General features: G+C 28.0%; 9 protein-coding genes across 19 annotated transcripts; 4 read left to right on the top strand and 5 right to left on the bottom strand.

The window, feature by feature from the left end:
* Positions 1-280: 280 nt before the first annotated feature.
* LOC119670647 (protein obstructor-E) lies at positions 281-7,458 on the bottom strand. The gene is made up of 4 exons (XM_038080998.1): positions 7,214-7,458; positions 1,187-1,378; positions 898-1,101; positions 281-720 (listed from the first exon to the last, which is right to left on the bottom strand). The coding sequence occupies exons 1-4, from the start codon at positions 7,263-7,265 to the stop codon at positions 464-466; spliced, it is 705 nt and encodes a 234-aa protein (XP_037936926.1). The 5' UTR covers positions 7,266-7,458; the 3' UTR covers positions 281-463.
* Positions 7,459-18,656: 11,198 nt separating this feature from the next.
* On the bottom strand, positions 18,657-25,636 carry LOC119670646 (dynein intermediate chain 3, axonemal-like). The gene is made up of 10 exons (XM_038080997.1): positions 25,520-25,636; positions 24,936-25,070; positions 24,195-24,862; positions 23,041-23,200; positions 22,393-22,530; positions 22,267-22,319; positions 21,103-22,197; positions 19,700-19,875; positions 19,434-19,636; positions 18,657-19,326 (listed from the first exon to the last, which is right to left on the bottom strand). The coding sequence occupies exons 1-10, from the start codon at positions 25,582-25,584 to the stop codon at positions 18,693-18,695; spliced, it is 3,327 nt and encodes a 1,108-aa protein (XP_037936925.1). The 5' UTR covers positions 25,585-25,636; the 3' UTR covers positions 18,657-18,692.
* Positions 25,637-27,174: 1,538 nt separating this feature from the next.
* Positions 27,175-44,104, top strand: LOC119670645 (cytoplasmic dynein 1 intermediate chain-like). 10 transcript variants are annotated; one of them, XM_038080986.1, is made up of 11 exons: positions 27,175-27,211; positions 27,607-27,828; positions 27,894-28,225; positions 30,752-30,814; positions 31,719-31,739; positions 32,616-32,663; positions 41,530-41,685; positions 41,754-42,049; positions 42,119-42,584; positions 42,662-42,822; positions 43,640-44,104. In XM_038080986.1, the coding sequence occupies exons 2-11, from the start codon at positions 27,674-27,676 to the stop codon at positions 43,991-43,993; spliced, it is 2,052 nt and encodes a 683-aa protein (XP_037936914.1). In that variant the 5' UTR covers positions 27,175-27,211; positions 27,607-27,673; the 3' UTR covers positions 43,994-44,104. The 10 variants fall into 10 exon arrangements, with proteins under 10 accessions (XP_037936914.1, XP_037936919.1, XP_037936916.1 ...); XM_038080991.1 differs by lacking the exon at positions 27,175-27,211 and having other exon boundaries at positions 27,674-27,828; positions 27,894-28,040; positions 28,098-28,225; XM_038080988.1 differs by lacking the exon at positions 27,175-27,211 and having other exon boundaries at positions 27,674-27,828; positions 30,782-30,814.
* Positions 44,105-47,384: 3,280 nt separating this feature from the next.
* On the top strand, positions 47,385-50,728 carry LOC119670643 (annexin B10). 2 transcript variants are annotated; one of them, XM_038080984.1, is made up of 5 exons: positions 47,385-47,547; positions 47,677-48,385; positions 48,461-48,642; positions 48,760-48,762; positions 50,522-50,728. In XM_038080984.1, exons 1-5 carry the CDS (start codon positions 47,536-47,538, stop codon positions 50,576-50,578), a joined length of 963 nt encoding a protein of 320 aa, XP_037936912.1. In that variant the 5' UTR covers positions 47,385-47,535; the 3' UTR covers positions 50,579-50,728. The 2 variants fall into 2 exon arrangements, with proteins under 2 accessions (XP_037936912.1, XP_037936913.1); XM_038080985.1 differs by lacking the exon at positions 48,760-48,762.
* Positions 50,729-51,171: 443 nt separating this feature from the next.
* Positions 51,172-52,934, bottom strand: LOC119671942 (TIP41-like protein). The gene is made up of 5 exons (XM_038082842.1): positions 52,749-52,934; positions 52,354-52,685; positions 52,079-52,298; positions 51,856-52,017; positions 51,172-51,356 (listed from the first exon to the last, which is right to left on the bottom strand). Exons 1-5 carry the CDS (start codon positions 52,755-52,757, stop codon positions 51,267-51,269), a joined length of 813 nt encoding a protein of 270 aa, XP_037938770.1. The 5' UTR covers positions 52,758-52,934; the 3' UTR covers positions 51,172-51,266.
* A 1,928-nt stretch (positions 52,935-54,862) lies between these two features.
* LOC119670642 (xaa-Pro aminopeptidase 3) lies at positions 54,863-57,700 on the top strand. The gene is made up of 5 exons (XM_038080983.1): positions 54,863-54,997; positions 55,054-55,316; positions 55,378-56,185; positions 57,139-57,269; positions 57,333-57,700. The coding sequence occupies exons 1-5, from the start codon at positions 54,943-54,945 to the stop codon at positions 57,621-57,623; spliced, it is 1,548 nt and encodes a 515-aa protein (XP_037936911.1). The 5' UTR covers positions 54,863-54,942; the 3' UTR covers positions 57,624-57,700.
* Positions 57,701-58,848: 1,148 nt separating this feature from the next.
* On the bottom strand, positions 58,849-67,188 carry LOC119670641 (general transcription factor 3C polypeptide 1). Its single transcript, XM_038080982.1, has 14 exons — positions 66,958-67,188; positions 66,710-66,903; positions 66,513-66,652; positions 66,210-66,419; positions 65,865-66,147; positions 65,645-65,801; positions 65,277-65,496; positions 65,086-65,176; positions 62,199-64,955; positions 61,404-62,137; positions 60,308-60,461; positions 59,603-59,997; positions 59,267-59,538; positions 58,849-59,155 (listed from the first exon to the last, which is right to left on the bottom strand). Exons 1-14 carry the CDS (start codon positions 67,145-67,147, stop codon positions 59,040-59,042), a joined length of 5,913 nt encoding a protein of 1,970 aa, XP_037936910.1. The 5' UTR covers positions 67,148-67,188; the 3' UTR covers positions 58,849-59,039.
* Positions 67,189-67,848: 660 nt separating this feature from the next.
* Positions 67,849-69,410, top strand: LOC119670640 (transcriptional adapter 1-like). The gene is made up of 2 exons (XM_038080981.1): positions 67,849-68,892; positions 68,957-69,410. The coding sequence occupies exons 1-2, from the start codon at positions 68,060-68,062 to the stop codon at positions 69,081-69,083; spliced, it is 960 nt and encodes a 319-aa protein (XP_037936909.1). The 5' UTR covers positions 67,849-68,059; the 3' UTR covers positions 69,084-69,410.
* Positions 69,411-69,548: 138 nt separating this feature from the next.
* LOC119670639 (delta(3,5)-Delta(2,4)-dienoyl-CoA isomerase, mitochondrial) lies at positions 69,549-71,056 on the bottom strand. The gene is made up of 6 exons (XM_038080980.1): positions 70,897-71,056; positions 70,555-70,735; positions 70,396-70,484; positions 70,233-70,336; positions 69,743-70,174; positions 69,549-69,681 (listed from the first exon to the last, which is right to left on the bottom strand). The coding sequence occupies exons 1-6, from the start codon at positions 70,916-70,918 to the stop codon at positions 69,583-69,585; spliced, it is 927 nt and encodes a 308-aa protein (XP_037936908.1). The 5' UTR covers positions 70,919-71,056; the 3' UTR covers positions 69,549-69,582.
* Between the last annotated feature and the right edge of the window lie 691 nt (positions 71,057-71,747).

Raw genomic sequence — 71,747 nt, 5'->3', positions numbered from 1 at the left:
AAGCCCCTTAAGTGAAGAGTAGAAATAAAAGGAGTTAGAAAGAAAGACATTTTAGTAATGTGATTTTTGTGTTTTTACAAACTACATTATTTTAATAATAATATTTTAAATATTTACAAAATTACTTGAATTTTTTCACTCACATATTAAACGGTTTTGATAATTATTTTATAAAAATTTAGCATTTAAATTATATAAAAAAAAATATATATATATAAAATTAAATTCAGTCAAAGTGCTTTAAGTAAAGTTTTAAATTAAACAAAAAAAGTTTAAGTAATTAAGAAATTAAATGTATATAATATTATAGTAAGTTCAAATGTTCTAGAACATGGTGAAAACCATAATGATAAACTGATTTCAGCACTTAATGTATGAACAGAATAATCAAAATAATATAACAAATTATTATTACTACTGATATGTCCTAATGTAGGTAGTGACTATGATGTACTAAACGTGCTTATGGCTTTTTATCATCAGCATCCTTGTACCAGTCCTCACAGCCAGCTACATTTTCTGGTGCATCACACATTTCTGATTCGTCATTATAAACTTCACCAAGTTGGCAACCCAAATCACGTGGATCCTCATTATTTAAGCAGACATAGAACTTTTGGCAATCAGTAGGATGTGGGTATTTGGAATGTGTTACGACTTGACCGTGTACATCGGTTTTTGGTTTATCCTTAGGGCAAGAGAAACCGCTCTCTGATTTTTCTGTGTTATACAAAAAAAATTGTTTTTTATTTTATAAATATTTTATATATCATTAACCGTAACTAAATGGTTTATCATAAATATTTTAATTGTTTAATAACATTCTAATATTTTAAATTTATATTAGCTCTTTTGTATTTATTTATTGATATCCATATGTTTTTTTTTTGAACTTACTCTGTGGTGCATCACAGCCCTCACGTTTGGCTGTATCTGGCCATACGCAAGTTCCACTATATTCATCGAAATGAAGACCTACAGTACATTTCATTTCCAAAGCATCACCATCAATGCAATTGTAGAATATATTACAGACGGCTGTGTCAGGATGTGCGAAGAAACCATTTTTACGTGGGCAGAATTTGGTGGATTTTGGTGGTTCTATATAAAAAATGAATATGTTATTTTAATTCATAATTATTATCTTTATATAGTGACAGCTATTAAAGTAAATCGTTATACTTACGCAATTCGGTACGATCTCCACAATCTACATTGAAGGGTTGATCGCATTTATTGACGTGTCTGTTTAAGGGATCAAATACTAAGCCATCCGGACATAGCTTTGTTTTCGCTACACCATCATCACAATGATAGTATTTGTCACATTGGATTTCATCTTCGAATTGACCATCTGGTTTTGGACAGTCAAAAGCATCTGCAAAGTGAAGTAAAGTAAGATAATAATTAATTATAATTAATTGTAAGTATATTTAAATTCATTTATCGAATTAACTTTTTATAATATAAAATAAAAGTATAAATATCAAACAGATTAAACAGATGTAATATATATACCTAAATCGCGACTGCTGTCACGATATCTTAAATGCACTATCTTCAAAACCGTGATTTATCCTATTTAAGTGTATGTATCTGAAATGTTTGGATTCTAACAACTTACGGCAAATATATAGCCCATACCGAAAAGTAAATGGTGATTATAGAAAAAGAAGAAGTAATCAAGAGCTTTAATGCTAATCGAAAGAACACAATGTCATAAGATTTATAACATACTTGTAAATGGCCCGGGATGTAAATGGCGACTATGAAATACGAATTAAACAAGAGCTTTTAGATCAATGGAAAGAAGTAAATGTTATTAGATTCATAATATTTGTCCGATATGCCGGATCTGTCCTAAAAATGGAATGTAGTCACCGACGATTATAATTGATTATTATTGACTCGTTTGTATAGTGGATGACATACGAAAAATGCAAGCACATAATTGAGTGGAGGAAGCAATAGACAGTATCGCGTGAATGGACTTTATAAACCGTGCTAAAATTCATTTGGCACTACAGCGATTATAGTGCAGATTTAACAATCCATTATGGTATATGATGAAACTAAGGCTCATATCGAGTGGGAAGATGGATGATGAATGAATAATTGCATTTACAAAAACAAATATCTAGAAAGATATCGTATATTGAAGAATAATATAAAATCACATTAAAGTGTTGGATTTATAGAGTGCCTTGGATAGAGTACAAGGGGCTTTGGGGTTTAAACCCCTCTAAAATATTTTATACTAATTGTGATGAAATTTTTTTTTGATTATTTGCTTTCATATAAGCTTTAAATTACTTTTCAAAAATTCTCATTTAATTGAGTCTCAGTAGATGCCCTTGAATTCATTATATCTAATGTGTAGAAATAGAAGGTTTATAAGCTCATATTTTTTTTCAATATGTTTATTGCAATATATAAAAGTAAAATATAAATTAATATAAAATGAAAATTTGTTGAAAATTATATGGACTTAAAAGTGCAAATTGCAACGATAATTGAAATATTTTTAACAGTAAAAATATTTGTGTAAATTATTTTTTATGATTTTTCTTCACATTTCCGGAAACTTACTTCCATCAAATGCCGCATTGATATCTTTGCAGTTTAAAGCAGATTTTCTCTTTTCTCAAATTAATTTTTTTTCTTTATTGAATTAAAAAAAAAAGCTGTTGAAAACAAAACAAGGTTTTGGGAAAGAGTTCAATAAATTGGCTTCAGTTTTTCCGCATCTTTAATGAAATCAATCATTGAACTTTTTACGTGGCAAACCGTGAATCCAGTTGCACTTAAAATAAAAATTATTTTCAATAACAAAAATTTCTTCAAAACGTTTTAAATCATTTGTTAATGGCCAAAATAAATACTCCCAAACATGATGTAATGCACTTGATTGATTTTTATCACCTATAATTATTTACAATTTCATGAAGCTTAACCCTTTAAGGATTGCATAATAACACAAAAGACTACAAGTAAAGACCATAAATACCCAAAAAAAAAAACAAAAATTCAGAAAAAAAGATTGGAAAACAAATTAACACAAATAAATTAACAAAAAAGCCTTCAAGATAACTTGCTTTAAGACGGGTTTTTTATTGCTTCACATTTAGCCGGTTTAACTGGCATTTAACATATGAGCTTATCTGTGCACATACGTACACGTATAGCGATATAGATACAATATCTATATATATAAGTATCTTTATACACTAATATATACATGCTGGTCTGGCATGAACTGCGATATTTAAGAGTCAATGAAAAATATCATTTATGCAATTCCTTTAAATGTCTTTCTCTGCTTAGATACAATATACTATTAAAATATTTCTTAAGATATTAATACTCGTCAGATAAAAATTTGCATTATTAATAAAACTCGTTAAGTATCTTAACAATTTTAATTTAAATAATTTTGTAGTTAGTCCGCATATACACGTTTCTTAAATAAGATACTATTTCCCTGTTACAAACAAGTAGCAGATTGCATGTATCTCACGGTTTGTCTTGGATAAGTTTTGACTTCAGTTGCCAAGTTAAAAACTACCTCAACTATAGGTATTATATTAAAGAGTATTATTATAGGCTTATTCTTTGAAAATAACGATAAACTAAACGATCAAAGTAATTAATCAATTTCAAGTTGATGTATCTCAATTTTTTTTAAATTGCAGAATTAGTAAAATTTATAACAATATTATTCCTAAAACAGTCTTTGACGCTGAATGGGCGTAGATCATTATTATATATATATATATACATAGACAGATTCTTTAAAAACTATATGCAATATTGCTTAATATAGTCTACGGTACACCGGGAGTATAGATCCTAACTATTACGTATTCCAGTTCTATTCTATTGTATGAATTTCACTGGGCACTGGATGCATAGATCCTATCTATTATGTATTCCAGTATAATTGGTTCTATTCTATACTATAAATTTATTTTTTCCTAGAAAATATTTAAGACAAAACCATTATAACTATATTTCTAAAATCTCATTAAATAATCAGAGACAAATAATATCTAAATTGTTCAGTTCTCTAATAGAGCCTTACTGCGTAAGTATTATTAAATTTTAAGAATATTAGACAGTGGAAACCTACTTTTACAGATATATTTATATATTCTTTAAGGAAAAATAGTGCTTTAAATAAAAATCAAATATATCAATGGTCAATGTTTGGGCTGTAGTACAGTTTCGATACATAAGAACTATTTCCAAGAGTTCTTAAAATAGTTCTTAACGATCTTATATCATTAACTGTACACGATTATTGCATCATAGTTTAAATATTTCATAAATCAAAGATTTTGAGAAAAACTAGCACATATCTATAAATCATTATTTATAAAGGGTTATCTAATTTGTGGTCTTTGTTTAGTAGTACTGTCACATGTATTTACTTCAAGATTGATCTCTTTACAATATGGATCGTTAAATAACCAATGAATGTGTTAAATGTGTTAAATTTTATGAAGATTTTATTGAATCTTCAGGAATGAAACTCAGTTTTCGTTATAAGTGGATATGTCAAGCAACAAAATCGTAACATCAGTGATAAACTCAAGTGACTGTTGTAGGACCATTGCATCCATAAATATTTACTATATGGTGTGTCCAGTTTGGTTTGGTTCTACGGTAAGATAGGCTAATACTTTTGGAAAAGGTGTCATACAAACTGTCAAATCCGATTATTTGAATTATAGGTCAATAATTTTGAATTATAATTGAAGTGTGTAACTGAAGTTATGGTTTCAAAATCTTTGTGAATTCAATAGGACTGCATAAGCAGCAAAACCTTGTTTTCACTTTGTTACACGAGAAATTTTATAAACGTATAATATCACTTTTGGTGATGCAATTGGGTCAGAAATATATATTTATGAGCACAATCCTCAAACTCTCGAAGCTTTGAAGGTGAACATCTGTCATTTCAAAAGTTATTGCAAAATGATCCAGTAGTTTATGATGGAGTGTACCATTGAGGATATATGAATGATATTTTATTTTACATCTAATGATAATATATATTGATAATATATTGAAGTAAAAATTTGATAATAACCTCAAGCATAAGTTTTTTTAGGGGTTTACTCTCGGAACGACAAAATGAATAACCTTGTAGTTATTATTATCATTATTATTGACATATTCTTAAATAGAAATAATTTATAGTATAAACTTATGATCCTAGCTAGTGATCTACAAAAAGTTTCCAATCTTCCTCAATCCCCAATCTTCCTAATCTTAATTTTGTGTTATAAATCATTGAACCGTATGGACGTTTCGTTATACATAAATTATTATCTCATTGTCTTTTTTAAGCACCCATCGTCTCATACTAGTCGATGTCTATTCTAACGCCCAACGCACGATTAAACAGTAGTGTCTCACTACAGTAGTTGACGATTCTACATGTAGTCCAGTTATATGAAATACTCATACAGTAACTAGCTACTGTAGCTTAACGTTGCATAGAATTACAGAAATGTCTTTGCTCAACTTATTTCTTGATATTTCTAGCGGCTATAGCGAGTTACTGCAGTTCAATCGTTCATTGGGTCTGTGTTGGCAAGGTGGTTCGTGTTCGATCCATTTTTATTTTTTTCTCCTAATATAGTTGGATTCAGTGTAATTCTTAAAATTTTCTCCATATAATAAGTTATGTGTTTTATTTAAAAATAACTGTTGTGTTTTTTTTTACTATCAAGGTTTCTGTCAAGATTTTTAATGATCAATCATTTTTTTGGAAGAAAATTGGCACGCAAAATGTGTCTGAATATTTTTTTTTGTTTGACAGAATTGTGGTACACCGTGAAATATAACATTTTTCAAGGTATCTTTTAGTTTACTTAAACAAATTAATTCAATTCAAATTAATTTTATTGAAAAACCAGATACCTGAAACCTTCTATTCAGAATTTTAAACTTTATTCAGTTCAATGAAATACACATAGAGGTATTCGGCTCATTTAGAGACAATTGAAATACATTTGCAGATATTGTTCCATCTGTATTTCACAAAGATGTTGATGAAGGTATTGGTGTTCTTTCATGCTATATGGAAAACCAAATAGTTTAACAAGGATAGTATATGAAGGTTAGCATCTCGCTTCCCTGGCAAAATCTTTCAGGGCATCACAATAGACAATATATGTGTTCGATCAAAGTGCTGATAAATGTCAGCACACGGCTTTTTAACCTAACCCAACCTTTCATCACATCTTCGAAGATATATAACATGAATCATATCTTTAATGTATAAAATTTTTTTCTTCATCTCACTATTCTAATCTGAAAATTACAGTCTAAAATTATAATAAAAACTTGGTCTACAAAATATAATGATTTTTATATTTTATTTTTATATTTATCTTGAAACTAACCGTAAACTGTAATTTTAGGTCACATCTATTTTAAAATTAACTTTTCTTAGCTCAGACGGTAGTATAACCCCATAATATTGGTTGATGAAAAACAGTGTTATTATAGTAAAATAAATACATATATTTTTTATAATAGGCAATTTAAAGAAGTTTATTAGGCAATATTACTCTGCGAAAAAAAAATGGTTTTTAATTATTTTTTTATAGTTTCTTTAACCTTTTCATGCTAAGTTTAAGATCCCGGGTTTTAACTATCAAGCAAACCTACTTCGTTTTCCACGGTTGTTTTTATGTTATATTTTATTTCTATTTTGAAAGATTGTAAAATTTTAAATTTTAAATTAATGCATATATAATTAAACTCCTAATGAAACCTATTAATAAACAAATGTTTTCAACATTAAAACTTGTTTATTATTTTTTTTAACACTTTCGATTTCATAAATTGTTAGGCATTTCTGGAAATGGGAGCAATGTCAATCAAAAAAAGAAAAATAAAATAAAATTTTTATTTAGTAACAAAGACTAATTTAAAATAGTTAAATTTTCAAGTTCACAACACCAAAAAAAATTTTTTATTTCTTGTTTTAATTTAAAAAAGATAATAAAAAATTTAAATAGTTTAAAAAGAAATTAGTACAAAAATAATTTTAGAAAAACATGATTATTTAAAAAAAAAATTAAATTTCACACAAAAAAAAAATTTCATATAATTAAATGCATTATATTAAATATATATAAAGAAATAATATTTTATAAAATAAATATAAATATTTTTATTAATTATTTTATTCACTCACTTATTGACACTATGCTGAGTGCTGCGATGGCACAAATAACGAACTGCCTCATTTTGTTATAATAAAATAATTGTATTTTAAAATAATTTTTAAATATCCTTTAACACAGTAAAAATATTAAATATTTTTATATATCAAAATCAGTCCAAAATCGTTGCCAATTAATGAGCCACGGTTCCAACTTTTCAGTGTAAAAACTTAACTAAACCGTGCGGTGGTTAAACTTAAACTACCAAGACACCGCACGAGACTCTCACTTTTGAAGACTTCGCCTCGCTTACTGACATTTGGAAATGGGGAAACAGTCGCGGCGGTGTGGTTAATTTCCATTTTACGGCTGGAGCTGTCAATGTGTTGTGGTTCGCTGTGTGGATGTGTGGATGTGTTTGGGTGTCTGAGGTTTCAAGCCAGTCTTCCATCTGAAAAAAAGACACAATAAGTATATGATATGAAAAATAATTTAATCGAAGTGAGTTGAATGCAAATGGTAATAATATTTTTAATAAACAATACACTGAAATAATTATATGTACAACAAAAAAAGGTTAATAAAACGGTAAGATGGTAAGATTTTTTGTAGGTACACTAATGACAAGTGGATTAGTCATTTGGTAAAATTCTTATTTATCCATATATTAAAGAATATTTAATACGATTCTTTATTATTAAAGTTTGATATAAAAAATATATATATATATATCTTAATATTGTACAGTCATCTTTCAGAATTTCTAAAACTTTACTTATGTAAAAAGTCAGTGGAACTAAATTGAATTTAAATCTATATACCATATTTATTAGTGTACTATTCTTGTTTAACGATTTGTATATACGTAGAGCCCTAAAACCTGCTTCTTCTTTAAAAAGAACTTGTGTTTGAGAGATATCTAAAAGTATTCTACCACAAACCTAAGTTTTGTTTTTGTGCAGAAAAAGGTTTAAAAATACCGAACTCATCGTCACTACTATATATCGTGACAATAATAATATCCCCGATTTGCATGGACTAAAAACAATTCCCCTTTTATACCAGACCGTTTTTACTTTATCGGGATACTTCAAGGCAGAGTACCAGTTTTAGTTACAATAAATTTTTTTCGTTTGCCAGCGTCGAGACCTCGCTTTGTTAACCTCTTCTTTATAATTATTACTTTTCAATTAATAATTCCACTCATCCACCACAAGGATGAGTGGAGTGCCAATTCTTAGATATTAGAGAGAAGTAAAAAATGTTGATAACGATCTAATGGTAATATAGTAAACATAATAGTATTTTATATTATATATAGAATGTTTATCTACTGAAATTATAAACTAATGAGAGTAATAATTCTTCCTTGTGTTATCACTATCTTAACACTCTTCTTATTAGGTTTTTTGATTTTATTTAAATCACAATGGATTCTATTATCTAGGTATATGTACCTAAATGCTAATAAGTAAAAAGTATATTTATGACTTATGTTTTTATATATTAGCTGTTGTGTATAGATAATAGAAACCATTATAAATCAAATGGAATCAAGAAGCCTTATAAGAAGAGTGAAAGCAATAAGTTACATCTAATCTTATCTGAGTTCTTCAAACAATGAATACACCGTAACTTGTGATTATATGTGAAATATATTACATATATATTACATATAATATATGTCAAAAAGTGACAGCTTATTTAAGTGGACAATTTCTCTATGCTCAAATTTCTTAAACCATTATGTGGATAAACTTGGAACCTTTTTGACATATATTTCTCTTAATAGGACTAAAGTTGCTGAAAGTAAGAGTTCCGAAAACAGTATTTTCACTGTAAGTAAACATATCAGTAGATCGATCAAAATTACAAAAATCGAAGATTAATTAAAAAGCCTATTTACATAAGCCATTTTTTGTGTATGCTTATAGTAATTACATGTTAGTTCTTTAATTACATATACTCGTATATATACCCTATCTAGTACTGTTAGGATATCATAAAATGATTTGATTTGATATGTCATCAGTTCTTTCATTTAAGTATTTATAATAACAAAAAAGCGAAATCCAATATCTTCAATTATATATTAAAAAAGTTAGTCTTGTAACATAAAAATTTAAAGCAATTACTATAAAAACCTTGGTGTGTTTTCTATATATTTATATCTAAAATAAGAAATTTGGAGAAGTAGAGGTGATAACTATTTATGTCACAGCAAATTGTAGATTTAATTAATACAATAAGTAATATAACATTAAGTAGATATGTCTATTATAAGAAAATCTAGTATGTCCATTAATAGTAAGTCTAGTGGTGTAGCCAGAATTTTATCAATAGGAATTGAAATTTCTTGTGGGAAAAATATTTAAAAAAATAAAAAAAATTAAAGAAATAATTAAAAATAATTAGTAAAAGTATGAGGGAAAATCAAATCGTTATAAAATTGAATTCATTATCATCAATGTTTATAGCTATACAATCCGAAGTAAGTCAGAGCTCTGTTCACAGGTATACGGTCACAAACATATTTAATGGGTTTAGAAATTTCGCATGATTAATTTACAAAGTAGATTACTCCAAATCTGAATTTCTCATCCGCTGGTCAGTAAATTATTATCCATTATCCAGTACATCCATTTTTAATGATATTTATTTTTTGAGAAGATATTGATGTAGTACTTGGGTTGAAAACTACTGGTCTAAGTTACTCAGTAGTAAATGCGTTTTTTTGGTACATTTTTTAATAAAAAATTTTCAACTTTTATTAAGTATATATTGGCCATTATTATTTATGACCTCTTGTCTTTTTTTAGTACTAAATAATCCTATTATTTTTAATCGCAATGAGTTAATACTCTTGGTATTAACTACAATTATATAAATGTCGTTAAAAAAATACCTCCTCATCCATGAGTATGTATATATATATTGAGATTATATATTATGTATTACTTATATGTTTACTAAAAAAATAAAATGTTTATTTGCATTTTTCATTTGATTTTCCCACCTTTGTAGATTCATTTTTAAGGTTTGCCAGTAATATTTGAAACTCAATAGAATAAAACTGTCTTACTTATACAAATAAAAAATTTGTGGAGGAGTCGGTACTTTAAAGTGAATTGTTTTTTATTTAATAAAAAATATCAGTAAATTATGCTTTCCTTAGTTACTTGGTAGTTTCTCTTACGAAACAAAAAAAATGTATCTACTATTTATTTTTATTTATATAAAAAGATATTTTTATGTATTATATTATGTACTTTAATTACATTCTGCTGTTATTGTTTTACTTAAAAATAGAAATATATATTTAGCGTAATGTATATAAATTTAAATAGATATAGTAAATATTTTAGTGTTTCTTAATGCTGATAATACTTCTTTTTTCTTATAACTTAAAGGAACCTAACTGGGGGTCAGAATTCCTAATTGCCTAATACATGGTTTGCTTTTCCACTTGAGGCTAAAATTAAGGTTATAGTCGCTGTCTTATAACTTTCACTCCATTGTATTATCGCGTAAAACTTCAAGGGCTTAAAACCAACTTTTAATGCAGCCTACGATTTTTTATGAAAGTAGAACTTACGTAGCTGTCTAAGATTCTCTAGAAAGTAAGTACCTAATATGTTTAATCTGTTCCAGTATAATGTTCTGTAAATCTATTTCAAGTTCTCTACTTTTTTATGTTTATTAAAATGTAGTTTAGCAGTTCAACATTTTAAAACTGTTTTTTGTATTCCCTGCGTTGGTAATTGCACTAATAATTAGTAAAAGTTCCAAGTTGGACAACGGCATATTTAATGGGGTTTTCTTTAAGAAAATGTAAATATCGAAAAAAACACGATTTTATTTCTTAATACTGATATTGTTTTCGAGTGAAAGATCTTATTACTAATAGCTCGTCTATCAGGCATTGCTGAATCCAGGTAAACATATTAATCTTCTCCAGATCAATGTGTGACTATTCAGATTTGTACACCAATTCTTTTTAAGAGTTCTACATCTATGTTGTTTTAGAACGTGGCATATTCTAAGAGTATTTAAAGATGCTTAAATGAATACTCTTCGGATATTTAAGAATATTTAAGTCTCTTCCATACATAGTCTTTACTCATTGGTATCTAATGGGTTACACCGCAACTTAGGTATGTTTAGAATAAAGCAACCATTTATCACTGATGATTGAGTGATTAACTAATAATTAATGATTGAGTCATTGTTTTTTCCATCCAATCTGTTTAGATTTAATAGGTATTTTTAGAATATTATCGGAATTATATGCTTGGTACTGCGCTATCTACCCCTGTTAGACTATTTATGACTGACCTGTCTGGTAAACTCTGTGATAGGGTCATGCTTTATGGTTATAAAATAATTTATTACTGATTCCGTGACTTCGCTCTAATGCATATCGTTGTCTTGAGACAGCTTTCTTAGCCAATTTGTGCACAACATCATTGACATCAATAACAGCGACTGCAGGTATCCAAGGGAATATAACTGGTAGGAAATTCTGGATATTCACTGAAATTTCTTGCTGACAGGTTTCATAAACATCTCCTAAACTAGTAGAGTACTTGTGAAGATGGAGCCCAATGTTTCAATAGCTGCCTGACTGTTACAGATGAAGATTATCTTTTTATTCCTTCAGTTTCCTATCAGTAGTTGTCAGTCGCAGATATTTATGACGTAGATTGCGGTAAGGAATAGAGAAGCCATTATTCCTAGACTGAGGAATATCACGAAAAATACAGACAATAAAGAAGAGAAGAGAGCCTAAAAAAAGAAGTATTAATATTGTGTAAAATTGGCAATATGATCTGTGATCATGTGAAGAATTATGGACAATCCTCCATGATATGTTTTCTATATTGAATTATTTCTATATGTTAAATGAACCCCAATTAATACGCTGTATAGCTACGATCTGTAAATTATAAATAAATTTCATAAAAGTCTTTTACTTTACCTACTTTGTAAAGTGAACTGCGCACGCCTCTTAAGTATCTACAAATCCATTATTGAAATTATGTTGTTATAATGGAAATTTAAACAATTTATGTACTTAATTCGAAATGCTGCTTAACATGTAAAAGAGCTCACATTTTGATAGAAAATCAAATAAAAAATTTTAACTCACATTTGAGGTTCATCTCGGCTCCATGGCAGCCCGTCTTCACCACGTTCGATTTCGATTTGAATCACAGATACGCGGACGACATACAAATTTCTGCTTTGAGCTGCGTTGTAGGTTGAAGTTTGTTTGTTAGTTCGAATGCAATTGACTCACTTTTTTTTAAGTTTTGAACAACAAATAAAAATTTATCTGAAAGGAAGATTTAAGAAAAACAATTTAATTGAAACAAAATTTTAATATAAATTTTATTATTTGCAAATCTGCACACACTTATCGATTTTTACATCATCGCTTTCGATTTTAGTGCAATAAATTCGTAAGATCATTTTTCAAATATTTTACATGGTTTCATCTCAGTTTGACCGATTTTCGCAAGTGGCATTTGCATTTTCAGTCAATCACTTCAAAATCAATAAGTGAAATATTAATGCAATCATTAATCTTACTTTAAAAATGTGTAAATTTGTAAATAAATGAAATAATTTTTACTCGTAATTCGCAATTGTTCATATTTGCAATGGAGAAATACTCCACTCGTTTCAAAATCTGCAAGATAAAAATAATTTGTAGTGTTCCAGATACTGAATGATTGGTTGGGTCTTGGTGTAATAAAGTTTGAGTATTAACAAATGAATAGATAAAATAGTATTAAGTTTTGAAAAGTGACTTAATCTGGGTTTGAATTGTAAGACTTAGTAATACTTTATCAAAAGAAACTAAAATGAACAAGACCTTTGTGATATATTATGTGGTAGACAGCTACTGTCCGGTAACTAAATACACAGGACAATAACCGTCATGTCTGGAAAGCAAACAGTTATTAAAGCTCAAGGTTCAATATCCATAGATAGCAACTGTCAGGAAACTTAGTACACAGAAGAATAATCTTTATGTCTGACAAACAACCTCGATAGGTAGCTCCAAACAGAAAGCTAAGTACACAAGAGATTAATACTCATGTCTGACAATCAAACAACCACTAAAGCTTAAGATTCTAATCTCGACAAACTGTCAACTGGTTTGAGAGATAGTCAACATCTTAAGAAACTTAGATGCAAAAAACCAAATGATTCAAATTGAATACCTGCTGATAACAGTTTGGATGGCAATAAAGTTGCAGACGAATTGGCTAAGGGAGCTGCATCAAGAGTACCATATTAACCGAGGGTATATAGATCTCGCAAGTCATTTTAATATTAGGTATATATCATTTATAAAACCTGACGCTAACAGGTCAATACCATGTTTCCATTGGGTCCCATTTAGGTAGTTTTGCCCATTAATGCTGTTATTGATTTATCAAACAAATAAGCTCATTATAAATAAATCAACTCATTTAATGCGAAAAATGACGAATGCAGTCCATAAAAAAAATATCCCACAAGGAAAATTACTAAAATTTAAAATATTTATCATTTGTTTTATACGTAAAATTTAAACAAACAAGCTATTTCACATCCATAATTCAATGGAAACGACCAAATCTTAATTTCATTAACATAAGTAGTTTTAGTTGCAGTGGAAACAGTTGTCATATCTTTTCATACATTTTGAAAGAACAAATCCCCGACTATGCTAAAATTTTTAATGAAACTAAACGATGAGAACATTACATAAAAATATGTACATACCTCCAGCTCAAAAAGTACCCGGATTTTGTAAATAAAACACAAATTTAAATTTTATTCCCAATTTATTTTATTTCCTTCAAAATATGCTCCTTCTAAACCGATACACATATGCCAACGCTTAACCCAATCTTCCATACACTTTTCGTAGGCCCGTGCAGGTATGGCTTTTAGTTCCTTCGGCGAATTCTCTTTTACCGATTCAATCGACTCAAAACGATTACCACGAAAGGGCAATTTGAGTTTCGGGAACAGAAAAAAGTGTCACGGTGCCAGATCTGGCGAATATGGTGCCTGAGCGATGACATTGGTGCCACGTTTGTTCAAAAAATCGCGTACAAAAAGAATTTTCCATAGTAAAAATCGCTGAATGCACTTTAGGTGGTCTCACATTAACAGCTGCTGTAAACAAACTAATTGACAGATGGTGCTCAAATTTGTACCATATGTCAAGAAAGGGTGTACCAACATAACGAAAAAAAATTTTTGAAAAAGGTCTATTACTTAAGGAGTAGTTAACAAACAACAAAACTTTTGATACTCTTTGAGCAGATGGTAGGTATATCTTGATACCTTATAATACTAATACCCCTACTTAATGTTAATTTATCTCCATAAGAATCTATATGATCACCCTTGGGTAAATCTCTACAATTTTTTATTTTTGAAACAAAATATTTTGAATGGTTTATTTAGATCACCTTTAAAGAAATGTGACTATCTATAGATTGAATTTTTTAATGCAAAGGTTAATATGTCAACATGGTCCAGTGCTTGTTAGTTCGTGAAAAAAAATAATTTAACCAATAAAAATCCTGTTTTTTTTTTGTTGAAAGTTAAGTAACATTTCATACATAATTTATAAAACATAAAAATATATTCAGCCGCGATTATCTTTAATTGATTGCAGCAAAAGATGCTGTCCTTGAAGATGAAACCGGCACAAAAAACATTTGTAAATTTAAAACAAAAAACTTTTACTCTTAACTTAAAAAAAAAAAAATAATCAACAGACTTACAATAAAATAGTACACCGAAAAAAACAATTATTAAAACGAATTTTAACAAAATAAAATAATTATATTGTGAATGTTATAGAATAAAAATAAAAAAAATTTAAATGATTGTACTTAAAGTAATTAGAATATATTATATAAATATTATACAATTATAATGGTAATGATTATTACCACTATTAAAAAAAACTCATACGTTATATATTCTTTCTGGTATATATATAGGTACCCATACGTATATCTCACCTTTGAAGGTGAAAAGATTGCGAGAGAAAAAGATAGGAATAAGATAAAAATATAAGATAAAAAAAGTTATACTTAATGGTATTTTAAATTCATATAAATATATTATAAGTTTATTCTGCTTTTTATATGCAGACCCATGCAAATAGACTAAATCTTCCTTTTAACCATACCTGTCGTAGTTGTAGAGAGGACGATGAAAGTGCCTTCCATCTACTTTGCTTCTATATAGCACATGCGCGGCGCCGCCTTATCACTTTAAGAGATTTCTTTTTCGAGAATTTTCGCGAACTGCAACACTTCCCTCTAAATAGCATTATGAGCTTTGCCAAAGGTTCTAAGTGATTCTATCCCTTAAGTTTTAAGTTATATGGTAACACAATGGGCCTATGGGGCTAAGTGGATCCCTTGGGATCGTCGGTACAACCTAGAATAGCCTTATATACAGACAGATTTGTATACTCTGTAACGTTTGTAATTCAGAATATATATAGAAATTGAAGAGAATAAATGAATAAATAATACTTGATCGTATTTAATATATAACCTTATATAAAGTAGATGTGTTAGATCTATGAAAAAAATACAAACATTTAATATTAATTTTGAATATATTGATTATATATTTTTCTTGAAGTTTTATGTGTAGAAGTCTTTAAAATAATCATTAACAATAATCATTATCTGTTCTTTATTGGAAATTATCACGAATTGCGATAAATAATCGAACTTAAATATAGTGAGTAGGGTTCTTGAGAAAATAGTTCGATATGTTAGCTAATACGAATCAATGGCTAGTTTTTTAAATAGTAAACCGGAGTCAACAGCTTTATTGAATAGTAATTGAATTGGATTGGAATAAGCACATCAAATCTATTGGGTTGCAGTATATTACTATCTTTTTCTTACTACTATCTCGTAATTATAATTCTATGCAATGCTAAATACTCTTTTCTAGTTTTTTTAACGGTTTTGAATAAATTAGATTCAGATTTACTGATCTGAAATCTGTAATCCGTTTGTCTCCTATACATCTAGATATGGGTTAAGTTTCAAAAACTGAGATTTTAATATATCAGTTTGATAAATAAAAAAATGTTAACTTGCTACGAATGAATAGATAACCATTTTTACCTTAGTCATCCTTTCCCAAACACCCTTATTGCTGTCTTGAAACGAGAGATTTTTCCCATAAAACTTATTAGCATTACAAAAATATATTTATTGTTTATAATTTGACACTGTTTTTTTTTAGTGTATACTTTCAGTTTATATACGTCAAGTTAAGTAAATAAGTAAGTTAGTGAAATAGAATTTGCCGGACAGGTTCTACAAGTTTCACATTGCGGTTAAATGGAATGCTAATTAATAAGAAATATAAAGACTTACATTTCTCAGCGTGTATTGAGTATAATTTTGTTAATAATAATAAATTAATTTAAACCTTCCTAATGCAAACAACAAATAGAAGACAAAGAAGTAAAAGTGTAAATTCTTAGTATTATTAAATGAGCAAATAAACAAAAAAAATATTACTACTTGTGTACTAATATATTTAATTATAGTTAGTCATTAGAAATAAAAAAATTTTTTCAATATTAATATAAAAATATTGTACGGATATAATATATATTAATATAAAGTGTGAGACCTTGAATAATTTAGTTTAGGACTCAATCGCAATTATGCTATCTTTAGGCAATTGCTATATCATGCTATCTCCTTTTTTTTTTTCACATATTGCCTGTTTATTCGAAAACTATGATTATAAGGAGGTCTTTTTTACTTCAAGTAATTAGAATTAATGTGCTACACATATAAGGAGTTGCACCACTACTAAAATGCTCTCTACTTTAGTTAAACTTACTATAACTGTCCCAGTAAGATACAAAGAAAATACGTTCGGAATATTACTCTGGAGCAATGTTTTTTAACGTGGAGTATGTGCCCCATATGGGATCATTTTGGTTGTTAAGGGAGATATATAATAATTTGGAAGTCTTTAGAGGGATAGGAAATCTGCTCTAGAGCAATAAACGAAGCTTAAAACGTAGTAATATTTAGTTCAACCAAGCACATAAAATAAAATTTGGGATATTCTAATGGATGTAGAAACAATGTAGGTAAGGAGCACTTTCTCTACATGTAAGCAGAAGAGCAGAATAAAACGAAGTCTTTTTACTGAAATATTCAATAAGTACTATTAATATTTCATAACATGATGATTTATCTATGTTTGCTTAACAAGACTGGGAAATGAGTCCCATTACTTCGTCATAACTTCTGTCCAACATAGGGGATGTGTAGAAGTATTCTTTTCATTATAGAATATTATTTTTGACACATTTAATGGAAAGCATCAAAAATCACCGTTTGAAAAACCACGTTTTAGAAGTTTTGAACACAAATGTCTATGTGCTAAGAATCCTAATGCTATAATCAAGGAAAAGTAAAAATTAAGCCAATGCATAAGCGAGGACAGTACTGAAGAGAGAAATTAAACTGTTGAAGGTAGTTGAGAGGTAACCATGAGATATAAACCTTGTGATTGGTGTTACAAAAATATGGCTACTGTACGGAGTGATGGAAAGAATAGATTGATTATTTTTTTATTTAGTACCAGATTGAGAACAGAGTTGATTTAAATATAAATTTTTGAAGTACAAAGTATATAATAATATTCAAGATCAAATCTATCGATAACCAGCTCATAATAGATGTTCCAAATATCACCAAAAATAACTAAATACGAATATATGGAGTTCTTCACAACCACAGTGTACTCAGGCCAAGAATTCAGTTAATAAAAATTAATTTTTAGTTCACTCTATAGTTTACATACTTTTTTTAGCATTAGTTATTATATTAAATCATTTTGAAAGTAACCCAAAATAGATTAAGGTTATAATAAAAATATGCGAAGACTTCAGTTTAACAACTTTCTTTCTTCTACCAAAATTGATATTTCCAGTCCGTTCTGAGTTTCCAAAACAAAAAAAATTAAACGAAGTACGTATAGTGTGTACGAAGAGTTCATTAAATAATTAAGAAAGCATGCGTCTTTAAAATTTCTATCACGTACCTTCCAATGTACACTCGTCATAAAGAACAGTACACCCAAAATGTGCAGAGAGTTGCCACAATATTTTAACGGAATTATTTTATATTTTTAATTTGACGAAAAGCTAATAAAATCACTGAGACGAGAGATTAAATAGAATAATAAGATAAAATTTATAATATTAAATATAGTTATATTATAGTATATATAAAATATATAAATTATTATGGCAACCAAAATATAAAATTACTATTTTTAATATAGGTACAATTATTTCTTTTTATAATAGTTGAAATATTTGAAATTTTAATAAGCTATTAACAAAACAAAAAATATAGAAAAAAAATAAATTAACAAAATAAAATAATTAATTAAATAAAATAATTCAAAATAAAAAATAAAAATTTTAAATATCAGTTAAATGTCGTCATAATTTTCACTGGGAGTGAGTTCTGGTTCGGGTTCAGAAGAGTGTTTTTCCGCAGCCAAACGCTCATTTAATTCCATTTGTGCATTAATGAACCATTCATAACCGAAATTGACATCACGCAACGTGTTATTCGCTTTCGCTTCCTCAAACCATTCCATACGATCGGTAGGACTACCGAGCGATTGATTCAATAATTGTCGCCGCTGGCGAGCACGTTTCATAAATTGTACATAATCCATTTCTTCAAATGTTTCATATGAATCAAGTTCTTCTTTCGCCTGCTCTGCTATAGTATCATAATCATCAGACACATCCAATATATGTTCGCAACCTTCTTTCACTGAATCAAAGTGCCCTTCGTGAGCTTTTTCAGTTGGTAACAGACGAGAACGTAAATTTGCCAGTTCTTCGGCACAATCTGCCAAGGCTTGCTTAACTTTTTCTTTTTTATCAGCTTCATATTTCAAACGTTCTTTCTCTAATTGTGTTTCAATACGTAACTTTTCTGCATTCATCCTTTTACGCGACATAAGAATATTTAGCATTCGTTTAAAATTCAACTCTTCCCATTGCTTTCTCATACGCTCTGGATAGCTTTCATGAATCATAGCTTCTTGTGCTCTGTAAAACATATAAAAAATATTTTTTATACCAATATTTGAATGTAAATTTTGAATAGACATTGTTCAAACTTATACTGAAATGTCTGTTCAAAAATTTTAACAGACCTCCTTTCTTCTGCTTCTTCTACAAGTCTGCGTTGTTCATCCAACAACTTTTGTTTCTCCACTCTTTCCATTTCTTTCAGCGCTTCCATCTTAGCTTTTTTTTTGGCTTCTATTATATCTTGATTTTCCTCATAATATTTTTTCTCCCAAGCATGCATTGCTATCTTACGTTCAATTTGCCTTTCGATATATTCCGCAAATTTCTAACAAAAAACACCTTTATATTTTCCATAAATTTAAGAACATAATTTAATAGAAGTTCTTACGTCCTCTTCACCTTCCATAGCATAGTAGAATCCAGGCGGTAGTTTCACCATGCGAAAACTGCTGTTATAATCTCCTATACCAAGTAATTTTTCTGGTTCAGTTGGAGGATGCTCTATTACATAAGTTACACATCCACCACCCATGATATCATTAAAGCAAGGCTCATCGTCTCGTGCTAACAATTTTAAAGAATTTGGCTATTATAAATGATTTGCATTATGTATTGTGGTGCGATATATTTAAGTAAGAATATTTCAAAATCAAACAAAATAAGTTAAGTCAATAATGAATACAAGTACATTATTCTTTTAAACTTATTGCACATTTTAAGAATAAATAAATAGTCCTTCTACCCTGGCTCTCAAATAATAGCCAAAATAAGAAAAACTGACAGATTTTCTACATTGTTCAAGTCGGGTTATCCGATATAAGCTAACGTTTCGTGTATACGAATATCTCTGATATATTCGATAATCATAGATCTGAAGTCTATGATTTTATGTTAAGTATTGTTTTTTATTGAACCCATCCATTTGGGTTCAATTCATATTGTCCATGTTCTAAACATAATCTCTCCAAGCGAGCGCACTATGTTGGTAGATGTTTTTGTAGCGAAGACATAGTATGTATCTATTCCTGCCTCGACAAAATGTTGGCTCTGCAACTACATCATAACACCCTTCGTTGATTTTAGTCTTTCTGGAACCAAGTTAGTCCTCTTTATGTGATATTCCTAAATCTGTATATATCAAAACTTCCAGTTGTTATTATACATAATACTATGTAACAAAATTAATCGTACATTTCAAAAATCATCAAAGTCCGCTGTGCTTTAAACTGCACTCAATATCCATAACTGCTGAACCCTGTGAGGCCTTATAAATTGATTTTGTTATTCATCGCTCAGACAGTACTCTGCGAAGTAGGTACTTACCTAACTAAAGCAAAAGAAGCTACATCGGTGCGAAGTCGATTTCTTATTCGAGACTGTATGTCTACAAAAATATGGTTTAGAATTGAACCCGCTTTTCCTATCTCTAGGCAGAAAATGTGACTGCCTAAGGTAATGTGAAATTTACTAAAACAATTTTGGTCGGCGTATAACAAAATACTAACTGTAACCTATCAATTACTAACAGTTTTATTGCTGATGTAGCCTTAATTATAGCTTTTCAGATTAAAACATAGTCGACTTAATCAATTATTCCATCTCGCATATAATTCTGAACCACATCAATTAGTGATGCTACTTTCTTGAACTATCAAAAGTAAGCGTTGTCTTACCTAGATAAAGATTTAAAAAAAGACATTTATATACCATAGGTAAGAGTAATACCACGCTGTTATCTGTGTTATCTATCTATCAATCTATCATTTATTATCTCATATAACAAAAACTTACCTAGAATATCCCAAACTTCTAAATTTCCATCTGCACGTGTGATAAACAATACTGACGGTCGAGTTGTACTCCAAGCAGCTGAAGTTAAATCGCTAGGACGTTTTCGCCATAAAATTGGTGATGTATGAAACTCAGCTTTCCAAACAGCAAATACAGTAGTCCCAACAGTTACAAAAATATTTGTTAAAAATGGATTAGTTTTTGTTGCAACTATTGGACCATCATGCACTCTTGCGAAACTTGCCACAGATGAAACTCTCTCTCCCTCATCAGTATCATTGAACACTCCAACCCAATTAATTTTTTCAACATGACCATATAGTGTTGATATAATAAATGTTTGCCGCATTTCTGGTGGATCCTTTGGAGTTAGCGCTATGCGATAATTAATTTTATTTCTACGTAATCTACGATGATCTAAAACCGTTAATTGAAATTGTGACGTATCACCGACAATTCCTGTTATAGGTTCTTTATAATTTAATTTATAAGTGGGTTTAAATTTTTTATTCTTGTGTACCGATTCGCTTTTGAGTAGAGCTTTGGGTAAATTAGCTCTAATTGTTCGTTTGACTTTCTTGTCCGGTGGTGCATTGAAATCCCAAAATGCAATACCACCATCCAAAGAGCAAGTAACAAAAAAATTATATGAACTACTTTGCATAGGATCGACAAAAATTTTCCCATATGCATTAATGTAAAAATTTCGGCTCATCCAATAAATGCCCGTTATTGCATCCGTATGAGAATACTCTAGAGCTGAAGTAGCTGCACGCATTACGCGATGTTCCTCATTAAGGTCAATAGTATGTTTCAAATATTCCGCCATGATATTTTGGTAACGAATTTGTGCTGTTGTCATTATTACCGTATCTTCCAGACTATCAATACGGTTTTGTAGATCCCATAATATGAGTTGTCCATTTTTTGCACCTCCTAGCAAACAGTTACCATCATATGGGTTAAATGATAAGTGAGTGACTTCCAGTGGTGAATCAAATTGTAGTTTGTAATTTAGATTATCAGAAAAACTCCACAATAGTATAGGATTTGGCTCCATAATGGCACGCTTAACGCTACTATATTTTTTTGGTACTACAAAAATAGTTTTGGTTAATAAAATTAAAATTTTTAAAGTAAAATATTTTCGGATTTAATACTCACTTGTTTCCGAAGTGCAAGCTGTACTAAACGTATAAGATACTGCCAATATTCCACTGTTTGATTAAATAATAAAATTGAAACTAATAGATATTATGTAAAACTTATGATAATGTACTCCAGACTTACGATAAATGTGGATACCAATCTGCACTGCAAACAAATCGATTTTGACTCTTAGCAATATCTGCAAAACAAAATATTTCCTCCAATTCTGGAGTAATATAGACATCCACCGGATCACCTTGCATTAGGGTGTAATCATTTCTAAAAAAATAAGATCAAAAACTTTAAGCAAATATAAAATAATATTATATAAGAACAGAGGATTATATAAGAGTAGTGAATTGCAAAAACAAAAATTTTTTATTATTTTTAATTAGTTGAATTCTTGGTTGACCATACAGCTGTTTCGAATATTGTCAAATATCTATCAACGGTGGTCTTAAAATTATATCTTTTGTATAATTATGCGTTAATTATATTTGAGACTACAACTACCAAGAGTTGAACCCATACGCTGCCAGAGCTCAGAGTCAGTGTTCATTAAAAAACTGATCCAAAACCGTATTGGACTCGTAGGTTTAACCTTGAAGTTTTATGAATTTGCTGTGAAAGTTTTTATTAACAAATTAACTTGCTGTGTTTATATTAGAAAGAAATCATAAACCGAGCTGTAAAATTAATTAATTATAGTTATAATCGTACAATTAATCGTAGAGATTTAATTTTAGCAATGTAAAATTAACTTTTTAAACCTTATGTATTATGTATTACCTATACATATCCACTTGATTAAATTCTAGAGTGCTTAATAATAATTTCATTTGAGGAGACATTTCTGGCGGCGGTTTAGGTACAACTACTTCTGGAGATGCCGGTCTGCTAGTTTGAGCTTTTTCTTTAGCCTCTTCATCTTCGGAGGAAACATCTAAGTCTATATTAAAAAAAAGTTTGGAAGTGAATTTTTAGTTTAAAATCATTATATAGAATATATACTTCTAGAACTGCTAAAAAATCGGTACAGTAAATATAATAGTAAAATACAGAAAGGGAAAAGAACCTTAACTTTTCTAATATTTTCTTAAAGTTAAACTAAATATTAATTATTCCTTAATGTCCTTAAGGAATTCCTTAAGGTATTCCTTAAGGTTTTCTATGTTATGTATGTAACACTAATTTAATAATACATCTAGAAAAAGAAACTATGAGGTTCTTAAAAAGAACTAATATGTTATGAATTTTTAATTAAATGTTAATTGGTCATCTTAGCTATGTCAAAAAGTGTTCTGATAAAATAACATGTATTTAACAGTCATTATATATATTGTAAAATATATATAATATTATTATATTAGGAATGGTTTTAATATCATATATAGTAATTGCTATTTCTTAAAGTTACAATAACTTAACTTATGATAAAAACTCCATTCTTATTGTTTAGCTTAAATAGATGTAGCTTGTATTAAATCGATTTAATTTAGACCTTTGAGGTCTGATGCATTATAGTTTAATCGTAGATATCGCCATACACCATCTGGGTATATTGATATTTAATACTGCCAAATTTCTGAAACAACCAAATCCGGTAGAGATTTAAGTAAAGTCTTCTATTCTAAGCAACTTTTTCCACAGTGTTCTATGCCGACAATCTCCGGTAGATATTTAAGTGAAGTCTACTATTCTACACTATATTCTACACCGACAAAGTTTAGCTCTCGAGATATCGAAGTTAAAAGTTGCCGCTAACAATTAACAACAAGTATAGTATAATTGGTTAGAATAGATGACTTTACGTAAACTCATTGCCAAATTGGAGCGTCCTTAAACTAGAAATCCTACTTTAGTTAATTACAACTTTTACTATAATGCACCTATTTGTACTATTTACTATTTGTAAATTTTTGTTCATAGAAAAGAAAACTTACCATCTTCCTCTCCAATCTCATATAAATATTGTGTCCACATATTATTCGGAAAAGTAGGATCAGTAAGTTGTTCACGATCAATAAGTTGTGGTGCAGATTGTATACCAATTGTAATACGTTTTCTGGTAACATTATCGAACTTAACCCCTTCAGGTGGTATTAATTCCACATAACCATCACGTGTGTCTGCACATTTACGAAATGTGAACTCTTTGTTTTTTGTTATAGTTGGGGGATAAACACTTTGTATTTCCACATCGACTGGTTTAATATAACGTTGCTGTAATGTTAGATTTATTTCATTTTCGCTACCTAATGATACCCAACGCTTTGGTTTCTTAATTTGATGTTTATGAGCAATCCAGTCTTCATATAATTCAATACTATGTATAACAGACAATGCTAATTTAGTATCCTGAGAATCGAAAAATATAACAAATGGATCAGCTTCTGTTTGATGTTCTGAGTTTTGGGTCAATAATGGCGCATAACCAATCAATACATAATCTTCAGGATTAAAATCTTGAAATGCCGCGTATAATGCTGGACCTTTATCAACATAATCAATTAAACTATCACGTATATATTCATATTTAAGTTGCTTCCAAGGAAATCGTTGGTTAACATTTATACCAACTACAATATCCAACACCGTTTGTACTTCTGGTCTATGAAATAATGGATTAACAATTATTTATGGTATTTAAAGTTAATTTTTATATATATTTTTATATATATTACCTGATCATTATGAGTTTGCAACTTGGCAAATTGTATATATAATTGAGTGCTTCTTCGACATCATATGTATGAGCCTCAAAATCATCGTCTTCCGATTGAGGGAGCGCCCACTCCGCAATACCTGGTTTTGGTAAACTTAAAATAACCAATAAATTTAATAAGACTTTTGAGATCATGGATGACTTTAATTTACCAGGTAAGCTGATTTGGCAATGGATTTTAGGAGGTCAACTTTTTCCACTATGCTATATGTTTATATAATTTACTTCTCAAGATATCGAGAGAAGTTAATTGAGACGCTTTCTACCATAAACTAGTATATGTAGTTTTGGCGCAGATTACACAAACGATGGATAACAACAAATAGACATCCAATTGTCATTATATCAAATGACATTAACTGCAAATCGCTACATTTAATAACTAAACGTTATTGTTATACAGCGTAATGGAAAAAGTTGTTTACAATAACTTTTTCTAAAATTCGTTATCAAATAGGTGTGCCCGGAAAATTGATATCAAATAGAGATCATATATTATATGATATATTATAAAAATTGAATTAATGATATGTATGCTCTTACCTAAAAAGATTTGATGCATTCTCTTCCTCTTCTTCTAAGGCCGTTTGAGAACCTGATTCTTCCATTATGCTTTATTAATATTTATTTTCAAATTTAATTCTTAGTATATGAATTTTCATTAAATATTAAGTTTTTATTTAATTTACTTGACAACAAAATATAAACACAATATTTAATATGTCTATGGCAACAATATCAAATAAGTTTGAATAAATAAATAACAATCAAGAAAGTAAATATGTTATAAAAATTAAAAACTTAAAAAAATTGACATTGGAATAATTGATCTGAAACTAATTATGTTACATATTTTGAAGGTTTAATTTATTTACTGTAAGAGAATGTTTATTTATTGTAAGAGTTTAAAGATAATAATTTATATATTAAGGGCATTACCTTAGCAATGGCAAGAATGAGTTATTTATGCATTGTTGTATTAAATATCAGTTTACTTTTTTGCTATTAAAATCAATTTATTAAAATTATTATAAGATACATAACATCTAATGTGATAGTTACATTGAACTAAAATTTTAAATATATTTATTTGTATCGTAACTAATCACTAACTAATGTTAATACAAAGAAGCTGAATTAGATTAAATATATTTGATAAAGCCACAAAATCGAGCCAACTTATCACAACTGAATAACTGCATTATAGACGTTTCCACTGGCTTTGTTAGACCAGTTAATTTACTTGAGATTCAAGTACTTCAAGCAATCTCAAGTAAATTAACTAGTCTAACGATATCAGTAGAAAAATACTATTGGATTGAGAAGTAGTAGAAGTGATATAAATTAGAATCAATATATTAAAAATGGAAATATTTTATATAAGATTTTAAAACTAAATATACCATTTCATGCATATCTTATATTAGGTCTGTTCCACAAGCTACTCGTAGTAAAACTCAAGTAAAACATAAGTAAAGTACAAACTGAGAGCGTAAGTAAGCATAAGCAAGTAAGTAAGTAAGCATAAATTACGCTCTTTATGGTGAGAACAACAGTGCCGCGTAAATAAACAATACAAAAATTCAAACAAAAACAGCTGATTCATACATCACAGAAACACAAATTTTAGTTTAAATAAAATGCACCAATAAAATCTGTGTAACATTTTCAAGTTTTGACAGGGATGTTACGCTCTCTCAGGTGTACTTGTGTATACAAAGTGTTATTCAAAGTTACAACGAGTAACTCGTGGACAGACTTATTGTCTGTATGAGACAAGTAATTGCAATCTTGATTGTAATTTTACACATTTAGCTCGCTTCATTAGAAACCTATTCACATAGCAAATCTTAATTTTATTTTGATATATGTTTTTGTAGTTGCGCTCGTATATCCATAAAGAAACGTGTAAAATAACAATTAAATGTGTTTCGTGAATAAGTACTTATATAAATAATAATAAATTATTCTTCATAAATTTGAGTTTTTAACGAAAAAATGCCACAAATTGTTTCTTTCTTTTCTCTTCCAAATTTTTAAGTTGAATTCTTTAACTATTGTGAATAAATAATTGTGAATCATTACCTGGCCCCCTAATTTGGCGCTAGGTGTCGCCATTCAACGAAATGATTAATGTATTCTATCCTTCGACTGTGCGTTATTGATGTGAAAAATGTTTTATTGAATAGAGAAATAAAGTAATATTAAAATAAAATCCTTTTAAGAGATATTAAGGTTTGTCTCTGCAGTTTTATTTTTTTAATTTGCTAAATACTAAATCATAAACATCCGCTTAATAAAACATATAAAAGAATGCACGATACGTAATGAAAATTATTGATTTTTTTGCTATTGACGTAGCTGCGAATTTTTGCAAAATATTTAAAAAAAATTAAATTTAATCGCAACGAAAAATATTTAAGTTTATTTTATTGATATGTAAATGCATAACCATAAATATTAAGCAAAAAATATAATAACTTAAAGCGAACTGGTGACATCATCAAATTGGTAAAACTGAGACAGCGCCTAAGCTGACTCTGACAGTGAATAATAAGTTTTCATTTGGCTTAAAGAATTTTACAAGAAATAATTGTTTATAGTGTTTATTTTCTTTTTAATATTTACAGATAATAAAATAAAAACCATTGTAAAAAACCAATTGGAAGATTTTATAATAAAATCGCATCTAACAAAATGGATCGTAAAGCAGAGTTGGAACGTAAAAAAGCCAAATTGGCTGCTTTACGTGAAGAGAAAGACCGTAGACGACGTGAGAAAGAAATGAAAGATATGGAAGAAGCGGCTGGCCGTATAGGCGGTGGTATTGGTGTTGATAAGGATCAACGGAAGTATGTTTAAAAATATATATTTTTTACAACTAGTTTAAAAAATACGTTCCATAAATTTTTTACAGAGACTTAGATGAAATGTTGTCCTCTTTGGGTGTAGCACCTGTTTCTGAAGTATTATCTTCATTGTCTTCTGTCACATCTATCACTTCAGATAATTCAAATACACAAACGCCGGATGCAAGTCTGCAAACCAATATGAATGGCGTAAAGAGGGAAATTTTTGTTTTCTATTTTGTAAATGCATATTATATTAATTATTTTTACAGTGGTAGCAAGAAAAATTCACTTAATCTTAGCATCTATAATGTGCAAGCCACAAACATTCCACCTAAAGAGATGCTTGTTTACTCAAAGCAAACACAAACCAACAGTACTGGAGGTCATGAACGTGATGGTTGGTATATTCTGTTAAGTGCTTAGTTATGTATATATAAATATATAAATATTTAGTTGCTATTTCAGTTTAATTGCTTCTTCAATGTGTTTTTGTCATATGTCTAACCTATGCTTTTCATCCAATTTTTACTTTTACAAAGAATGTTTCTATAACTCTTATTAAATTCAACTATATCTATCTATGTTTCTATCTTTAACATAATTAAAGTTCTATATATATATAAATAAATTACCTAATTTAATTAAAAGAAAAGTTTCTGAAATCTATAATTCTTATTAAATTCAACTATTTCTTTAATTTAACATAATTAAAGTTATATATAAATAATTTACGTAACTTATTTAAAAGAAAAATTTCTGAAATTTCTATAACTCTTTCAAAAAGTAGTGAATTACAACAACAAAAATTCTTTTTATATTGTTTTAATTAATTGAATTTTTGGTTGACCATACAGCTGTTGGCCAAATACCCACCTTCAGTGGTCTTGGAATTATTTCTTTAATAAATCTTAAATAATTTTATGAGACGTAAGTACCAAGGACTGAGCTCGTGTTCTGCTAAATTTGAAGATGAGAGTATATTATTAATTAAAATAATATAAACAGAATTTTTGTTGTTGTAGTTCACTACTTTTGGAAACCTCATAATTAAACTTATTTATGAATATTTCACTGAATTTAATTAAAAGGAAACCCCGATATTTTAACAAAACTATATCTATTATTCATTGCATGTTTTGTTTATCTTCATTGTAGAAAGACAAATATCCTCTTATTCTTAAATTAATATATATGAAATTCAAATATATATAATTTTACTACTACATAGTAATAAATTTACATTATAATAGTGAAAAATTATAGATAGGTTTGTTCTTTCAAACTACTAACCTTATATGTTGTTACAAAGTTTTTTTTTTTCAAATCCCACCTAAATATATTGTTTTTTAAATTCTTTATTTTTATTTTTTATTGACTATTTAAGTTTATATTATTAAATTTTATTTTCTAAACATTTTACAATGTGTATTATAGTTTTTCTTATAATCAACAGTTATTGCTTTAAAAAAAGTGAATCTTGAGTTAGGTAACTAATTTAGTAATGATATATATTTATATCATCAAACAGTCAAGCTGCTTTGAAATTCTTGAGTTCATTCCAATTTACAATTAGACTTATATTTAGTGGATACTACGGTATCGGTGCTGACAGGTCACAGCGTATTACAAAGACAAGCTATGTGACTGAGTTTTAATCTATAATGACTTTTGTCTGAGTGGTGATGTCTGCGAATGGGGACAAAACTATATTCCACCTCATGTGTCAGTGTCCATTATTAGTTAAAAAAGGATTCAAAATATTTGGATCCCCTTTCCCTACTGACCTGACAGAGCTATCCTCCTGCAAATTTTGGAACTTTGCCAAGCTTATAGGCTTGTTAGGTTAGTACATTTTCATTTGGAGTGTAGTCATGCAATCAAACTATCTTATTGTATAACGAACAATTAAACACAAATCGAAATGTATCTACGACATTTGTACTCATGTTAGCCCTTCTTAAATAAAAAGAAATTTAGTAATTTCATTCAGATGTCCGATAAAGTCTACTGTCTAAAGTCTAAAGCGAGTCTACTGATGGCTTATAGTAGACTGTTAAATAGATAATATCCATGCTATAAGGAAGAAATGTTAGATGCGCCAAATCTGCTTTGTCAAAGCATAGCTCCAACGCGATGTAGATTAAACATATCAAGCAATTACTTTCCAAAGAATCTTAGCTACCAGGTCTCTTTCAAAACACTACCTTAAATTTTATTAAAAATTCCAAATGGTTTTAAACTCATCGAATTTTGTGTGGTACTACAATAGATCAAAATGTCCTAAGTGACACCTTAGAATCGTCGCTATTACTTAGCCAGATTTAATATTTTATTAGAACATTTTACATAAAAATAATTTCTTTAACATTTATTACATATTTTTATTTAAAAAAAATATATATATGTATATGGATATAAAATATATAATACATATAATAAAACTCAAACACTTCTGTAACATTTTCAAATCACACAATATTAATGATATAACCTATGAAAGCACACAATTAAACTGTTAATGCATTATTAAAAAATATTTTACATTTTTAAAACTCTGAATAATTTTTCAATACATACAACATAATCAATATATTATAATAATATATAAAAATACACAATTTATATTGCAAATACATTTATTTTGATTATTAAACTCTATATAAATTTTCAATAACCGAAATTATTTTAAAAACAATTTTTGTTGTGTATTTACCATATAAATGTATTAATTATTCATATTATAGTATATACAATGTATATAAACAAAAAATATTGTTTTATTAGTTCCAATCTTCTACATTTATAACGAGTGTCCCCCCTCTTGTTTAAGCTGTTCCCCCATAGTTTCAGTATCCATTAATCATTGTTAAAATATTTTTAAAAATTAACTGAAAATTATAATGTAATAAAATAACAAATTTAGTTCTTTCTTGCCATTCCTCACCTCTGTCAGGATATATGGAGGATTGGTGGAGACCACGTAAAGGTACTAATATACTAAAAAAATATAAATAAAATGACTAAAATATATATAATTAATATTTTTAGCAACTTTCATACATTCTGCACATAATATTGAAGAGCAATTTATTTATTTAATGTTTTATAAAAAAAAAAATAATAAATTATAATTTAATATTTTATTATTATAAAAATATTTAAATAAACAGTTTATTTAAAAAACTAATCGATTATTTAAAAACTAATACTTATAATAAAAAAAAAATTAATTTATTTTTATAATATATAATTATAATTTTATAATATATATAATAATTAAATCATATCTGTAATTAAATATATATTTTTATGTTTTTTTTATTATATTTTTAATATTATAAAAATATTTAAAACAAACAATTTTTGCAAATTGATTATTTAAAAAACTAATAATATAATAAAAAAAATTATTAATTTATTTTTATAATATATAATTATAATTTTATAATATATATAATAATTAAATCATATCTGTAATTAAATATATATTTATATATTTTTATTTATTTATGGTTTTATTATTATAAAAATATTTAAACAAACAGTTTTTGCAAATCGATTATTAAAAAACTAATACTTCTAATAAAAAAAATTATTAATTTAATTTTATAATATATAATTATAATTTTATAATATATAATTATAATTTTATAATATATATAATATATAATTATAATTTTATAATATATATAATAATTAAGTCATATATCTAATTAAATATATATTTTTATGTTTTCATTATTATAAAAATATTTAAACAAACAGTTTTGGCAAATCGATTATTTAAAAATTAATAATTATAATAAAAAAGTTATTAGTTTACTTTTATAATATATAATTTTTGAAATATATTTCTAATTAAATATATATTTTTATGTTTTTATTTCTAGCTCATGCAACGGACTATTATGGTAAGTTTAATTGTTTCTTGTTTGCTTCAAAGAAAATGTTTTGTGTTTCTTTGTGTGTAGCGTAGTTGTTAGTAATTAATTCAAAAAAAAAAAAAAAATATAAAATAATTTTTTTATATTGTATAATTCATGTTACTTTAATTTTTAGTTGTTTTTTGTTTCGTTTTATTTTCTTTAAATATATATATTATAATAAAACAAAAAGTCAGCACTTCAGTTAGTTGTGACTTTCTTAATTTTTTATGTAAATATTAAAACACACTCTTCTCCACCCATTTTATAATTGGTAAATATATATATTTTTTAATAATTATTATTTATTAATTTTGTTAATTTTACTTCTTTGCTAGAGTTTAATTTCTAGAAGTAGGTTTTCGTTTATATCTTAAAAATAATTATTGAATTCGTATTATTACATTTAATAATAACTGATAATGATATTTTAAGTTAACTATATTTTAATTATATTATAAGTTCTTTTTAATTAATATAATTTTATATATATAAACATTTTATAACGATGTTAAACAGCAGAGACTATTTACTCCCATTGGCAAACATTTGTTCAAATTGTTTCACATAAATATTGTGTGTTTCTAATGCTCAATCGCAAAATGAATATTGCATGTTCACTTATTATTCTATTATTAAACTATAAAATTTGTTTTATTTAAAAATTCATAAAAAAATTAAAATTTATAATTTTTATAAAAAATTTTATAATAGAATTAAAAAAAAAATTGCTTGCAAGTTAAATTGGGGATTTCCTAAATTAGTTGATTTTCATTAAAAACAAATTTTTTTCTAATATCTATGACATTAAATTTGCTAGTTAAAAACAACAACAAAAAACTTCATTTATTTTCTATTTTCAAGATGAGTACAATCTTAATCCGGGTTTAGAATGGGAGGATGAATTCACAGGTAGGTATCTTTTGCCATTGAACAGTGAAGAAGGAATCGACATGAAGCAAAATAGGAACGTTTGAATTCATTTTGAATATTATTTAAAATGATCTTTATCAAAATTAACTCTATTTTTTTTTATTAAATAAAACAATTCAAAATGTTTTTCACCAAACTTATGAAGGTGAAATTTCGGAAAATTAAAAACAAAAAAAAAAAACAAAAATTAATGAAAACAACCACGCAACACTTTTCTCAACTGGCATTTACTGCGCTTTTGTATTGTTTTTGTATTTGTCAATTATAATTTTCCGTGTATTGTCTATGGTTTGAGTTGCTAAATAATTTTAAGTACTATTATTATTATATACTATTTATATATACCACATGTATTCTAACTACTTGAGAAAGCTTTTCATTTAAATTTAAGTTCTTAATTTTCTTTAAAGTATGCTAAATTTATACAGTCTATTAAGTAGAGGCGCTCATAAAGGCACATTCAAAAACATAGAAATATATATTTTTAAATATATTTCTAAAAACATAAAAATAAAGTTTTAAGCATGCTAAAGTGAAAAATCTGTTAAATAGAAGTCCTTATGAAGACACCGAAATGTGGAAATATATATACATATTTATAAGAATATTTCTAAATACATAGAAACAAAGTTTTAAGCATGCAAAAGTTATACACCGAAAAGTCTTATATAGTAGCACACCCAAAAACATAGAAATATATATATATATATATATAAATATATTTCTAAATACATAGAAACGAAGTGTTAAGCATGCAAAAGTTATACAGCAAAAAATCTATTATATAGTGGCACACCCAAAAACATAGAAATATGTATAAATATATTTCTAAATACATAGAAACGAAGTTTTATGCGTACGAAATTTATTCAGCGAAAAGTCTGTTAAATAGATGCTCCCATAAATTTAAAAACATAGAAATATATATACATATGTATATAATAATTATAATTCTTATAACATAGAAACAAAGTTTTGATCATTTACTTTAAATATTTGTATATATTTACTATAATTCAATTATTATGAAATAAAAATTGATAAAATATAGTAACCAGTTATCCCTTCTAGTCGTGCAATATTGATAGTCCCCAGTTTTCATTTTCGTTCTTTTAACCAGACTGAATTGCTGATCCCGTTGGTATCCGTTTAAAAGAACTTGTTATAATTAATTAATTATTGTGTAATATATCTTCATTCCAATCATTTATGCAGTTAAAACTGTGTTAAACGAACATTCTCATAAAGCGATATCGCTCTGTATTGTGCCATGTTGCTTGTCCCCGGTTTTCATTTTCCATACTAATTTCCTACTTTTGTTCTTAATTCTTAATGGAGCAGAGTTGCTTAAAGCTTTGGCTGTATATACTATTCTTTTATTTATTGCTTTCACATGAAAGAGTTAAAACTGAAAGGCTATTCTATAATATATATGTAAAATACGCTTACTATATTCAGAAACTTATTAAAGTTATGAAGAAAATATATATCGATGTTGTAAAACATTAGTTGATCATCAGAGATATTGTTTAGGTAGATATGTAGTTCTATTGTTCTCCTTATGAGTGAATTCCTTAGTTGCCAAAAGGGTTCCATTACCTCACCACTATTGCGAGCTCTTCTAGATTTTCTGTAAAGCAGTAAATGTTCTTCAGTTTATATAGGAAGATCATATCCAAACACATTGTTTGTATCATTGACTAGTGACTAGTATAAATAAACATAATGTCAATAATATATTTCTTTAACAAATCAAATTGTTACATTTTTTTTAATACATTATTAAATATTCTTATGAAAGCTTCATATAACTAAATAGTATCGATAACATTTTTTACTAGTCAAAATATATCACATACCTTAAATGAACGAATATTTTAATTCATTTTGATACATCAAAGTTTATCTTTATATTAATGCAGTAACTCACTATTAATATAGTTAATATAGTTAACTCACTATTTTACTCAGTGAATATCAGATTACTTGGCTTTATTTATTTAACCCATTATTTATTGAAGGGATCAGCTTATAAATCTTTATTGAATTTATTACTAGTTATTTATATTTAATAATTCATTAAGGCGATCCGATTATTCATATTCATCGAGTTTACTCGTTACTTAATTTCTATGGTTAGTTGAGGTAATAAGATCATTGATCATTGAATAAGATCACTGAGATAACACGTTATTTTTATTTAATTATTTATTAAAGTGAGTAAATTATTTATATTCATCAACGTAACTTATTTCTTTGGTCCAATAGTTATATGAACTCATCACATTCTCTAGCTAAACCGAATTAACTCATTCTTTTAATCCAATAATGATCACATTATTTATCTCCATCGAGCTATCTCGTTCCTTTAATTTAATCCTTCATTAAGGTGACCGAATTATTTATCTTCATCTTCCTCCTCACATTATTTGGCTCAATCGAATTAACTCATTCTTTTAATCCAATAATTAATTGAGCTGATCACATTATTTATCTCCATCGAACGAACTCGTTCCCAATTCAAGCTAACTTGTTTTAATCCTTCATTAGGATGACCGAATTATTTATCTTCAATGAGTAAACTCGTTCTTTTAATTCAATAGTTCATTATGGTGTAGTTTAAAAAGATATGATTTAGTTAAATCATACTTTAACGAAACATAATTTGAAATTCTAATTTTTAATAAAATTATAAAAGATTAAAAATTTTTTTTATAAGACAATAAAAGTGTTTCCTATTTGGTTTATATTATGAATACCATAGGTAAAATCGTATCGCAGGAGACTTGACTTTTTTTAAATTGCTCATTGTATAAAAAATATTTTACTTTAAAAATTTAGTTCTATAGTGAACATACAACTGAATTACTAAAATTCAGAATTTTTAATTAAAAGAAAACTACTTAGTACAATAATAATGAACTAGTTCCCTACCTGTTTCAAAGGAACTGGATCTCTAGGCAGATTTTAAAATAAAATAATATTAAACCAAATACTCATAATAAAAAAAAATTGAATAAATTCGTATATAGTATATATATACCTATATATATCATATATTTTTATCATATATATGGAATTATAATTATAACCTAAAATATCGTAATCTAATCCTCAAGCAATAATATATTATGGTATATAGAATATTAAATTATTTTTATGTATAATAATAATATTTTAAAAAAACTTTAAATTTAAATGAAAAGCTTTAAAATAAAACCTACATATAATAACAAAATTAAAAAAGCATGTCTTAAAAACTAATACTTCATATTCCAAGTGACGTTGCTCATACATATCTTAAACGTTTCTGCATTTGTATATATATTTATTTTATATATATATTATACTAATCAATATACTAATATTAATCAAGTTTCATAGTGGTGACCAAGAAAAAAAAAAGAAACAAATTAATTACTCAAAATGTACTAATTTTTATGGTAAAAGATTGAATTTTGTATCTAACCGTTTGCAATATCTTGTATCTCAACTCACTCATATCACCAAAGTCGCTACTATGTAACACAAACTGAAACTAATTCTATTAAAACTCTATTAACTTTCATTAAAGCATAGGATCATTTCTTGGGGCAAATTATCTTTTTATCTTTTTTTTTTTTTTAATTATTATTTTTCTGTTTAAAGTGCCTTTCCTCTTATATCAAAAATTTCAATATTCATTTACCCTTTCGTAATTATAAAAATGTCTTAAGGATATTTATATATATAGATTTATATATATATGTAAAACAATATGTAGGTGACTTGAATAGCGAAGTTTCGACCCTAACCCTAGTCAAAATTAGAACTTTTTTTAATTTAAAATATAATCCTTTTTTAATCATCCAGCTTTTCTCGGTCAGGGCCATCCCTAAAGCTCTCTATTATTAAGCCAGTAAGACACAGTTGCTAAAATGAGAATAAATGATAACTTCTTTACATCTCTCTTTTATTAAAATCAATCGTACGCTACCAAGAGGCTATTACTGAAATGAAAGTAAATAATAAATTGACGGAGTAATGTCAGAATGGATATATAAAAACTTCCTAACCAAGGTCTTATTTTTTTTGAGACCGCTGGGTGCATAACCTACCGTAACGAATGAACTAGTAAAATTAAATAATTTCGGTCTGAGTTTACAAATTTGTTTTCAACATTTTCTTTGATATTGTTACTGTTTAGTTAATTCTAGGTCCTTAAGAAGGATGCACTTACAAGTCTAGCAAATACACAGTATAAACTTTCTTGGCATTAATTCCAATTTCAGTACCGTTTTCCACAAACAAAGACCATTTCCTTTTATTACAAAGACCATTTTTGTACAACATTATGTTATGGTATATAATCCACTTTGCATCGTCTATTGCTGAATGCTTGAAAGTTTCAATTTGCTCCTTTCAACAGGGACTAGCAGATGCAAATTTTATCTAATAAAATGTGAATTTTATGCGAATGGTCTAAAACAGTATTTTGGTTAATCTTCATTTTCTTACTTACTTACTTACTGAATGCAGTCCTCTTCTCTCAGTGTAGCATAGTACCAAAATGGCCCTTAGTGATCTATTAGCAGTGATCTATTAATAGTTTTACTTTTCTTGAGCTGTGTCTATAAGTCCTACAATTTTTTGATGATGAGCAATCACCACATCCAAATTTTTCAGAAATAAGTGTGAACACCATTTCGTCGCAATTAATTGCAAGAAAATAGTGTATTTCTTTGCTCTTTAGAATTTAGTATAGTATTTAACATTGCTTGATACTCTTAAGCACCCTGGTGTTGACGTGTGTGAGAGCGTACGCTCGCATAAGGTTTTAATATGTTTATATGTTTATTTACTGATATTTACTTTTAAAAATATCCTTAAGACTTTATATATATATAAAAAAAAAATCCTTTAGAAAATATTGTCTCTTAAACTATCTCCAAATGGTTTAAAAGTTTTAATTATAAATCATTTTTCATTTGTTTTGTTTTATTTATATTAATTTCAAATATTTGGAAAAGAAAAAAGCAAAAGCTATGTGTTCCTAATTTTGTATTCATTGGTCGGTGCTTGTGTGGTCTCTCGTCTCTATTTGGTGCCACAACAGGACCTCATGACACTCGACATACACCAACAAGCGTACATACTCAAATACATGTGAACTATTATTTCCTATTTTAAAGTCTAGCACTTAAGCAATGAGAAACAATAATTAATTTAAGTTTAAATATAAAATATACATAATATAGTAATAAAGACTTTTTTATATAAACTGGGTGGAGAAATTTGCAAGTTATTAATATGATTTACTTTTCACTTTCACCACAAGTCAGATATATATATATATATATATATATATTATAAATACAGCAAACATTAATGAAATACATTGAAATTGGCTTTTAGTGAATATGATTTCATTCTTGTGATACAACCAATATTTTTACTGTAAATTTTTATAAATACAGGAACTCAAAAAATAAAAAAAATACAAAAAAATGTACAAATTGTTATCATCTGTGTACATTTTGAATTATATATTTGTGCATTTGGATACACACATTACACAAAACATCAAATGACATTTACACTTGTCTATTAGTATAAAAAATACTAAATTTACACTAAAGTAATACACACACACGCCCTACACTCATGTGAATGCAGATAACATAACCTACTTGCGTAATGTCATATAATGTCAGTTTTTCTACTATACCAGCAATGAAAACTGTGATACAGTCAAAACTCGTTTTTACAAACACGGATGTTTCTTTATTCGACGCTGTGCAGTGTTCAGGTGTTTGGTTGGCAGAATTTGTAAATATTGATTGCAATTGCTTAAGAATTATTTATTTAATTATTATATTATATATGAAAATTATACAGACTATGTTTGTTAAACGAGTTTTTACTGTAATCTAAAGCAAAAACAACAGCATTTACTTATTCCCCGTTCTACTTAAAAACATTTCTAATTTAACTTTCACAGTGTAAACAAGGTAATTAACTGCATTATTAATATTAATTATTAAATATTTTATAAAGAATTAAGAAGCATTTAATAAAATATGTATAACATTATTAGAAGTCGGTAATGAATTTACGATCGACATATATAAATGTGGCTAACCATTTTGCACTATTATTATTTTGCTAATTTATTGCTAATTGCAGCTTCATATTAAAATAATTTATGTTCTAATCATAATCATATATACAATATAATCCAAATAAGGTATTTTTATTTAAGTTGCCGTTAATGCAATAAATCAAATGAAAAATTATAGAAAAAAAACCCATCTATAACCAAATGAAAAAAAAAAAAAATAAAACTCTTTAAAATATAAATATTAAATGTGGAATACAAATATATGAGTTAAAATTTCCACTTAAATATATAACATATTTACTTTTATAATAAAATGCTTCTAAGCCCGAAATTACATTGATGGGTTAATTTTTCGATTTTTAGATTTGTCTATGTAGCAAACTTGAAAAGATATAATCATATTCTCCTTCCCTTCTGCTCTTCTATTAGAAGTCCGTTTCAAAAGACTAGTTACCACTTGTGAAAAATAGATCAGTGAACTTCACTTTTGAGAGATAATGCCTCACAACATTACATTGTGACACCACATATGGAAGCATAAAAAAAAAAACAAATGGAGAATATAACAGCGAATCATAAAAAAAAGCAAAAAATAAACTGTGCAAATTTTAAATAAAATTAATAATTATTAAATTAATTGCATTAATATAATTTCAAATATATTCAACTTTATACTTTTGATATTATGCCATTTTTTCTTTTTTATTTAATTCCACCGTTCGTTAATTGACTCTCCTTAGTGTAAACACTTGTGCAATTAACGCTAATTGATGTCCGCAATATTTAAAATATAAACATAATATTAAACTGCTTAAAAAATCGATTTCTATATTATATTGTTTACGTCACATTTGGTGTAATAAGTAAAAGTTTAATAAAATAACAACAGAAAATAAATTGCACACACTATTGAGTCTTACTCCATCGTCACAATGTCAAAAAATGTCTAAAATATAGACGCGAAAATTTCAACTTAAATAAAAAATACCGTCTTTCTTTTCATACCTCAATAATTAAATAAGTTAATACATACACATGAATTTAGTTCTTAATATGCTTGAAGACAGGTTGTGATATAAGAAAATAATAACGACAACAGTTGTAGCTGTGGGTCAGAGGTGAAAAATAAAAGTGTTCCTATCTGCTTTGTCAGTACCCAACACTTGTCAAAAGGTACACATCTCCTTTAGGGTTTTCGTTTCTAAAATGTCTGTCCGTTATTACTAACAGACATTATCTATCTGCTCCACTAAAGCAATAAAGTGATTTCTTGTATAGTCACCTCCTGAAAGTGTTAGCATGCTTTTATATTTATATGCATATATATCTATGTAATGGGTCCAAATCTTAGGCCAATTCTCTAGAATTTTAATTTTAAGCGGCAAATTATTTAAGTCAGAAGTATCGTATTCTGAATCATGCCATAAATTATAAAATGCAATGGTTAGCTCGTTTAAATTGGAACACAAGTGTTTTGAAGAATATGAATGCAAAAGTCATCAAAGGCGGCCTTAACATTGAGTAAGGTCAACCATAGATATACCATTACAAAAAGTATGGTTTAACTTTTCATAATAAAAAAAAAAGTACAAATATAGTTGATTAGCACTTTTTAATACTTCATATCTTAATTTTATTTAGAAGTCAAATCTTACTCCTGAAGTACTATTAACTACTTATAATATTATAGTATTAATTATTAATATTAATTACTTACAATTCTGTATAGTCTTTACTTATGAATGAACCAACTTTAAGTACTGTTCGAGTTTAATCTAAACACAAGATTTGAATTAATGATAAACGATATTTCATCACTATTACATGATTCAAGTATGTCTCCAGTTCAAATAGATATGCATTATATAAATAATCATCTCAACAAGAAAATGTCAACTCTTTCAAGTAGTAAAGGACCTTTCTGGTCATAATGTCTTTGAGTGAACGGTTTTAATCAGTTCTAGAAACTCCTGCCTTCTTTTGATATCATTCTCATATAAATCATTCCCATATATATACCCTCATTTCTAGATATGCCTCTGAGGTTGACCACACAAATAGTATAAAAAATCTCCTATAGTCACAGTGCTCTGCTTTATAGAAAGACCAGAACCGTGTTATAATACAGCTAGTATAATATAACTAAATACTGTTATCTGTTCTAATCTCTTTTATTCTAATATAATTTATAGGTTTGCAATGATAAATTTTAAATAATATACCTACTACACATATAAAATATACACCTACAGTATTAAACATTATAAATGTAAAAAACATTTGTTTTTCCAATATTACTTTTGGACATTATGATATATATAGTATTGAAAAGACTTCAGAAAACGCTATTTATTTCATATGACTATAAAATTGTATGTGAAATATATCTTCTACAGAATATTAAAGTCCATTCCTTATATATATATAAGCACTACCCGCACGTTTAATAGCGCACAAAATCATCATTAACATTACTTAAATGTCATACCGAACTACAGCATTAAACTTTAAGTGTATCACCGCTTTATCGCACCCTGTATTCGTACTGTTAGGGAATTGTAATTTTCGTCGTAAATTTACTTAAAAAGCCAATTAAAAATCGATTACATTAAATTAAATGCAAAAACGAAACGAAAACAAACCAAAAATCAAAGAAGTAGAATTTGTTCCTGTTCTGTCGATTGTCATGTTCCTCTAGCTGTGTTAGTTTTATACCTTAAACAGTGCTTGCATTTGATGCCCAAGGAGATGATGAAGAGAGCTCTCTACCACATTTGGATCATGGTTTTTCATCGAAACTACCCCCTGGTTACTTAACACATGGTCTGCCAACTGTAAAAGATGTTGCACCGGCTATAACACCCTTAGAACAGAAAAAAGAACAAGAGGAAAAGAAAGAAAGTGAGTTTTCATTAAATTTAAGGAATTGACTCTGTCACTCATATGGAAACATATATAATAAATTTCAGTTAAGGAACTGTCAGAAGAACAAAAACAAATGATCATATTATCCGGAGACTTCCAAAGGTTTGTATTACGTGCAGGGCGCGTTATTGAGCGTGCACTCTCTGAAAATGTAGATATTTATATGGACTATATTGGTGGTGGTGATAATGAGGATGGAAATGATGAGCGTTCTCATGCACGACTCTCTCTGAATCGTGTATTCTATGATGATCGCTGGTCGAAAAATCGTTGCATCACATCTATGGACTGGTCAACTCACTTTCCTGAGCTAGTAGTAGCATCTTATCATAATAATGAAGTACGTATATTTACATTTAAGATGAGTAAAGTATTTATTTTATATATTTTATATATATTTTAAATTTAGGAAAGTCCCAATGAGCCTGATGGTGTTGTTATGGTTTGGAATACTAAATTCAAGAAACATACTCCTGAAGATATTTTCCATTGTCAAAGTGCTGTCATGTCTACCTGTTTCGCCAAATTTAATCCTAATTTAATACTCGGTGGCACATATTCTGGACAGATAGTTTTGTGGGATAATCGTGTACAGAAACGTACACCAATTCAACGCACACCCCTTAGTGCTACTGCGCACACACATCCGGTATATTGTTTACAAATGGTCGGCACACAAAATGCTCATAATGTTATATCAATATCGTCGGATGGAAAATTATGTTCCTGGAGTTTGGATATGTTATCGCAACCACAGGATACTTTAGAGTTACAACAGAGGCAATCGAAAGCCATTGCTATTACATGTATGGCATTTCCAGCTACTGAGATTAATAGTTTAGTTATGGGCAGTGAAGATGGTTACGTTTATTCGGGTATGTATCGAATAAATTTATTATTCAGTTTGATTTTATTTATTTATTTATTTTTTGTTGTTGTTATTTTCTTAAAGCTTCACGTCATGGCATACGTTCTGGTGTTAATGAAGTATATGAAAAGCATTTAGGACCAGTTACGGGCATTTCTACGCATTATAATCAATCCTCTCCTGATTTTAGTCATCTGTTCCTAACTTCTTCGATTGACTGGACAATTAAACTGTGGTCATTAAAGGTAACAAGTTCTTATAGAATGCAATAGAATTGAGTATAAATTGAGTATAAATAGTATTGAATATAAATTATAAGGATTCGTATAGCAAAGAAAAGACAAGAACAAAAATTTAACTAATTTGTTAATTAATTGAAATTTATTTGCCAAGTATTTGGCAATGCTCGAAACAGCGACTAAATTTTTGTTCTTGTCTTTTCTTTGTTGTTCGAATTCTTCTAACTTATAAAAATAGCTTATTTGTTGTCATAAAAAGCGTAGCTTTCGGCAAAAATAATTAATAATAAAAAATTGAATATAAATAGAATAGAAATAGAATTGAATAGAAATAGAATACAAACAGAATAGAATGCTATTAATTTGAATGGAATTATTTGAATTGAATTGAATTAAATTAATTTAATTTGAAATTAATGAAGTAGAGTAGAATCGAATAAAATGAAATATAATACAGTATTATTTAATAATTTTAAAATTATAGAAAAACAGAATATTTGGGGAGTTGATGAGGTCTATTTTTAATAATTATGGTCAAAATATAGCTTCTAAAAAATACTAGGAATATCTTAATTGCAATTAAGATATTGCTAATATCTTAATTTGTATAGAAATTAAATAGAAAGCTTAAAGTAAACCAATTCTAAGTCTCTTACATCAATATTTAATTTGTAATTCTATCTCATTATGAAGTATTTATTTTAAAAGTTATTAAAAAAGTTTAAGCATTTTAGGCTAATAAGTATACCATATATTATAACACCTAAATGAATGTTTATATATTTTATATGTATATTAATATTTCTCTCTTATTAACTTATAGGATACTAAACCACTTTACTCATTCGAAGACAATTCTGATTATGTTATGGATGTTGCTTGGTCACCCATTCATCCGGCTTTGTTCGCTGCTGTTGATGGTAGCGGTCGACTTGATTTATGGAATCTTAATCAAGATACCGAAGTACCCACAGTATCAGTAACTGTCGATGGTGCGCCAGCGCTCAATCGCGTTTCGTGGACTCCATCGGGTCTGCATCTAACTGTAGGCGATGATGCGGGTAAATTATATGTATACGATGTGGCTGAGCACTTGGCGCAACCGTCACGTGATGAATGGTCGCGTTTCAATGATACGCTAAATGAGCTCAAAATGAATCAATCCGATGAAATTTAAATACTTAATTCTTCAATGCGATTAGCATTGCAAGAAATTTGCTTTCATAAAAGACTAAAATACTTTCACCAATCTAATAATATAAATTTACCTAAACATAAACACATGTTAAATAAGTATATAACGTGTATATGTTTTTCTTGCTTTATAAATATTGTAAATTTTTTTATATATAGTTAATAAAAATTTGTTTGTAACTATTCTAAATACTAATATTTCCTTTATTTTCCTTTTTATAGTATTATTTAATAAGTTTAACTTATATTTATATTTAAAAACGTCTTGAACTAATGTCTCAAATTAAAATATTCTTTTTAAATTTTTTTTAATGAATTTTTACTAAATGTTACTTAAAGTGCAGCATATAATAATTTTAAGTTTAATGTTTATAATTATCGGTGAAAGCAATAATGAAATTATAAAAAAATTATATTGTATTTAATTTATGTTTTAAATATGAAAATTATTTAAACGGTATGCGATTTAACTACTGTGAAGGTGAAGTTACTTTTACGTATGAAATATTTTCGCTTGCAGCATGAAAACGAAAAGATTTTGTTATAGAAAAACGAATGTGAATGAAAATAAAAATTGGATATTATATATAAAAAATATTTTATTATATATGTATTAATATATCAGTAAGAAATTATAAAGATATTAACTATATCGATAATAAATCGTAATGTATTATGAAAATCGCATAGCATTTTCTTTTGTATGTTATAGAGTATATTGTGTGAACTGTTCGAATTTATTTAATTTAATACGAGGGCGGTTTGATAAGTCAGTGACTTTTTGAATTTCCCGCGCAGTTACTCCAAATGCAACAGTGCTGCCGTCAGCTATAATCTACCAGTGGGAAACTTTCTAATTTTGAGCAAGCTACGTCGTTCAGTTGGTGTTTGATAGCCGTTCAAAGCAGACAACCTCATGAATTTTTAATAAAATGGCAAAAAGTAAATTACGTGTGCTGATTAAGCATTACTGGCCAAAATCCACGAATTGGGATACGAACTGCTACCCCATCCAGCATATTCTCCAGATTTAGCCCCATGCGACTATTTTCTGTTTCCAAACCTAAAGAAATGGCTGGGCGATAAGAGATTTGAATCGAATGAAGAAGTCATTACCGAAACAAACGCATATTTTGAGAGCTTGGGCAAAACCTATTACTTGGAGGGAATAAGAAAATTAGTATCCTGCAGTTGGACTAAATGTATCCAGCTAAAAGAAGATTATGTGGTGGTCTGGACGCAGATCGAAAATCAACAGAGCGTGGCTTAAAATGCCAACATAAAAGAGACCCTCCTCGAAGTAATGTGAAGGCGGTTCCGAAGGGGAATAAGTCTCGCTGAAGAGGGAGACTAATGTTAGGAAGTCGACCAAACCATTCCAACAAAAAAAAAAGTGATTATGTAGAAAAATAAAAAGTTTATTTTCCGCCCTCGTAATCTTTAGCCTACATTACAATCTCAATCATAGAATAGCCTCTCTAACTGAAAGAGAATAACACGTTTTGAATGAGGAAGCATATACTTGAGTGCAAATAATTTATCACGTCGATAACCAAATAATGGTTAATAGAAAACATTCTCAATGCCTTTTATTAAAGTTCTACAGCGTTCGCGGTTCTTTGCTCTACTGGTAGAATTAGCTAAGAACTCCATCATCCTTAGTATCCTATTCCTTTCACAACAGATTTGCAGGTTGTTGTTGTTGTAGCCAAAGAAATATTGATATTGTAAGGAATACGGAAGAAAGTACAGGTAGGGTTATCACGGAGGAAAAATGTTACCCTTTCGACTGGGGGCACCCATAATTTAATAAAACTATGAGTCGCAATACTCCACTATGTTGTAAACACATAAGGTAAGGAACAGCATAAGATAAAGCAAAACTTCTATAAAAAATATAACTAGAATTCTTATCTCAGCTTAAATCTGGTGGTTATCAAAGCCGTGCTAGTAGCGTTTTTGCCTTAATAGCCGAAAACATAGTTTTCTATAAATATGAACAGACAAATGTATATGAATAGGTCTACTCAACTTATCAATCTATTGTAGGTCTTAAAACTGTCTTTAATTTTTTCTTCACAAATGAGTTATCATAATGCTTCGAGACAAAAGTTCTCAGAATTATTGTTAATGTATCCTAATATGTAATTCATATACAGTTCCATAGAGAAGTAAAAGATGAAATATAGAAATAGAGCACAGATGACCCTAACAATCTGGTTCGCCAAATGATGGATAATCTAATAGGAACTAATCATCGTTGTCATATCATAATCATAGATAAATCTGGCAAGAAAAGTATAAACCCAATGTATTATGAAATCAGTAGATAATTAGAATGTCGGACTGCCTTTCGATCGACAAAAGTTAAGCTCTATAGGTTGCTCATTCTACAAGTACGTCTGTGTGACGCAGAAGCATGAACACTATCACAGAATAATAAAGCTGCACTGAAAGTTTTTGAAAGAAAATTTCTTTGTAAGATCTTTGTTCTTGTATGAGTTGGTGATGACTACCACATCCGAATGTACCACAAAACTATACCAGCTTCATCATAACATTGATTTCATTCAGTAAGTTAAGTTGCTAACTTCACTGGGTTGTTGATCTCGTAAGTATGGATGAAGATGCTTCAGCGAAAAACTTATTTAAAGCGATCATTGTAGAAAGTAGGCGTAGATTGGAACGTTTCTTCAGTGGAGTGATCAAGTTGAGAAAACCCACATTTGGCTTAACGTACGAGATTTTGGAAGGTGCGCACACAGTATTGGCATCTGACTAGAAGTGCTGAGTCAGGCCGACACTCAATAATAGGTTATTGTGAGCAATTAAGTAAGTAGGTAAGTAAATAGGATTGAGCTTATTATATTAAGGACTTGCATAGGGACTATGTTAAAGCTGTTAAATGAACGTTTTTATAAACTTGCTTAATATTAAACTTGTAAATTGTAATTTTAATATAAATTTAAAAAATATATATGTGTATAATGTATTTATATGTATATATATATAATATAAATGTTTATAATATATTTTCGTAACTACAAATCTGCAGTTTGACGGCATATATTTGGACTTAAAAATAGATAATAAGTTTGGCTGCAAATATAAAGCATTCCTTCCCTAATCCAATATTTCCGGTTATCATTTTTGAATAAATTTACATACATACATACATATATATGAGATTATTTCTTTTATCTTTGAACATATTTTAATACCTCAAATTATTTTGACTTAATCATTTTTAATTAAAATCAAGATATTAAAGCTCTATTGGCTCTGCTCTGCTATTGTGTATATGAAAGCTTTTATGCATTAATAATGAAGAAATTCCAGAAGAATTGAACCAAAACAAACTGAAAACAACAACCGAAGAGCAGTTAACGTCAAACGATTGGAGAGCAGACAACGAAAGTTACGGAGCTTGAGTTGCATTTTTGAGATTTTTCGCAATTAAAAGAAAGTTAAGCAGTTTTGGTTGGAAGCGTAGAAAAAAAATAAAAATAAATTAAATTTCATAAAATGGATTACACGGTAAGAAGCCAAATTTAACTCCAAAAATTTTACTTCAAATTAAAATTTGACATTAAATCTGAACGAATAAATTTATTGATTTTATTATTACCTCTTATAAATACGTGTAATGCGTCATCAACGCCACAGCCCGTTCCCACAGTTGTGCCCTCTACACCGTTTGATGTTTCAGCCGATAGTCAAGCTTTGCGCGGTGCGATGAAGGGATTTGGCACCGATGAGCAAGAAATCATTGACATTCTAACCGCGCGCACCAACAGTCAACGACAGCAAATACGTCAGCGCTATGAGGCTGAATTCGAACGCAACCTCATCGATGACTTAAAAAGTGAACTCGGAGGAAAGTTCGAAGATGTCATCGTGGCATTAATGACACCACCAGTCGAATATCTTTGCGAGCAATTACGTGCTGCAATGGATGGTGTTGGCACCAATGAAAGCACTCTGGTTGAAATATTATGTACCAAGTCCAATGAGGAAATGCATGAAATCGTAGCAGCGTATGAAGACAAATATGATCGTCCATTGGCTGAACAAATGTGCAGTGAAACGTCAGGATACTTCCGACGTTTGTTAACGCTGATTATTACTGGTGTGCGTGATCCAATTGGTGTTGTTGATGCTGACAAAGCAAAAAATTTAGCTTCAGAGCTATATGAAGCAGGAGAAGCTAAATTCGGTACTGATGAAGAGGTCTTTAATCGCATTATGGCACATTCCAGTTTTGCGCAATTACGTTTAATTTTTGAAGAATATAAAGAGCTATCGGGGCAGACAATCGAACAGGCTATAAAACATGAAATGGATGGTGAAATGCATGAAGCTATGATGGCCATAGGTGAGTACAAGTGATCTATTTAGAAATCTATTTAGAATTTCTCAAGTAATATAAAAAATCTTCTATTATATATAGTTGAATGTGTACAGTCTCCAGCTGCTTTCTTTGCAAATCGTCTATATAATGCTATGGATGGTATGGGTACTGATGATGAGACGTTGATGCGCATTATCGTATGTCGCTCGGAGATTGATTTGGGTACTATCAAGGATGAATTTGAACGTATCTACAATCGTACACTATTCAGTGCTGTTACTGTAAGTATATATTTTTTCTTTTATTTTTTGAATAAGTGCATTTTTATAGATTTAAATTTTCTTCCATTATTTAATATTTTCATATGTATTGTTGTTGGTGATTGTCACTTTTAATAGGATGTAAGTATTTGAAAAAAATGTATTCTATACTTTAGAACTTTTATTTTTACGATTATGCATATATAGTGCATTATTGACACTTTGATTAATTTGAAAAAGTCGGTATTATCTCATTTTAAAAAATTAAATTAAATAATGTTCTATGAGAAAAATGGAAAGAGATAGGGAAAGAGAAGAAAGAATATTACAGTATTTTTTTAAGTTTTAATATGTATTACAATTTTAACACTATTTAAAAGAAACCTCAACTGATATGCTCTCATTTTAACAACTTTATTAATAACAGTTATAATGACAAAAAAAAGAAAGAGACGAAGAGAGAAGAAAGAATATTACAGTACTTCGAAAATGTCTATGAGAAAAAGAGATGGAAAGAAAAAGACAATTAAGAATATTACAGTACAGTATTATTTTTACTCTTTAATTAATTTAAAGAAGTTGATGTTCTCTCATTTAAAAAACTTAAGAAATGTGTAAAAGAGCGGGAGACACATAGAAAGAATACTACAATACTTTAAAACTGTAAATTGTATAACAGTTTCCATATAGCCCTGTTGTGTTAGGTACCAGTTATTGGGTATAGGGTATACAACAAAATACCCTATAAAACCAGTTTTTGCTATTTTTATACCTTTACCCTTTAAAAGAGGCGTGATAGAACCCAAATATTTATTTAACCCTGCCGTCGGTCTGCTTCAGTTCAAAATAATCCCTCAGTGTTTGAGTTTTAAAATAAAGCTTTGCATACATATTTTTCGGGAGTGGATTTTTATCATATGTCGGATTGGCAGCAATCAGATCACTATATCCTAAGTACAGAAAATGACCCATTGTGATACGACGTATTAAACACTATCCGTACACAAGATCTAAAGAAACACACTAAATGTAAAAACCCCAAATATCTAGTGCGGACATAAGTTTCTATATTTTAAAACTAAGCTGCGCTGTTGAAATAAATTTTTTTTGCAAGATCTATATTTGAAATATCTACCAGTCTCATGAGCTCAAAGTTTTAAAACCTTGGTAAATTTAATGGTTTACTGCAGCACTTTGTGAATTATTGTGAATATTATAAGTAGGATAAATCCTGCAATCCTAAGGTATCCGGTTTTATTTATTTTTTATCTTCCTATGAAAACTTAACAGAAGTTTTGAGTAAGATCTTCTCATGAATAAGTAGTGACTATATGACACAGATCATAGATCTTCTAGTACTATATTGTAGGTTATTTGGCTTATGTTTTTTTAAATTTAATTAGAATTATTTGATTTACAATATTTTAAATTTACAAAATTTTAATTTAATGTTTTTGTTATTGATTTATAGAAGGAATGACTCATTACTAATGAGTAATGGATCGATTACTATACCTACAAAATAAATTTGTATCTATAGTGATTAAATATTAATTTAAATAAAATAAAACAAAATATAAAAAATTAAATTTAAATATTATAAATGCATAATAAAGATTTGCCTTATAAACAAATAATTCTAACCATTTAAAATAAGAGAATACGCAAATTTTAATTTATGTAATCTGAATATAGCAGATTGCCATACAGTTCGCAATAAAAATGCACTATATATGTAAGCAATATTCAATTAACAAAATTATATATATATATGATTGTATATAATAAATTATTTCATGGCATTGAATAATTAATTAATTTTTACACAAATTCATTTAAGCATCTAAATGTTCTAATATTATTTTTTTAATTTGTTTAGTAATAATTTATTTTTTTTCAGTCCGAGACTTCCGGAGACTATAAACGCGTATTAACAGCACTTCTAGGCGGTGCTTAAGTATATATGCAGTTAAGCATGCTAAACGTCTATGGAAAACCTATAGGTTCAGTGGCCTTTACAAATAAAAGAGATCGATTTTAAATAGAAAAATTTTATAAATTTTATGAAATGAAATATACATATATATGCACTGACATTATTAATAGTATTAAGCATTATTTGAAATAATTGCAATTGTTATTTGTTAAAAATAATTAAAAAAAATACAGGAATGGTAAAATGTTCAAAAAACTAAAAAATTGTTTTATATTACATTTCAATAAGAATAACTAAAAATTTTAAATACAAAAATAAACCAAATCACCAAACCTATAAATATGTGTATATATAATATTTCAATATTTTTTAATATTTAACAAACGAGTATTCAATCATAATAAAATAATAAATATAAAAATACTGAATTATAAAAAACTTTATATGTATGTAATATTTGTTATTTGTTACATATTATAATACGGAAAAAAATAATTTTAAATTACAAGGTTAAAATATTTTAAATACTACTCATTTAACACTTTAATTTAAGTGAAAACAAAATTTAAATAATATATAATATGTTTTTATTTTTTTTTTATAGAATTTTGCATTGATTTTGTTTTTATTGAGAGTCATGAATTATATTGCTTTTTTAAAAAGTTTTAATAACTAATTCATTTTATTTAATTCACAAATCTAGGTGTTATTATTTAAAAAATAATTTAGATGATTCTTTCATTTTAATGGGTAAGAAGTTTTCTATTTCGTTTGGTATGGTGTATAATGCTGGTGGTACCTGCAAAGAAAAAATAAAACATAAAATAAATTAATAGATTAATTTATTTATTTTATTAAATAATAGATAATTTTTGTTATTAGAGTTCTCAATAATATAATAATACAAATATATCAGTTTGGGTTTTTAGATAATGTAATTTTAATCGAAAATCAATGGTATTACTATTTATTATTATTGACTGCGTCTGAGTAAAAACGAGGCTACAGATATGAAAATTCGACACGACTTCCTTAACAGCAGACATACTTTCTCTTCAGTTAGGCTTTTTCTTCAGTTAGGCTCTACCCTACACTATTGGAAGCTCAAAACTCTTATGATCTATATATGGGCTTGCACACCAACCACGTAACGGGTTATTGTACTATTATTTTTATTTTAATATTTTTTTAATGTTCATTTCTTTGCCGAAAGTGACTCGTCTTATGACGAAAATAAGCTATTTAAAAGTTATAGAAAGGTTCTAATAGAAATAAAACCAATAATATTAATTACTTACACTTTTGAGTTCATCGTAAGTAGCTTCTCGTTTTGTGTATTCTTTAAATATATAATCATTTTCGATCTCATAATGAAACCGAGTATCATGCATTTTAATAAGTACATCATCGACACGTAAAAAGTGTCTCAATAAAATATAAAATCCTGATGGCATCACACGCTAAAAATAATAAATAAAATTTTATTAAAACGAAATTACCAACTAAAGTAGGGAAACATACAATTTTAACAGAGCATGAGGAAATGCCATGATCATGCAGTTCATCCTCATAAAGCGTTAAATCGTGATAGAAAAGTATTTTTTCACGTTGCATTAGTTTGAACTTATTCAATTGCTGAGTAGTTGGTTCAGTGCGAATTTTTTCATTCATTGTGCCTTGATATGTAGTTGTAAACGTCCAATCAAAAGGTTTAAACTTTTCTTCCATATGACAATTTGGCCTGTTTTCACAAATAAATTTATTAAATATTTTTTTTACTAACTCAGTGACATTACCTGCTTTCCTTCCATTCCTGGGCGCAAGCTACTTGCAGTGGCTGTTTGCCATTATCTACAAACCGTAAGGCTTCCATAGGATTAAAATCTAATAATGCACCATTTTGATGCAATAATGTTAGTCTGTTTTTATGAAAAACCATGTCAGGCAGATGAGGCAGTTCTAACGCATAGCTGTATGTGCATAATTCACATGGATCCTCACGTTCGCAAGTTTTATCTTTTCCATTTTTACACATGCTCTTTAATATGTGTGATTTCTCATATTCTATATTCCAACCTTCAAAGGCAAGGTTTTCCTTATCAACCGGCAAGTTTCTAACGACGATATCCTGAGTGTAAATAGCAAATTCCAATCATTACTCTTTAGATTTTTAACAAAAATTTACACTTACCTCCATCATGCTTGAAGTTTGCTTATTGTATATGAACACAACCAATCACAAAACCTTTATCTTTAATTATACAAAAAAGTATTTGGCAAATTTTGATATTTCAGATATTGACAATTTTGTGCAAAAAACAATTACGATATAAAGTGGTTACAAGGGTTGCCATCATACAATTTTTGTATTAACATAAAAATTTCATTATAAGTTTTGAAAAAAGGATATACTTATTGATAATTCTTTTTAAATTAATATTTAAATCAGTATTATTATAATTTTTTTAAGCTTTTAGTTTGACATTTATTTATACCTACTATTATTTAACATATTATTATATTGTTATATTATATTAAAACATTTCATCGCATTTATACGAATAAATGTATAGTATTTTGTGTTTATTCTAAAAAATCTATATAAAAATGTGTGAGTTAAAAAATTAAAACTCTTTATTTAGAAAATATTGCACAGAAACATTCTAATATAGCAATTATTAACGAGAATTATATATGTAAATAAAAAAAATTAAACCGAGAGTCAAACAGAATTTAAAACAAAAAGAAATTATAAACAAAAATGTGATATATTGCATTCAACAACTTCTATTCATAAATCGATTTTATTTAATAAAAACAGAAAGTGAAAAATATACAATAATGGATACGATTTAACTTCTAAACTTAGCTTCTAAACTACTTAAAAATCGCTTTTTTTAAACTTTTGATCTAGACGCTTCATTTTATAAATCCATTTAATTCGTTAAATAAAAAATGAGAATAGAAAGAAATAAACTGTATTCTTATAATTATATAATTCTTATAATTATATAGGAATAGATAGATAATTATATAGATGTGTTTGGCGGACAATGGTGTATACAAAAATTCAATAAAAATTTAATCAATTGTATTGTTTGATATTATATAAAAATTTAGTTTAGTAATTTTTATAAATTTTTCCATTTATTTATTTTTCTATTTATTTCTATTCGTTTTGAATATGTTGTTTATTTATTTTCTACGATTTTACTTTGAACAAAAAATGTATAGCTGGAATTCCATCAAAATTTAACTAGAAAATAATTTTATTTATTTTTTTTCTTTTGACGTGGCTGTAATATTCCAGATTTTGTTCGACTCGAAATATTTTGAGAATTTTTTTTTTCAACTCTATATATATACACTTATATAGCTAAAATTGTACATTGTATATATAGGCCTTAAAATTATACATTTTTTTGAAATTTACAACAAATAAAACGTTAATACTACGTTTACATTGTAACATTAACAGTAGATTAAATCAAACATCGAGATTAAAGTACTAATCTTTTGTTTAATCACAGATTTCCCATACAAAAGTTAATATCGTATTGATTGAGATTAATTTTAAATCTCCTTAGAAATTGTGATTATTTTTCTGTGCAACATTGCAAATGTCTTAATATCGTAGATTTTTTACGATATTAGAAGAGTTGGAAAAGAAATATCAAAATTTATTGAAAATTGAAAATACCGAAGTGAAGTATTATTAAATTTGTTTAATAATAGTTTTGTACATAATTATAACTAAAATTTGTTTATATTTTTGTTATAAAACCATTTATTCAATTCGTTTTATAAATTTTTTATACATAGTGTAACTGAATGTTTTATTCACAGAAATTAATCAAAAACATGAAACAAAACATAATAAGAGATATGCTAAAGTTATTCTCCAATGTATAATGTAAACGGTAGATAAAAACTGTAGATTAACTTAATCTCGTTCTCTTAGTCTCACAATGTAACTTTAAAATTGAAAATTAATTTTTATGTTTTATTATGCTTGGCTCTTACTTATTAAGTTTTTTCCGCATATAAGATAGATATGAAATTGAACAGAATATTCAATAGGGATAAAAACACAAAATATTCAATTATGTTCTTGTAATATTGAATCTCTGCACAAAAGTTGTGTATCATAGTTCAGATTTAACAAAAAAAATCAGTTTGTATTGAAAACAACCCTGCATTGACAAATATGACATAAAAACATCTGTTCAAGTTTCTTAGCTGTTTATTATTATTTGTCGTTAGTGTATTTTTTTGTGTTCATGATTATATTTTATATTATACTTATTTAGGCTATTCGAAAGCCGTTGAAAAAAATAATTAATATTTTATTTTTGAAAAATATATATAATACCCATAGTGCAATAATGTTGATATTAAGGAAATTAAGGTTAAAGTATATTTTAGAATTACGAAAAGCGGGTAAATATTGTATATTAATAATTTAAAGCATTATAGCCTCACATTATTAATTGTAGTAAGCCTTAAAACACATGCGATCCGCTGTTTATCATCTACTAAACTAACACCTGAGACACAAGTGGCCACTCCACTGATAATTAATGAAACTTATGGACAACCAACATCTACAACACATCCGCATTTAATCAATGAGGGTCAACTAGTTCCTGGCGTTTGTGTGGAAGAGTTTCGAGAACGAAGATCAAGGCTTATGGGTGGTTTACAAAAGTTTGCAAAGGAGAATCCGACAAATGAAAATGAGCCATCTAAAAATCACTTAGTAAGTAAATTTAAAAAAAATATATAATTCTGCAATAACTTTATTATTTTTTTTTATAAAGGTAATAATACCATCAGCCTGTAAGAAGTTTATGAGTGACAAAATACCCTATGTTTTTCGTCAAAATTCTGACTTTTATTATTTGTCTGGATGCTTGGAACCAGACACAGTGTTGATGATAAGCATAAATGAGCAAGCACTAGTGAAATCCACACTATTTATGAGACCAAAAGATAAACATGCCGAACTCTGGGATGGTCCACGAACTGGTATCAATAATGCACTTGATATGTTTGGCGTCGAAGAAGCATATCCATCGAATGAATTCAAAAAAATTCTCAGCAGCCGTTTGAAAGATGAGAAACCCGTACTTTGGTATGATGCAGCACGTGCAGATCTTGTTCAAATAACAAAAGACGTTAATGACTTAACGGAAAATACAATACCAGTTAAGACGCCAGTCGAATTTATACAAAGTATGCGTCTCTTTAAATCAATAGCAGAGCAAGCACTAATGAGACAGACATGTCAAATAGCATCGGAAGCGATAAATGAAGTGATACGTGAAGCACGTCCGGGTCATTCAGAGCATCATATTTTCGCTATGGTTGATTATAAATGTAGAATGCGTAATGCCAACTATTTAGCATATCCGCCGGTTGTTGCGAGCGGTAATAACGCAACCACTATTCATTATATAAATAATACACAATTAACAAAGAGTGGTGATCTTGTATTACTCGATGCTGGCTGCGAATATGGTGGTTATACTAGTGATATAACGCGCACTTGGCCAATTAATGGAACATTTAGAGATGAACAAAAAGTCCTATATGAAGTGCTGCAACAAATTCAAAAGGAACTTATAGGTATATTGAGTTAAATGTAATTTATTTTGGTGGTCTCTTTTATCGTACTTTTACTTACTCATTACACTTATAAATAAGTTAAGCATATCGTTAATTTTAATTAAATAAGATTATTAAATTATATTTAGTAAATTATATTTAAAGTTTTAAGAATTATTAAAACCAGTTTTAACTATATTACGCTAGCTAAAAACTACAGCAACACAGTTTCCTGCACTTTAATGTTTATAAATAATTTAAGTCATTTTAACATTCCAAAAATTTTAATTAATTAAGACAGTAGTTTTTATTTAAATTTTAAATAATTATTAAAAAAGTTTTATCTATATATTGTTAGCTAAAAACTAGGACAATATATTTTCCCGCACCTCAATGGGACCCATGTTCTAATTTGAATTGCATATGCTAGGATCAAATAGATTGCTGTAACTCGGATACTTATATTGTTATTGATTCCTTGCGGTCAGTATAATTCTGACAGAAATACGAGCGCATACAGAGACCAATTCAAGGAACGGGGGTTTGAAAACTTTTCATATAAAGACATTTTTTGAATAATTCATTATATGTAGTTTAAAATAGTCTGAAATATTTAAAGGTGGGTTTCAACCGCTGCAGGGAAAGTCTTAGTTTTACTTGTCTATTGCCAAAGTGTGGCCCAAAATGTAAGCGCATTCTATCTTAGAACTGATCTATATTAGAAAATATATTTAATTATAATATATTGATGTATGGCAATAATCTGTAACTGTTTGCTCTTATAGCATGACATAACTAACTATAAAAAAAAATTAATATTATTTAATTCCGCTTAATTTCTTTTATAATAAATATAAAAACAATATTCTTATAATACTTAGTTATAGATTTGCAAATGTATATTTATATTTTTACTTTATATATACATTCATGAGCATATATTAATAAGAAATATATTTTCTATATGATTTTAGCAACAATACAAAATGAAGGTGGCGAAACGTTAGACAATTTATTTGAGCTTATGTGTATAAAAATGGGAAAATACATGCAAGAAATCGGTCTTATACCGAAATATATAAGCACAAGTGATGAATTAGCGAAAGTAAGTATCTTTTCATATATAAATTAACTTCAGCATTTCATCATAATTCTAAATACTTATTAGGAAGGATATAAATTCTGTCCACATCATGTATCCCATTACCTAGGTATGGATGTTCATGATACACCATTAATGCCACGTACATTACGTATATTACCTGGCATGGTGTTCACAATTGAACCTGGAATATATATTGCACATGATCGAATTGATGTACCAAAAGAGTTCCGTGGCATTGGTCTACGTATTGAAGATGACGTACTCATAACTGCAAATAAGAGCGTTGAAGTCTTAACAAGTAGTTGTATTAAAGATCGATCCGATATTGAATTATTGTTTAAAGCCAAATCCTAATATGTAAAAAAGAGATAATGATTGTGTTCATAAAAAAAATAATTCAACACAAAATGAAATATTTTGCAAAATAAAAAAATATATTCACATAGCAATAAACTGCGTTTACACTATGTTTAATCTTATATTACTAGGTTTATATAAAAATAAATTAAAGTAAATTTTAGTAACAAATAACAAACTTCACTTAAATAAAATTAAAACTACGTTAATTCAGTTTCTCTGGCATTAATTCCATTTCTATGTACATAGACTTCTACGTCACCCGTAAAAATCACTAGTTAGCAAAAATACATTAAAATATATAATAATTTTGTTTCATTAATTTACAAAAATAATATATAATTTTATAAAAAAATATATAAATAATATATTTACATTTTAAAGACATAATACATTGTCATACTGTCAAATTGCCGTATTACAAAGACAATTTACATATTAATTTTATATTATATTTGCTTGTAATTAATTTTTATATAAACATTAGGAAAATAATATATAATATTTTTATTTTAATTTATAATAAAAGATTATTTTGATAATATTTTAACATTTATAAAAAGGACATAACAATTGTAAACTTATTGTGCTATAAAAATATAACTAGTTGTAATATATAATATATATATATGTTCTCTATTTATCCTCTATGTTTTCTATTTATATTTGTATTAAGATATATCCAAATCTGGTATATATATAATTATATTTAGATCATGTATACTCATTAAAAGATTAATATACAATAAAATAGACATCGGAGCATATAAACCACATTTTATAAGTTCGTCTATATAAATTGTGTAATTCTAACCACAAAATTAAATTAAAACAAACTATTAAATTAAATTAAACTATTTAATTAAATTAAAATAATTATACATTAATAATTAATTCAAAATATAAATAAATTGTATATATAATAACTCGGTATTATTATTGAGGAGGCAATAGGAGGCTTCGTTTTTCAATTGAAATTAAAATTCAAACTATATTAATTAAACTATAATTTTGAACAAAATTAATTAAATAATTTTTATTAAACGGTTAATTTTAAATGCATCAAGTAAGGAATTAATTTCATTTAAGTTAATTCAATAATTAATAGTAATTAAGCAACACATTTTAAATAAATTAAACAACTAATTTTAATTAAACTAATTAAAGTACTAATTTTATTTAAATTAATAAAACAATTATTTCTTTTTTATTAAATCTATTTGAAATAGGATTTTTAGTATTCGAAAATCAAATTAACTTTGCAATATAATCCAAAAAAATTAGATAAATAAATTTTAATTAAACAATTAATTTTATAGAATGTTTTACATTATTTATATATTTTTTAATATATTTTAAGCTTATATATAAGTTAGTTATTATAACCTATTCTATTTTAAGTTTTAATTAATTTTATATAAAATCTGCTGAATATTTTTTGTTTCCAATGAAGAAAGCCATACGCGTCAGTGCATCAGGATTTGTATTTATATATGTCTCTGATGGGTGAACTATTTGACTCACAATAGCTGAAATATTAATAAATTATTAAGAATATTTTAGGTTTATCATAATGAATGAGAATAGCATGTCAATTTTAAATAAAACAAAAACTATAAAAAGAAATTTAGTTTACTTACAATCTTCGATAACTTCATATTCAGAGAAAATATCAATTTCTCGTACTTTCGTATTAGATAAGTATATACACTTCATATCGCTTAGAATTTCTAATAAAAACATAAGATCAACTGGATACATATGGGGGAAACGGGCAAGTATATCAGTCACGAAGCAGCCACTCCGCACTAAACACTCTGCCAATATAGATCCTATCCATTTATCTAAAACACGACGATTTAAGGAACCATTTAAGCGTATCCAAGGCTGAGGTCTCATTGCAATTGTATCCCTAAAAATACAATAATAAAGTTTTTTGAATATAAGACCTTTAAAAATAAATAATAAATATTTACTTAGTGATATAAGTCTTTGCAGTTTGAACTGTTGATTGCATATCAAATGGCTGAACTGGTTTCGGTAACCGCTTACTGCTGCTTGGTTGCATTTGTGAGGTATCTGAAGAAGTTTCCTCATTCTCAGTGGTTTTCTGTTTTTTATTTGAACCACTATCACCGCTGTCAAATTCGTCATTTTCTTCTGTTCGAGGACGTTTCAATACTTTTGTTGTATTTGTATCACCCAACTTTTCACGATCCAATCGTTTAATATGAAACGTAAGTACTAACCAGTCGCGAATATGTGTCTTATGTACGTAGACAAATGTTGAGATTCCGACTCTTTTAATCAAATAGAAATCACTTAGTATTTTGAGAGCGCGGTACAGTAATTGTTGATCAGGAAATTTTTGCTTTAATTAATAAGTAATAACATGATATATTATAATACAACAATAAAATTGCAATATGAATACATATATTTTATTATTTTTTATAATTAAACCAACAATTCAAAAATTATAAGCTATTTAATAAAAACGTTATAATTTAATATAAATTTCTACACCTTGGAGTTACGGGTAAGGGTAACTTTACACTTCTATAAAAACGGGTCTAGAAGTCTCGTCACAGCTTATTTTAAACCTCTTTATGACTATCTAAATTTGATATCTGCTACATATATACAAATATGTCGAGATCTCTATTAAATACTTAACTCACCATTAAAGCAGATACAGTCACACCCAGTTTTTCTGTTTCAATGAAATCATGAATATCCTTTAAATAATTTTTATCCAGCTCATTAAAGTTCTCTTCATTTAAAGTTGATAATAGCATTTGAAATGTATTTTCTGTGTACTTCCAATGTGATTCACTATAAGTATAAACAATTATATCCATTTAAAAATTACTGTTAGATCTACGTTGGAAATTAAAAGAACACAATATATAATAATCAGTACATAAATTCGACACTGCAATAATAATGCAATATTAATAATATAATAATAAAAAAAATATTATACATTAAATAATTAATTCAAAATATAAATAAATTGTCTGTCGAAACAGCTGTATGGTCAGCCAAAAATTCAATTAATTAAAATAATATAAAATGAATTTTTGTTATTGTAGTTCACTACTGTTCGAAAAAACCTCTTTATAAAAATATTATAAAATAAAGTATCATTATATTATAATAAAATAATATATTACTTATTAATAAAATAATGCTTTTTTAATAAAATAAAGCAATAAAAATAATGCAATAATCATAGTTTAATTATAACAATAATAAAATAATTATAATTTAAATTTAATAATACAATAATAATATTGCAATAATAATAATAATAACATAATGTTAATACAATAAAAATTTAATAGTAGTATAATTACATATTATCATAATAATATAATAAAGAAATTATAAATAGATTTCATAATAAAATAATAATATTGCAATAAATATAATAAAATAATAATAATACAATAATAATACAATAATAATAATACAATAATAATAATATAATAATAATAATACAATAATAATTATACAATAATAATGATGCAATACTAATACAATAACCAGATTTAGACTGAGTATATGGACATTATAGATTTTTAGTAGACATATAATATATAAAATATAATTAAAGCCTTTGCCAAAATATGAATGTAGTACAGCCAGACCAATGAACCTAACCTAATCCTCTAACTAGAATATTAACTAGAATACTTATTCTTAATATATTATTGAATGTCTTTACTAAATGAAGTTGACTATTTTCTTTTAATTTCATATAAAGATACTAACTTTATAACTTTTTGAAGTATGTTCTCACGTTCGACTTCAGTTTCCAGCATAACTTTAGGTATCATCAACTGATTATGCTTTACCGTATATGTTGTAGTTTGAAATTCTGGATTAAGATAAAATTGCAAAGCAGGCAAGTTAACTACAAAGACATCTTGTGCTCGCAGTATACGCTCTTCCTTATTTAAGATCGGTTCAAGTTCATTGATTTGATTTGAATCAAATTCGACAACACTGAATTCTAAAATATTACGACATATCTGAACCCAATCGATTGTTTTAATTCTCTTTACACTATCCTGTAGTTTGCCCAAATCTTTGAGTTCAGCTTTTTGTTCCCTTTCTCGCCAGAATGATTCTAATAAACGCACCAGCGTTAAGAGATTGGCCGGTTGCACAGTTACAGAACAGCCACTTGCGGCAAGATTAAGTAATTTCTGTGCCGGCATTTCGCTTAGTTCATCTAAAACGTAAGCTTTTTCATTAACAATGGATACGATTGCATCAACGTAGTTAGTGCCATTCATAATACAATTGAATGGACATTCAATTATAACCATATTATTCTCTTCATTCTCATGACATAACTTGCTAAAATTGATATCAACTTTTTTATCCAAATGCCGCAAGGCACAAAAGAAATGCATATATCGTGCAGGTAGTTTGGCAATTTCATCGTAGGGTGAATAATGTATTTTATAACTTAAATTAGCGGGATGAAACTTAATGCGTATCTAAAATAAAGTAAAGTTTTGATTTTACAAATAACACAGATTAATAAGCTTTATTGCTTACCCGCTTTTCAGTGGTTTCATTTTCAATATTCTTTGCATATTCAGTTTTGGGTGCATTATCGAAGATGGTATGGTAGTGGGCAAATATTCGATCTATGGATGATACATTCTGTGCCTGTTGTGTATCGACCGTTAATATGTTAATCGGTAGTTTTATTTGTGATTTCCAATAGTTCTTTGCAAGACCTTCGGCAATGAAAAATAAATGTCCCAAATTTGGAGTCTTCAACTCCAAGTAGCGCTTTGCATCTTTCCCACTCTCTACTTTAAAGAACGTTGTCAATGCATTCTCAAAGTAAGCATATAATATGTCATAAACGTTGTACGGAATTTTAAGATATGTTAAGCGAAATCTATATTTAGAGGAGAGCAAATACGCTGGACCAGCCAGCTGATCAGGTATCAATTGTAAGTGTTTACGCTTCACAGCTACGACAAGTGTATCAGCACGAGCTTTCGAAAAAGCGGCATTTAAAACTTCTTCCGAATAATTTTTGTAAATTTCAAAGGCTTGCATATTGTATAAGGTTTTATCTTTGGCGCAGCACATAGCACTGTGTAGAACACCGACAACGACTGACACTTGCAAGTCGAATACTTTGTTTGGATTATAATTTTGTATGGTTAAAATATTGCTGGTTGTTATGCGCTCACTGAATTTAGCGCTAAATTCTTCAATAGTGTCAGGAATTAAAAACGTGTAACAGTCAATAGCATTAGTGTTTTTGACTAATTTATATAAAAAGTTCAAGATTAAAACAAAATGTATGACCAGCGCATCGCAGAATTCATTCCGAATCGGATATGTATCCTTGAGTTTTTGTAAAAAATTATCGCCATACTTGTTCTGCATGTACTCATTCGATTGCAGCAAGTTGAGCCAAGCTGGTACTTCTGGCAAATGACGACCCATTTTCACAAGGAACTGCGTACGTCGTAGGCATGCCTTCATTGTTTTATTGTTACTACCAATTGTGTGCCGCAATACATCCCGACAAATTTTGGCCACTGTTAGCAATTCTAACGCTGGTACAGGTGCCGCAACATATAAATACACGGCGCGTGCAATCTTTAACATATTATCTTCTTCGATTGACCATGATACGCGTAGTGTACGCATATTCTTAAGCGCGTCACGATCAATCGCATCTCGTGGACCAGATTTCTTGGCTGATATTGCCTTAGCGAGTATACCATGCTGCAGACGCCTAATAGGAGGCATAATCAGCCGATTTCTCAATGGTCTATGCCTAGCCAGTTTTCCACGCAATAAAACTGGACAATTGCGTTGAGTATTTTTTTCATTTGAAATAGTGCTTGTGTTCACAACCCATGACCAATTACGAAATGTGTGTGCAAATAAATTAGCTGATAGACCAGCGGCGCCTAAATTATCACCTGGTATTGTGCCGTCATCTTTCTTTGGTGCTTCATATGTATCAACTGGGTCCAGAAATGTAAGTTCTCTTATTCTACCCGGTCTTTCAAATGTACCACGGCGAAAGCCGAGTTTAGTGTAAATGCATATGCGATGTAAATTCGTCCAATACTGATTCACATCATCAGATGTGTTAAACTCAAAGCGCATCGTGTCGTAAGAACGATTAGGGTTAATACGAAAATAACTTGGTTCAGAAGTCGTCGTCTCCAATATATGTGCATGCCGATTAAGATACACCCACATTATTAAGGGATCTTTCACATTCAAACGTTCACCAATCTGTATTAGACCCATATGGTTCAGTAGTTTCAAAACCATTATGTACAGCTTTTGCAAGAGTATGCAACTGATTTGTTGTTGTAGATCTGGTGAGAGTTGTCGCAGTAGATAATGCTGTCTGACAGGGTGTGACAAATATGGCGTTAAAGTTTCATCAACCTCCGGTTCAAAGCAAAAGATTTTCTGCAACAACGACAAGGGAATACGATCTATGGCATCCATTAAATATACCCAACCAAAGGGTTTATCGGTGTATTTCGGTAATGGCGGTATAAAAGTTCGCCAACTTATTTGTTTTGTGTATGCAATCTGATTTTCTTCATTTGCGAGTTGTTCCATGAATTCTTTAACTTGTAAATTTGGTTCAGTTATCTGCCATTCCTGTAATAAAGCAGTGCTAATTGGATATTGTGGCGTGGAATCATTTAATTCGACAATTATATAAAATAGAAATTCATGCATATAGCGCGAAATAAGAAACTTCGGTGGCTTATGGGAGCGGTTTTCCTTTACTTTTACTTTTTTCACTCTTGGAGGTTTTTTAGTCAATTTAAGCTGAGCTTTTCTTTTCTTCTTTGCTTTAATTTCTGCTTGCAATCTACGCTCTTCAATCACGAGATGTAAGTTATTTTTTAATTTAAGTACTTCTCGCTTAAGCATTTCATGTTCTATATCGATTTTGGGATGTGTAGCATAGCGATATGTACGTATATATTCCTCGAACTGGACAGTTATTTCGTATATATTTAAAATTTTGTTTTTTTGCAATTGATGTAGTATACGAGCTACAGATTTGAAACATACTTCATCCGCGTAATTTTGTTCTTTCTCATAACGTTGGATTTCATAACGCAAAGCATATACCGGTATTATACAATTTTTATTTATGCATTTCACAATAGTTGCTTTGCGGAATACTTGCTTATACGTAGATAAATCTCGTGTGTTGTTTTTTATGACATATTCAAATGGCTTGATGCTTGAAGAAATAGATATTATATCCGTCATGGTAATAACGTTTTCGTTGTTAGGTATATTCTGTAAAAAACAAGTGAATATTCATTATATATATTAATTATATATAAATATATTAATTAAATATATATATTAATATATATTTAACTATATATATATTAATTAAATAGTATGGTAGCTTTATAATACTTACTGGCTCTTCAGAACATTGTAGATTATCTAAAATCATCTTAGACTCAACATCGTTTTTACTCACTGTTTCAGAATGCTCTATGGCAACATACCTAATATAAAAAATAAATAAATTCATTTCTTATTTAATATAATTCCGTATTTAACAGTTAAGTATTTAATTCTTCTTAAAATAAGAAACTATTCACATACATGTATATACGTTGACGTCCGACATCGGTACAATAGCTTTTAATATAGCCATCAGCTTCCATTTTTTTAACAATTTGACGAGTAGTTAAATGATTTAAGCCTATATAATCGCAAATTTCACTTTGACTGCAACCACGAGCACCGTGTCGCGCAACAGCTCTATAAAATTGTTCTTTAATCGGCATATCAACAAAAATATGCGAGTTATCGACAAATTTATCTGAACAGAAAAAGAAAACGTTTTAATTATTACTACTCGATATACAATTTATATATATATATATATATATATATATACACTTTATACTTTGAACATGTCTCTGATTTTAAATGATAATAAACTATATTTTTTAGCAATAAAAACTTACCAACGCATTCTTCTTTTTCTGTTTCCTGTTCATCTTTGTAAAGATTATCAAGATTTATGTCTGGATTTCGAAGTTTTATCGTAAGTACATAACGACCTTTTGAACCATCAGTTGATGTTTTACGTGTACTCTTATAGTATTCAGCATATGGCACAGACTAAAAAATCAAATATAAAAAAAATATTAACAAGCTAATAATATAATTAAACTTTATACTTACTATAGTCTCAAAAATCTGCCGAAATGGATGCGTCATTGTCATTTTACGAAATGATTTGTGACGTTCTACTGAAGGAAAATGACGATGTGCGTCTATCATCGAAATTCTATTATTAGGTAGATCTTTACAAAGTTCTGCTACTTTCTCAATTACTGTATAAAGCATGCTTTTACGTGTCTTATGAAAACGTGGTAATGTCACTAATGTTGTGACTATTAAACGATCATTGACTTTTTCATTAAAGAGTTGTGTAGCTATAACATCAGCACGAAGTAGCTTATTCCTAAGTAAAATTAAAATATTAATTTAATTAATTTTTTATATTTTAAACATGAAACAATTTACTTAATATAGAATACAATTGTAGGATCTTTACAAAAATTAAGTAAAGAAAAGCTTCCAGATGTGGTTTCACCATTATGGCGTGATCGCCCAATTGCTTCCCAAATGCAGTATTGTACGGCAGTAAGATCTTTTGGATATTGTACGTTTAGTGGTGTTAAAGCACTATAACGTAACTCTTGATTTCCAACTATAACGAATTTATCACCCCACCTAAAATAACATTTCCAGCAAAATTACTATATAAAACTATACAAATGTAAAGGGAAATATTCACATTATGCTAACAAATCCAGAAATACTCACTTATTTATAACATCCGTGACGTTTAAGTCTGCAATTTTATTGTTAGGTATAGGCTTACGCTCATTGAAATATTCGCATGAACCCAAACATTCTTTGGTTTGTATAGGATTAAATTTATATCTCACTAATGGACAGACTTCCTAAATATTAAAAAATTTATATTTTAATTTGAATATTTTTTCTTTCTTTACGCTTACTTTAACTAAAGGTACTCCTAAACACGGATCCAGATCAGCAAAACGGTCATAAAGTTTAATCGGCGGCCGCTCTACAGGTAATTCGTAAAATAACAAATTTCTAGAATTTTTAATACAGTCCCATATTTGCTCTTGACAGTCACTATTAAATGGATATGGTAGTTTTAAGGCTTCAGATAAATATAACCAAAGTGCTAGAAAAATAAGTTTATGGTTATATTTGTTTAAAAAAAATTTATAAAAATTACATGCAAGTGTTACGCCTTCCAGGCCCTCTAAAGCAATTTCCTCTAAAATAATTCGAGATATAGACATAGTTGCAGATATCAGCAATATTCGGTCTAATTTAAATTTTAAATCACTCCATAAATGTAAATAATATTTTATTTTAGTACTATTGAATTCGTTTACGCCGATATTGTTTAAAATCATAAACATGAACTTAAACAGCTGATAATGTTTACCTTACGCAGAGTTGCATTTTACTGAATAACAAACATTATAAAACTGAAACGATTTTTGATGTAATAATATATGGATAAGTATTTGCTATATACGAGATAACAGAATACTAATGAATGCTTTGAATGTGTAGTTTATAAATAGTTTTTTTTACTTTATTAGTTTAAATATATCATATAATACAGCGTTTACATTGTGATTAAAAGTAGATTAAAATAATCATTGAAATTAAATTACTAATATAGAAATGGTAATTTTCTTGAAAATATGAAAATACCGAAATGAGTAAATTTTTAATAAATTTGTTTAATAATATTTTTGCATATAAACTTAACTAGAATTTGTGAAATTATTGTTATAAAACTATTTATTAAATTTATGTTACAATTTTTTTATACAAAATTGTTATTAAATGCTTTATTTACAGAAATTTATCAAATATACGAACCAAAACATTATAGAAGAAACATCAAAATTAATTTCGAATGTATAATGTAAACGGTGTAGATAAAATATGCATATTAACTTAACCTCGTTCTCTTAATCTCACTGTGTAAACGTATTAATTTTAATGTTAACTCAGAAATAAATAAATATAAAATAATATAATGTACTATAAAAATTTAACATACATATGTGTTGCATATACCCAAGCAATATGCCAACAGATTCATTTATGAAAAGTGCGACTACGACCTAATGTAGCGCAAATTATTTTTAATTCCACAAATTCGCTGGCATTGTTGCAAAAATTTTGACATTTCGTTCGTTTGGTACGATATTTGCCAAATGACATTATATTGTTTATATTACTTTTAGAATACGTTGAGCAAAATCCATTTCGATTAATAATAAATTCAGTAATTAGTTTGTTTAATAACAATAAAAATGAGTGCTGGTACAGAATTGAACGATAAAGTACTTGCGACAAAAAATGCATTAATAGCCGCGGTTAGCGATAATGTTTGGGCGAAGTATACGAGCAATATGAAAATGTGGTTCCGTCACAAATGGACAAAGGAAGAATTCGACACAGAATCAAGAAAATTTTTCACACCTGAACAAATGCATTTACACAATCGATTTTTCTTAGCAATGCTTAATAAAATGGATGCTTATCAAATGCCACCACCTCCGCCGCCGTCAATGGGCACACAGCAGCAACAACAAACTGGTGCCAATACATCGACTTCAAGTAGTAGTAGCAAGAGTCGTAAACGAAAACGAAGTTCCCGTGATCGTTTTGGTTTTGAGCAACAAGATATTTTAGATTTCATTAAAACTAATAATACAGAAACTCTACGTCCGCCTTCGGGCACTGAAGCCAATTTACAAATGTGGCCAACACAGCGTTATTGTCGCCAGGAAATGTTCTTGCCTGATCCGGCATTTATGCTTGGCCGTTTAATGATTGGTGCATGGGAAGTAGGTCTTGTTAATGTAGATGACAACGTCGCCGAATGTATGATAAATGCTATACAAATATTTTTAAAGAATCTTCTTTCTGGTATTATAATGAAACTGAAGCATTATAAATCAACGGCAGATGGTTCCTTTTACTATGATGTGGGTGCAACGTTACGAGACCCATCATTGCGTAACACTGTTACTCGGCAAAAATTAGATGATACACCTTTGTACCTAGATAAGCGAATTACATCACCTAGTGTTACACAAAGACCGAACGATGATGTGGTATTCTTAGCAGCTTGTGAAGAAGTGTATGTGAATTCATTTCTTACTCAGTTTGTTTTATTTATAACAGATTTCCTTTTGTATTTTTAGTACGCCGCCGAGAACTACATTGATTACGTTAAGAGAACTGCAAATTGCTTTGAAAGATCGCAATCTCATTGGCTCTCATTCAATATATTCAATAAATATGGAAAGAATCACACAAATGTTGCATTGAAAAACAAAAGAATATTGGAGTGCTTGTGATTTGTATATGAAAGGATATTTGCATGTTGTTACTTTCGTGGCACATTGATTGGAATCTATAAAAATAGTTTTAAAATCTCTTTTCCTACTTCTTAATTGACTTTAGTTGAAAGTAGGCATAAACTAATTTATATTTTTTGTAATTTGAATCCATAAAACATATGTTTAAATTGCTTTTCCCATTTTTTAACTGGATTCAGTTTAAAGTAGGCATAATCTAGTTTATATTTTGTTTTAATTTGAATCCATAAAAAAGTTTTTAAATCACTTTTCCTACTTTTTAATAGACTTTAGTTAAAAGTACCCATAATCTTAATTAAGTTTTAATTTTAGCTTTTAGTAATTGTTAAATCTAACATGTTTAGTTGGTAAATATTATGTTAAAAAAAAAAATTGATGTCTAATTAAAAAATCAGTTGTAAATTTATTTCACGTGCATTTATTATAAAAATTAAGATTTTTTTAATAATTTATAGTTTCGAGAATATTGGCTTTTCTCCTTTCGTTAATTGAGCACTGGCCGCATTTACAAAGTCCTCAGATTGTAAATATAATTTATTCATTTCACGCTATTAACAAGAAGAATTTATTAATAAAATACGAATCTTACAAACTTCAGTAAAAACTTACGATTTGATCCAATCCATCTTGATTTGGTCTACTCTGTGAGTAAACTACATTTGCTTTTGTAGCTTGCACAGCTATCGGACTTTTCTCGGCTATATTGTTCGCCAATTCTAAAGCGCTCTGTAACATATGATCTTTGTCTGGAAATACTTTGCTAACGAGCCCACAACTGTTTGCTTCACTGCTCTCAAAACGTCTGCCTGTGTAACATAACTCACGCGCTAAGGATTGGCTGCCAATTGCCTTTGGAAAACGTTGTAAACTACCCACATCAGCTGCCATACCAATGTCGACTTCTTTCACTTGGAAAAATGCATCCGTCGTGCAGTAACGTATATCGGCTGCAGTTATTAAATCAACGCCAGCACCAATGCAAGCTGAATGGACTGCAACTATGACAGGTTTTGGACAATTTTCCAATGCACTCATGGATTCCTGCGAAAAAAATCAATTAGTATAATATATAAAAACACAATAATTTAATTAAACATACTTGATATAATTTAATTGTACGACCTAGAATCATTCCTTTACGTGCTACGTCATCTACATCACTCATTTCAGTTCCCAAACTAATCACATCAGTCAAATCAATGCCTAGAAGATTTTTCAATTGTAAAATCTTTCAACTTTTATTTTTTTTGCTTGAGCTATACCTGCAGTAAAATGTTTTCCAGCTCCAGATACGACAATTGCACGGCAATCGGGGTTGACAGCCAACTCGTCAAAGCAGTTCTTAATTTCACTTTAATTTAATTTAATTAGATTTAAAAAAATATTATTTGATATAAAGAAAAATTATATTATTTACTGACATCCACATTTCCTTGCTGAAGGCATTGTACCGTTTGGGTCTGTGCAGCTCTACATGGAAGACAAATGGTTTCGGTGTAGTTATTTGCAAGGTCTTGAAACTATTGTGATGTTTCACCTTTGCTTGCGCGGCAGAGCATAAATTACGTATAAGCACATTACTTGGCATAGCCATTTTTGTAACTGAAAGTAAACTCTCGTCTTTTTAATAATAATCCACAAATGAAGCAATAATTGTTTTTATAAAATCATTTGGATAATATATTTGAACTTTGGACTTCACTATGTGTAACTAATACTTTTTAATATAATTAATAAACAACAATTGTTTAATAATTACATACCTAAGAGTCGAGTTGTTAACATTTTTTTTCTTTAACTTTATCAATAAAATATATTAATTTTTAAAAAATTTCAAAAAACTTATATTAATTGCAACCGGTAAACAATGTCCGTGTTGTACTGCGAGCTGCAACAGTTTAATTGTGGAATTTATTGATCGTATTTTTGGTACACAAAAGAAGTATACATACAAAACAAAACAATGGAACTTAATTTTATCTAAGATAAAATATTATACATTAATTTTTGTGTATATTGATCAGGTATGAAAATGTTATTATTTCTTGTGAGAATATTTAAAAAATATTAAATTATTTGCAAAATATTTTTTATATTAACTTAAATTGGTAGAAAATTTCATTTTGTACGAAAAATTATTAGAGATTTGCGATTACAACCATGTACAAAGTCCGAAAAAGTGGAATCTAACCTTTTACACTTGTTATTGGAATTGCATTAAGCAAGTAATATAGCAAAAATTAGTTATGCAAATAAGGAAAAGATATATTATAAAACAATACGTTCTAGTTAATAAGTATAACACAAAAAAATTAAAAAATTATAAATTAAAATAAGTATATTGCTTAAATTATATTGATAATAATACTGCTTAAAGGTAATTATTGTATTTAATTTCATAATAAAGTAGTGAAAAAAATATAAAAATGTTAGTATGATGTTATAATTATAAACTTTCAGCTGATGCACCTCATGCAGTTCAAATTCGCATCGATTTGCTTAAACCTCTAATGTTTATTTGTTTATTTGTTTATATTTTTTTGATATCAAGAGGTAGATGAAGATGAAGCATAACAAATTTTAGTATTATAATTGTTGAGATAATGTACTGAAA

Source organism: Teleopsis dalmanni, chromosome 1 (assembly GCF_002237135.1).
Source record: "Teleopsis dalmanni isolate 2A chromosome 1, ASM223713v2, whole genome shotgun sequence".
Classification (NCBI taxonomy): Eukaryota; Metazoa; Arthropoda; class Insecta; order Diptera; family Diopsidae; genus Teleopsis; species Teleopsis dalmanni.
Note: the sequence above shows the minus strand (reverse complement) of the source record. Positions and strands in the feature narration are given on the sequence as shown.

Bases quoted from the DNA above. Each gene is read 5' to 3' on its own strand.
- LOC119670647 (XM_038080998.1), bottom strand. From the start codon at position 7,265: ATGAGGCAGTTCGTTATTTGTGCCATCGCAGCACTCAGCATAGTGTCA. The intron at 1,379-7,213 runs GTGAGTGAATAA...TTCACTTTGCAG, and splicing joins ACTCAGCATAGTGTCAATAA to ATGCTTTTGACTGTCCAAAA. The intron at 721-897 runs GTAAGTTCAAAA...TGTATAACACAG, and splicing joins GGGCTGTGATGCACCACAGA to AAAAATCAGAGAGCGGTTTC.
- LOC119670646 (XM_038080997.1), bottom strand. From the start codon at position 25,584: ATGGAAGAATCAGGTTCTCAAACGGCCTTAGAAGAAGAGGAAGAGAAT. The intron at 19,876-21,102 runs GTAAGTTTTTGT...TAAAATTGTTAG, and splicing joins AGAAGTTTGGGATATTCTAG to CACGAGACGATGAGCCTTGC. The intron at 19,637-19,699 runs GTAAGAACTTCT...GTTTTTTGTTAG, and splicing joins CTATGGAAGGTGAAGAGGAC to AAATTTGCGGAATATATCGA.
- LOC119670645 (XM_038080986.1), top strand. From the start codon at position 27,674: ATGGATCGTAAAGCAGAGTTGGAACGTAAAAAAGCCAAATTGGCTGCT. The intron at 30,815-31,718 runs GTACTAATATAC...TTTTATTTCTAG, and splicing joins TTGGTGGAGACCACGTAAAG to CTCATGCAACGGACTATTAT. The intron at 31,740-32,615 runs GTAAGTTTAATT...TCTATTTTCAAG, and splicing joins TCATGCAACGGACTATTATG to ATGAGTACAATCTTAATCCG.
- LOC119670643 (XM_038080984.1), top strand. The intron at 48,386-48,460 runs GTGAGTACAAGT...TATTATATATAG, and splicing joins TGAAGCTATGATGGCCATAG to TTGAATGTGTACAGTCTCCA.
- LOC119671942 (XM_038082842.1), bottom strand. The intron at 52,299-52,353 runs GTAATGTCACTG...TTGTGAAAACAG, and splicing joins CAGGAATGGAAGGAAAGCAG to GCCAAATTGTCATATGGAAG. The intron at 52,018-52,078 runs GTATGTTTCCCT...TATTATTTTTAG, and splicing joins CCTCATGCTCTGTTAAAATT to CGTGTGATGCCATCAGGATT.
- LOC119670642 (XM_038080983.1), top strand. From the start codon at position 54,943: ATGTTGATATTAAGGAAATTAAGGTTAAAGTATATTTTAGAATTACGA. The intron at 54,998-55,053 runs GTAAATATTGTA...TATTAATTGTAG, and splicing joins TTTAGAATTACGAAAAGCGG to TAAGCCTTAAAACACATGCG. The intron at 56,186-57,138 runs GTATATTGAGTT...ATATGATTTTAG, and splicing joins AATTCAAAAGGAACTTATAG to CAACAATACAAAATGAAGGT.
- LOC119670641 (XM_038080982.1), bottom strand. From the start codon at position 67,147: ATGTTTATGATTTTAAACAATATCGGCGTAAACGAATTCAATAGTACT. The intron at 65,497-65,644 runs GTAAGTTTTTAT...TTTTCTGTTCAG, and splicing joins AGAAAAAGAAGAATGCGTTG to ATAAATTTGTCGATAACTCG. The intron at 62,138-62,198 runs GTAAGCAATAAA...ACTTTATTTTAG, and splicing joins ATGAAACCACTGAAAAGCGG to ATACGCATTAAGTTTCATCC.
- LOC119670640 (XM_038080981.1), top strand. From the start codon at position 68,060: ATGAGTGCTGGTACAGAATTGAACGATAAAGTACTTGCGACAAAAAAT. The intron at 68,893-68,956 runs GTATGTGAATTC...TTGTATTTTTAG, and splicing joins TTAGCAGCTTGTGAAGAAGT to TACGCCGCCGAGAACTACAT.
- LOC119670639 (XM_038080980.1), bottom strand. From the start codon at position 70,918: ATGTTAACAACTCGACTCTTAG. The intron at 70,337-70,395 runs GTATAGCTCAAG...AAAATCTTCTAG, and splicing joins TGGAAAACATTTTACTGCAG to GCATTGATTTGACTGATGTG. The intron at 70,175-70,232 runs GTATGTTTAATT...TTTTTTTCGCAG, and splicing joins GTACAATTAAATTATATCAA to GAATCCATGAGTGCATTGGA.